Below are 66,649 nucleotides of genomic sequence, written 5' to 3' on the forward strand. Positions count from 1 at the left end.
TGCTGACATAATATGGCGTTATTTTTGTGCCACTATTCTGAGCGCACGTAAAAAAGATTTGCAGGTGTAAGTGTTGCATTTTGAGGAGAAATTTATTTTGAGTGAAGAAAAGCTGAATTTGAGTGAACAAAATTCATTGCTGCGTGCAGAAAATATATTTCAGTGTTTGCTATTATCCACACACACACACAATAGCAGCCCCTCTCGCTCAGTTTTTGCATTTGCGCTCGCTCGCAATGTGTTGCTCGCGCTCTCAACATTTCTGCCCGCGCTCAACTCTTTCTGTACACCGTTATATTTGTGCCGCAAAACCAGCCAATCACAGACTTGGATGCAAAAAAATCTGATTGGCTGTTTTGGTCTCCAATCAGCTCGAAATGACAAAATGCAATATCCCAGAATCCATTTCGTCCAAAACTCAAATGAGGCAGTGGCGGAGGAACACAGAGTGGCGGAGTTTGAAATATTATTCTTTCTGGGTCACAAAATAAACTTTTAAGATATTTTCATGCGAGAATGGTGCTGTGTAAACTTCAAATATCTGCTTGATTTATCAAGACATCGCATAAGTGCTCTAACGTTTTCAGAGATGCCTGTTACCCACCAGCTGACCAGGTGGTCACTCGGGTTAAACATAATATAAAAGGCTGAACTGACAAAAAATTGACCGACTACACCACCAGGTATTATAGGAAAAACCATAAAGCCTTTGAACTAAAACAAACGCTGTTGTCACAGTGATGTACACTGTCTTGTTGGTATATATGTATGATTTGTATCACCTTCATGTTTCCAAACCGATATCATGAGCAGCAGCTTTCACAACTGTGGCTCCAGCAAACATCAGCTGATACTAAAAAGTAATATTAAATTAATTCTAACAACAACTGATCAAGCTTGAACGTGCTGCTGTTGTTGTTTAGCGCAACATCCGCTGGTTTCCTGTTTCTGGCGCAAAGTGGGAGATAATCAAACAAGAGAGACGATCAGCTGATCATTGACCAGTTTCATTATTGAAGTAGCAACAGGAGAGGGAGGGGGAGAGAATGAGAGAAGAAGAGGCAGTTGTGCGGCAAAAACACAGAATAACTCCAGCTTTGTGTCTTTTTTTCATTCTAGCTGAAGTACGGGACGAATCGCGTTGCTTTTCCTCTCAATACGGATGTATTGTAATTGGTCCAGCCCAGAGTTGATCATGACCAATTGGCTAATCCACCACCTTTCATTGTTTATACTGTTACAAAAACAAACAAACAAACATAAAAATGAAAAATCACCATCAGCCCACCGGGCAAATGTCCGGTATGCCCCATGGCCAGTCCAGCTATGCGGTCAGCTGGTGGGTAACAGGCATCTCTGAAAACGTTAGAGCACTTATGTGATGTCTTGATGAATCAAGCAGATATTTGAAGTTTACACAGCACCATTCTCGCATGAAAATATCTTAAAAGTTTATTTTGTGACCCAGAAAGAGTAATATTTCAAACTCCGCCACTCTGTGTTCCTCCGCCACTGCCTCGTTGAGTTTTGGACGAAATGGATTCTGGGATACTGCATTTCGTCATTTCGAGCTGATTGGAGACCAGAACAGCCAATCAGATATTTTTGCATCCAAGTCTGTGATTGACTGGTTTTGTGGCACAAATATAACGGTGTACAGAAAGAGTTGAATGCACACGGGCAAAAATGTTGAGAGCGCGAGCAACACATTGCGAGCAAGTGCAAATGCAAAAACTGAGTGACAGGGGCTGCTATTGTGTGTGTGTGTGTGTGGATAATAGCAAACACTGAAATACATTTTCTGCACGCAGCAATGAATTTTGTTCACTCAAATTCAGCTTTTCTTCACTCAAAATAAATTTCTCCTCAAAATGCAACACTTACACCTGCAAACCTTTTTTACGTGCGCTCAATTTTTTTTTACGTGCACTCAGAATAGTGGCACAAAAATAACGCCTCTAAGCTGCATGAATGCCTGTTCCAGATTTTCTATGAATCCATCCAATATTTTAAAGACCCCACACTCAAAAACCTTGAATGGGAATTCTATGATGCTACCAATGAAATTCAGACATCAACGAAGTCTTTAGTTTTTGAATATCCCATATTTATGTCCACTAAGCCAAGCTTTCCAAGGAATGCTAAAATATGCAATATATATATATATATATATATATATATATAAAAATTCCCCTCTCACCCCTGCGGGCGTTCTTCAAGCTCGGGTCCTTTACCAGAGGCCTGGGAGCTTGAGGATCCTGTCCAGTATCTTAGTTGTTCCTAGGACTGCGCTCTTCTGGACAGAGATCTCCGATGTTGTTCGTGGGATCTGCTGGAGCCACTCGCCTAGCTTGGGAGTCACCGCACCTTGTGCTCTGAATACCACTCGGACCACTGTTACCTTCACCCTCCAACATCCTCTCCAGCTCTTCTCTGAGCCCTTGGTACTTCTCTAGCTTCTCGTGTTCCTTCTTCCTGATGTTGGTGTCATTCAGTATCGCTACATCTGTCACTACGGCCGTCTTCTTCTATTTGTCTACCACCACTATGTCTGGTTGGTTAGCTATCACCATTTTGCCCGTCAGTATAGTGAAGTCCCACAGGATCTTAGCTCGGTCATTCTCCACCACCCTTGGGAACATCTCCCATCTCCTCGGGACTTCCATTTGAGGTGGCAAAGCATTACCAAGAAGTCAATGTCTGACTTTTTGCTAACTTTATATAATATACTTCTCAACCCTTAAAGAAGTGCTTCTTTTGTTAATTTAGATTTACTGCACTGAATAAGTTTCAATGGCTACACCGTAATTCTTATATGTGTAAACTGACACATATACTGTGCCGCATACTACTTAATAACAACACTTCTAACAAAATTTGTAAAAATATTTTTACATCATCACAGCTTATTTATTCCTATTCTCTGCATATTTACACAATGCTTTTGATTGTTTCACACATTTGCTCTTACTAGTATCACCCTCTGACACTAAGTCTCTTAGGAAGAACACAAACAACTCGCGCATTAATTAAAATGGTGGTGAGAAGGGCTTGCAAGTGGTTTGATGGAGAGTGTTGCCTTCTATCTAATTTCAGATTAAATTCTCATCAGAAGCAGTGGCACCATGGAATGGAACAAAATTGCCTCTTTGATTATAGAAGCTATTCTAGATTACTTTCTCTCATAACTTTCATTTCCAAAACTTTTAGCCTCACTGAAAATGAAATGTCTTTTTCTCCTGGTTAAATATAAAAATCTATCCTACTTATGAAACAAACAAAGAAGGGTAAACCTGCATGTACAAACAGTACGTAGTAGTAAGTAGTAAGTCGTTTATACATTCTATGCCTTTTTAGCATTTTTACACTCACTGTAGAAGTGGTTGAATCAATAGTTTAAACAAATTTGATGGTAATAAAACTTCAAACAACTAATTTAAGCTGCGTATTACCATGTACAGCTAAACAGGTTAAATTGTGCAACAATATTCATTTTCACCAGCCGATATAAGAGAGATTGTTTTTCTTTTATTTGTTACAATGCTAGCACAGACCACATAAAGTTAGCCCCACACAGGGACAGAAATGACCTGTGTGTACCAAAACATGAAATGACAAAATAGGTTAAAGACCTCTCGCACGGTTTATGTTAGTACATAGCTTACCACAACCGTTCAAATCTTATTTTTTTAATATTATCATGGCTGCATACCACACAATTTGCCAAAGGTGCCATATTATTTACATGACATTAATCATTTGTTTACATGAGATGCAGTGATAAAAGTAGACTTTACTTTGGAAAAACTGTTGATTTAATCAGCAGTATTGATTAACCCCTGAGCATCACCAAAAAAACTGTTGGTATGGCAACTGAAAAAGGTGATAAACTTCAGATAGAGTATTTTAACAATCTTTAATACAAATCCATGAACTTTCTTATCATAAAACGTGTTTATTGATGCAGTGCCTTGATTAAAAACCCTAGCATATATTGTGTTGTCTTCTTTGAGATTATAAAAACTTCCTACTAATTACTTTTTTCATTAACATTTTTTTTCTTTGCCACCTACTACTTGAAAGCACACATATATAGTGTTTTATTTTACTTTGCAAAGCACAAACAGGACTTTTATCAATAGTACTCACCCCCAACAGGTTGTGGCAGATGGCTGCCCCTCGCTGAGCCTGGTTCTGCTGGAGGTTTCTTCCTGTTAAAAGGGAGTTTTTCCTTCCCACTGTTGCCAAAGTGCTTGCTCATAGGGGGTCATATGATTGTTGGGTTTTTCTCTTTATGGTAAATGGCCAGCATTTGTATAGCGCTTTACTCAGTCCCTAAGGACCCCAAAGTGCTTTACACTACATTCAGTCATTCACCCATTCACACACACATTCACGCACTGGCAATGGCAAGCTACATTGTAGCCACAGCTGCCCTGGGGCGCACTGACAGAGGCGAGGCTGCCGGACACTGGCGCCACCGGGCCCTCTGACCACCACCAGTAGGCAAACATGGGGTTAGTATCTTGCCCAAGGATATTTGGCATGCAGCCAGGAGACAGCCTGGGATCGAACCACCAACCTTCTGATTAGTGGCTGACCTGCTCTGCCACCTGAGCTACCCACAATGGGCAAGACACTTCACCCGTTGCCTACTGGTGGTGGTCAGAGGGCCCGGTGGCGCCAGTGTCCGGCAGCCTCGCCTCTGTCAGTGCGCCCCAGGGCAGCTGTGGCTACACTGTAGCTTGCCATCACCAGTGTGTGAATGTGTGTGTGAATGGGTGGATGACTGGTTGTGTAAAGGGCTTTGGGGTCCTTAGGGACTAGTAAAAGCGCTATACAAATACAGGCCATTTGTAGGGTCTACCTTACAATATAAATCACCTTGAGGCAACTGTTGTTGTGATTTGGTAATGTATAAATAAAATTGAATTGAATTGAATTATTAGGGAAAGCACTTATGGCCTTGTTAAAAAAAGAAACTTCAAACCTAGTGAAAAATGTCAGATCATTCAGACCAAAATAAATGAAATGGGTCTATCCATCGCTTCAGCTCCAATAACCTTGTTTTTTTTCCTGTTTCAGTACAGAATGGCGGGGGTATGGAACTCTTTTCCTCTTAGATTTTCCTCTAAGCACTTGATGCAAATAGTACTTTGAATCCAGGACAAAAAAAAATAAAATCAAAATAAAGTCTCCATTCTACGGAGCTCCGCAGGGGACATGGGAGAAAAAAAAATTAAGACGGACTTTTGAGAGATCTCGCAAAATAAACTCGGGATCTCGCAAAACTTTTGCGGGATCTCGCAAAACTTTTGCGAGATTTCGCAAAACAAACTCGGGATCTCGCAAAACTTTTGCGAGATCTCGCAAAACAAACTCGGGATCTCGCAAAGTTTTAGCCGCATTCTTCGAGGCCGCCAGCTCGAAGCCGACCGGGAGGTCGAGGCATGATGTGCCGGGAAAGCGGTGTTCCTCCCGGCTGTAGTAGGTCTCGACCTCCCGTTAGCTCGAAGCTAGCTCGAAGCTAACGGGAGGTCGAAGGCCGAAGAATGCGGCTAAAACTTTTGCGAGATCTCGCAAAACTTTTGCAAGATCCCGAGTTTGTTTTGCGAGATCTCGCAAAAGTTTTGCGAGATCCCGAGTTAGTTTTGCGAGATCTCGCAAAAGTCCGTCTTAATTTGTTTTTCTCCCATGTTCCCTGCGGGGCTCCGTACCATTCCCTTAAAATTACAGCATATAATAAACAATAAACAGCCCTTTATATTAAAATTTGGTGAAAAGCTAACTGCTTTTAGCTAACCAACAAACAGTAATTAGGTAATTATCTAAAGGTGAATACACCTAATAAAAGAGTATGTGAGAAACAAGGTATGCAACTTTACTAACTGCTAACTGCAGTTCATGAAGATCTATATTTGACTGGATATATGAACAAAGACTGAGCTGACTATATTTTTATTCAAAAATCAATCATGACACTGAAGAACAAATCTTACACAACTAGCCAATAGTCAGTGTTGTTCAGTATTATCAGAACAACAATAATTTGCGCAGCAGAAAATAACCTCTATTTTGTTTATCAGGTCTCCCAATATGCAAATTTCAGGAACAATTTGTAGCTTATTGAGTTTAAAGCCACAACTTGTATCAGATGATAACTAAAAATGAAGCGTATAGCATGCAGACATGTAATGGCATTGCTTAGTGAGGTAAGAAAATATATTTACCATTAAAAAAAATAAAATAAAATGATGGTGCTGGTGTTATCAGCGACACGGTTCAGGCAAAACAAAAATAAACAAACAAAAAAAGCAAAAAACAAACAAAAGAAACAATTTAAATTTTACTCTACTGTAATTTGTTTGAAAATTAACTTTGCATGACTTAGGACTTGCATGAATTTGGATAAGTGACCTGTTTAAAAAAATCCTGTGTATAAAAGCATGTGTTTTTAAGAGATATCAGACTCTCTAGTTTACCACCAGATAAAATCATTTTTGCACTGCTGGGCAGTCCATCCATCTAGTGAAGAAAATGAGCATTGATTAGCTGGAAGAACATCAATTTGCATTCAGAGTAGTCCATGATTTCCAGTTCTTAGTCATTTATCACACTGCTCACTGTATCCTTGAAACATGTTTTTTTTAACCAACTTTGTTGCCCAGCAGAAATTATCTGCCAGCTGAAATGTGATAAAATAAATGAATTTACTTATTCCTTCTATCATTTCATACAGTTGCATATTGATTTTTGTCTATTTCACATTATCTATAATATAATAATATATATAACCCCCTCTCCCCTCGTTCGCTTCGCTTCCATTTTGTCTAATACTGCTGATCTGCCATTAGACTGAAACAATATTATACACTCACATGTATTTAAGCTTTAAATCAGATTTTTCTGTGGGCTGTAAATCAAGTTTAAAAAGATGATGTTTTGGTCTTAAAGGCATCACAAAGGCACTCTCTCTCACACACAGTTTAAAGAAAGTTTTGCTTTGCAGTATTAGTTTTCTGTTTTCATATTCTGCTTCCTGTATAAGCATGTCCTGCTTCTTTATCATCACTGCACTGCCAGCTTGATAACAGAGACAAAAATAATTTAATCTGCAGCGGAGCAACACTGGACTTCTCAAAACTGTCACTGACAGTAACTTTTGATGGCAGAGTATCATAAATTGTTTGAGACATAAATATCATTTGGCTTTTTAATTGTGGCTTTTATAATATGTTATTTCAGAGCTTAATCTAAACAAAGATTTTCTTGCTTTTCCGTGAAAGTAAATAGCAGTACGTGACCCGTTGTTTGTTGTAGTACTTCTACAACAAAGTCTGCTGCTCACTGCTGCAAGTGTATTAACTCAAGGTCACTCTCTTCAGTCCCTTTGTGTCAACTCATTTATCCATTTCAAGGCAGCCGTTTCACCTCTATTGGTGTACAGAATCCCATCTAGCAAACTTGCACCACCACTCTTTCTAATTTTGTTCAATTTGAACTGGTATTTGCTGGTATGCACTGCAAAATGTGTTCAATTTCAGGATATTATACTTTTATTTGAGATGGTGGGAGCATATAAAATAGAGTGATGTTGGGATACTAGTGGCCTGGATTTTATTATTGAGAACACTTTCATTTATCTTGATCTTGATCTGTTTAATGAAACATGGCTATTCTTCTAGGTATTAATAGTATTCCCAAATTAGACAAGTAAAAAAGAAAATTTGTACTTTTATGTTGATTGAAGCTAACCAGGATAATCTGTTGGGTATAGCTTCACAGAGAATAAAAATGTATTAATACTGCAAGAAAATGAGTGCATTCCCATATGCTTTCACCTTATTAGCATGCTAACAAGGTAAAAGCATATCAAAAAAGTTTGTAATCTGCAAAGGTAAACATAAGTAAAATTACAATGTTTTAGGCCTTTTTAAATTTTTGGTTATTACTGCTTATAGCTCATGAAAATCAGAAATTCAGCATGTCAGATGACAATCGCTGACATCCTCCACGAGGAGGGCGAGCCACAAGAGGTCATTGCTCAAAAGGTTGACCGTTCACAGAATGCTGTATGAAAGGAGCTACAACCACCACATTCCTGATAAGAACTCACTCTTGTGTCAGACAATCTTAGAAGTGTCTTAGCTACACTAAAGATGATAAGAACTGGATTGTTGTTCAGTGTTCCCAAGTCCTCAGATGAAAGAATATTTTGGATTTAATTTGGATAACAAGATCTGAGATCTTTGAAGAACAGTGGAGAGACACAAAATCCAATGCATCTGAAGTCCAGTGTTAAGTTTCCACAGTCTGTGATGATTTGGGGTACAGTCTTATCTGTTGGTGTAGGAAGCGGTTGGTACTTGTGTTTTACAAGTCCAAAGCCAACACTTTAGTCTGCTGACGAGCTTTATGCAGATGCTGATTTGTTTTTTGTTTTTTTTAGCATCATTTAGCACAATACCGGAAATACAACCAAATGATTTGTTGACCATTTCTTTTTTACAGTTCTTGATTGGTTTAGTCAGCTGAAACGAATCTATCTGGGACTCTCACAAAGAAGATGAGAAACACCTCACCCCAAAATATCAATGTGTGGAAGGGCACAACCAAAGCAACCTGGGCTTGAATAACAACATAGCAGAGCAACATGCTGTTAGGTTTTGTATTGTTGATTGTCATTTATGCTTAGAAATATTTAACCATATATGCTTAGAGGTGTATAATCAATTGTGTAGTGATAGGCTGTGTGATCTTTAGCAGGCTACAAAGGCTTGGTGTGTATTCCACACTAGAATGCACACCTACATCCTGGGAGCATGGGAAGAGGTCGTACCTTGTCTTATTGTTTTATGGTAGGATAAACGTGGCTATATTTGTTTTAGGCTAAGTGCCTTTTGTTTAGATGAACTGTTGGACTTCCAGACCAGCAGGTTTAGGGAAGTTATTTATGGGGTCACACTCTGACCCCACACACACACACACACACACACACACACACACACACAAACACGCACACACGGTACTCTTTGTGTGTATGTAGACGTCATGTGTTAATGAACCTATGCATATTCATGTAACCTCAATAAAAGAGCAGTGTTACGGGGGAACGGACGAGAGCAACTGGGGTCAAGCGAAGGAACGGCGTTTGTCCGGTTCTCTCCCGTGCACGAGAAACATGAAGAACTTTGCCTACTTCGTGTCTTGCTTGCGGTGTAATTATATTGTCTTCAACGTTCCAGCGAATAGGTTCAAGCTACAAACCTATCACATGCCAATCACCTTCATACCACATCCAAGTCATTTCAATTAAATTTAATTTTATTAATATAGCACTAAATTACAACTGCAATCAGTTACAACAGCTTTATAATATAGACCCTGCAATATTACAGAGGAAACCCCAACGATGTTGCATGTTGATGTTAGGCTACAGTGGGAAGGAAAACTTCCCACTGTAGCCTAACATCTTAAAACTTCCTTTTCACACGAAAAACCTCTGGCACAACCAGACTCAGGGAGGGGCAGCTATTTTCCATAACCATTTGGGGGTGAAGAGGAAAAGAAAAGAGCAGAGGGATACAGGACAACAAATAATAACTAATGATTAAATGCAGAGTGAAAAGAAACGAGTGAAGAAGAAACATAGTGCATCGTGGGAACCCTTCAGCACCCTACACCTGTATTGCAGCGTAACTAAGGGAGGATTCAAGATCATCTGATCCAGCCCAAACTATAAGCTTTATCAAAAAGGAAAGTTTCAAACCTCACCTTAAAAGGAGAGAGCGCATTTGTGTCCAAAATCCAAACAGCTTCCACAGACATTGATGGCTCTGCCTTCCATTTTACTTTTAAATATCCTACAAACCACAAGTAAACCAGCAGTCTGAGAGAAAGCGCTCTATTGGGGTGATAGGGCTTTATCATAAGGTGGGACCTAGTTATTCAAGACCTTCTATGTAAGGAAGAGGTTTTTACAACTTCAAAGCTGCAAATATGTGAACTACCAGGAAAGGTTTTTGTGTTTCTGTGCGTGGAGAGAAACTGTGGAATAGTTTGATTGTGGAGTTGCAATAATGTCCAAACATAAAGTAGTTCATGTCTCTGATGGAGGTATTGACTTTGTTGTGTGGAGGTTAAGCTAGATAAATATTAGCTGATAACTTATGGAGAATGGTTTAGATTAAACAGGTGTGCACTTCTTCTCACTCCTTTTCGATATGTATCGATATCCATCTTTTCGAAGGGTAGGTGAAGCGGTACTGAAATGTGTTTTGCTTTATTGTGTGGATGCTTTAAGCATCCACACTATTGAGTTCCTGTTTCTCTTTATTCTTTATACTTTATTATTATTATTATTGTGTGGATGCCCCAAAGGGCATCCACACTATTGAGATCCTGTTTCTCTTTATTCTTTATTCCACTATTTACTAGTTGCTTCCGTACACTTTTTGGCACTTAACTACTCCCTCAGTTTTCAGCCGATTTTCTCCGTTCAAACTCTAAACTGTTCTGCTCTTTCTGCTAATGTGTGCTATGACTTTTGGTGTTTATTACTATTATACTTTTTAAAATATTACACTTTTTTCCTTTAATTTGTCCCATTGAAATGAATGGGAAACTTCCACAATTCTGCTAAAACTTTCTTGTCTTTGAAACTTAACTACTTCCTCATACTTTCACCTAGAAACTCCATTCAAACTTTAAAACGTTCTCAAATGATTGGGCTATTCCTGTGTGATTCAGCTTTTTCAGATCTTCTACCGTTTTCATCTTATCTCTCTTTAAGTCTTCAGTTGCAAAATTGTGATTTTTCAGAAAATACATGCGTTGCTATGGTTGCTATGCAATTAACTCAGAGGGGACAGTGAAAGTGGCTGAATTTTCTCTTCATGTCCAAACAACTTCTTGCTACTCGCTCAATTTCCACTCAAGCCCCACAAATTATACATCAAAACGTAGGTATTTTTGCTGGCTTTCAGAAAATGTCACTATCATTGTTGTGGGACTCATAGATTTTTGCAAATCTCCTCAGAGTAACACAAAGTGTGAAAACTCTCCATATAAAGTCAATGGAGAGTTTGTTCAAAATCACCGCTGGATTTCTCTAATGAGAGGCATTTTCAAATTGTCATATCTCCTTAACGAAGCGAAGTCAAGACATATGGCTTGTCCCGATATATCTTCAGACACTCCTGATGCTCACAATTCAAGAATTATTTTCTCACCTATTACCGTTCTGAGATGAGTTGGACTTGTTTGAGGGTAGGAAATTTGTCCCTCGCTCAGATTTCATCAGATTTCAAATTCTGGAAATGAGGCACTTTTTTCTCTCATCATATCTTTTTGGTGGATTTCCACAGAGCCCTGAAAATTTCCATGACTGTTCACCAAAGCCTGCTGTTTCTTATGGTGAAAGAATGATTTTGATGCTCCATATAGATTTAGAGTTACCAAAGGTTGTTTGAGAGCAAGTCAAGGCAGTTTTTGCTTCGCCTCTACTCAGTTACAGTGTATTACAAGTCATATATCTTTAATAATTTATATTTTATCTCTGAATTATGAAGACCTGAAGATTCCCCCATCTCTTCTGAACAAAACAATGTCTGAATGACCGTTCTAGCCTCTACGGTTAGGAAATTATGGCCATTTGTTCGAGGGGAATCCTGAATGTCAGAAATACACTGAAGAAAACTCACACCTCTCTCTGTGTCTGTGTGTGTAAGGGCTGACTACAGCAGGTGCAGCTAATTTAACTGACCTACATATACCAAGCCCAGACTCTCAACAGCTCCTGTTCCCTTTACTCTCTGTGTATGTGTGTCTGTGTATCAGTATTTCTCCTATGTTTAAGTATTACTCCTCAATCATAGTATTTCTGCTAAAGCAAAGTACTTCTACTACATCTTAGTACTTCTGCTAAATCATAGTATTTCTGCTAAATCATAGTATTTTTACAAAATCATGGTATTTGTGCAAAATCATGGTTTTGGGGCCAAATCATAATATTTCTGTTATTTTATACTATATGTGCTGAATATATTATATGTGCCAAATCATAGTATTTATTCCAAATTATAGTATTTATGCCAAATTACAGTATTTCTGCTAAAACGCAGAAATAGTGCCTCTTAGCAGGAATTTCTACCAAAAGATAGTATTTCTGCTAAATCAGAGTATTCTGCCAAATCAGAGTATTTGTACTGAAACATTGTACTTCTGCCCAAACATAGTATTTGTACTAAATCATAGTACTTGTGCCAAATCATAGTATATGTGCAAAAACATAGTATGTCTGCAAAATCACAGTATATCTGTTATTTTATAGTATTACTACTAAGTCACAGTATTTCTGCCAATTCATAGTATTTGTACTAAATCATAGTACTTGTGCCAAATCATAGTATTTGTTGCACATCATAGTATTGGAACCAAAACATAATATTTGTCCCAAAGCATCGTATTTGTATGGAGTAATAGTATTTCTTCTAAATCATAGTATTTCAGTCAAATCTCAGTAGTTGTGTTAAAATGCAGTATTATTGCCAAATCATAGTATTTGTACCCAATCATAGTATTTTTGCCTTGTCATCGTATTTGTGCCGAATCATGGTATTTTTGTCAAATCGTGGTATTTGTGCCCAATTAATAATTATGTTATGTTATAGTATTACTACTAAGTCGTAGAATATCTGTTATGTTATAGTGTATCTGCGGAATATAGTATGTGTGCCAAATCATAGTATTTATACCAAATCACAGTTTTTGTGCTAAAACATAGTATTTCTGCCATATTGTGGTATTTGTGCAAGAACATTGAACTGTTATGTTATAGTATTACTACTAAGTCATAGTATTTCTGCCAAATCATAGTATTTGTACTGAAACATAGTACTTCTGCCCAATCATAGTATTTGTACTAAATGATAGTACTTGTGCCAAATCATAGTATTTGTACCCAATCATAGTATTTTTGCCAAATCGTGGTATTTGTGCCCAATTAATAATTATGTTATGTTATAGTATTACTACTAAGTCGTAGAATATCTGTTATGTTATAGTATATCTGCGGAATATAGTATGTGTGCCAAATCGTAGTATTTATACCAAATCACAGTATTTGTGCTAAAACATAGTATTTCTGCCATATTGTGGTATTTGTGCAAGAACATTGAACTGTTATGTTATAGTATTACTACTAAGTCATAGTATTTCTGCGTTGTTATAGTATTTGTGCTAAAACGTAGTATCTCTGCCAAGTCATAGAATTACTGCAATTTCATAGTTTTTTTAGGAAATCTGTTATGTTATAGTATTACTACTAAGTCATAGTATTTCTGCCAAATCATAGTATTTGTGCCAAAGCATCGTATTTGTATGGAGTCATAGTATTTCTTCTAAATCATAGTATTTCAATCAAATCTCAGTAGTTGTTGTTAAAACGCAGTATTATTGCCAAATCATAGTATTTGTACCCAATCATAGTATTTCTGCTAAATCATAGCATTTGTGCCAAATCATGGTATTTCTGGAAAAACATAGTATTTCTTCCAAATCATAGTATAACTGCACAATAAAGGTTCTTGAGCCACATCAGTGTTTGTGCCAAATCTTAGTATTTCTTCTAAATCCTAGTAATTCTGCTCAATGATAGAATTTCTGCTATGCTGTAGTACTTTTTTCCTAGATTGTAGTACTTCTGCTAAGTCAAAGTATTTCATGTAAATCATAGTATTTCTACCAAGTCCCAGTGTTTCTGCTAAATCATAAATAATGTTTTAGCACAAATTGTAGGATTTGGCAGAATTTTCTGTGTTCCAGCACAAATGCTATGATTTGGCAGGAAAAAAATATTATTTAGTATAAATACTAAGTTTTAGCAGAAATACTATGTTTAAACTTTAAAAAATTCTGCTATTTCTGCTGATGTGTGTTATGACTTTTGACCACTGAAATGAATGGAACACAGTATCAATGGCCTCACTGATTTTGCATGCTGGACTGAGCTGTGTTTTAGCTCAGTGAGATAAGCGTCCGTTCTCAGACTGGGAGGCCCGGGTTCAAATCCCGCTTATGGCAACATTTCTTTCAGTCAACAGTTAAACTTTGTTAACTCTTTTCAACACAAATTTAAGCCTTTTCACCCCTTTTCAACACAATTTTCAGTTTTTTCACCACTTTTCAGCACAAATACCAGCTTTTTCAGCTGTTTTCAGCAAAAACCTCTTTTCAGCAGAATTCTGCTCATTGAACTCTTTTCAGCACAAATTCTGCTGATTGAACTCTTTTCAGAAGAGATTCTGCTGATTAAACTCTTTTCAGCAAAATATTCAGAGTTTTCACCTCTTTTCTGCCCAAATTCTGCTTATTCACCACTTCAGAAACATTTTCAGCCTTTCCACCTCTTATCAGCACAATTCTCAGCAGCTTCTATGTCATCTCTTGTGTTGGAGTGCCCTCTTGTGGTGCCTTTTGGGTAGTGAATTAGTAAACGTGAACCAAGCAAAGACCTCTTTTCAGCACAATTCTGCTCATTCAACTCTTTTCAGCAAAATTCTGCTGATTGAACTCTTTTCAGAAGAAATTCTGCTGATTGAACTCTTTTCAGCAAAATATTCAGAGTTTTCACCTCTTTTCTGCCCAAATTCTGCTTATTCACCTCTTCTGAAACATTTTCAGCCTTTCCACCTCTTATCAGCACAATTCTCAGCAGCTTCTGCTCATTTCAGCACAATTGTCAATCTCTCCACCTCTTCTTTGTGAGAATGACTTTGGCTCAGTGAGCTAAATAGCCGCCTTTAGACCAGAAGGGCCAGGTTCGAATCCTGCTCTGAGCAGTTTTTTTTTCTTTTTTTTTCAACTTTCAACTTTTTCAGCTCTTTTCAGCCGACATCTTCAGCATTAAGGCATCCACACAGCATTTTCGCAGGAAATGCAAATTTTTCTAGTTATTATTATTATTCAGGCAAAACAAGGGCCTTTTTGAGGGCCTAAACATGCTCAAAAACTCATGAAATTTTGCACACATGCCAGGTCTGGTGAAAAATTTTGTATTTTAATGGTTTTACATATGAGCACTGGGAAATGGCTCTAGAGCGCCACCTATGCCTTGTAAAATGTAGCCCTACGACCACATCGTTTGGGCTACATGTATGAAATTTGGCACACATGTGTATCATGCCAAGACGAACAAAAAAGTCTGTTGGCGCATTGACGCAAACCCAACAGGAAGTCCGCCATTTGGACGTGAAGGTGACATTTTGGCTCTAATTTTGCCATTTCCATGCCTCGAACTTTTTCGAACTCCTCCTTCGGATTTGGTCGTATAAGCTTCATCTTTGGTCAGTGTCAACTACACCCTTGTGCCATGTTAAATTGCGGAGCTTTTGAGTTTTCACAATACTATGAGGCATGAACAGATTGATGTGCCCATTGTCGGGAATACGCACAGCGCCACCTAGTGGCAACAGTAAATGTCATGGCTTTAATTTTGTTGTACTGATTTTCACAGGTTCATCGTGGCCACCTCAAAAGCAGTGAATATCAACATCAGTCCCTTGTGATGCTTCAGTGCAAAAATTGTGACTTTAAACTGAACGGCGCACCCTGGTGGCAACGCGGTCCACCATGAAAGATGAAGTGGCTTTTGAGGGGCTTGGAAAGTTTATAGAGGCTTTAAATTTGGCACACACCTCCAAATGTATGAAGGCTTTGTTGTCATGTGATCATTTTCATTGAATAGCGCGAAATTGCTCCACAGCGCCCCCTACAAAATTTCAAAACCACAGCCCCTGCTCTGTGTTTTATGTATGAGTCTGAAACCTGGTAAGCTTATAGGAGATATCAAGATGTACAAAAAAGTCTCTTGGAGCAATATCCCAAATCCAACAGGAAGTCAGCCATTTTAAAATTAATGTGTAATTTTGGCAAGATTTTCCCCTCTTTTCAGGCACCGTTCTTTGACGAACTCCTCCAAGGGATTTCATCAGATTGATGCAATCTCCTGTGTGTGGAATCTAAAGACCTTTGTGATGTTAAATTGCGAAGCTTTTTACATTCAGGGAAACGGGGTGGTCATGGCGGCACGTAGAGTTTCAATCACTCGCCAAAAAGCAGTAATCTGCTGTCACTCAAAGAGACAATGTCCAATCTCTCCCAATGCTCATAGGCGTGATGAGACTCGAGCTCGGAAATGTTTGTTATGCCATTTGTACATAATGGTTAGAGCGCCACCTAGTGGAACGACTAACTAATCATGAATGAATGAGTTGAAATGTTAGCTGGTGGTTAAATGCATGAATTCCATCAATGTGACATCAGATCGGAGGTTCTGGTTTTAGGTGTTGGGCATGGCTCGACGCGCCGGGGGTGCGAGGGCCCTCATAACGCTGCTTGCAGCTTTAATTATTATTATTATTATTATTATTATTATTATTAGGGCCCGAGCACTGACAGTGCGAAGGCCCTATTGTATCTGCTCCGTTTCTTCTTCTTCTTATTAGGGCCCGAGCACCGAGAGTGCGAAGGCCCTATTGTATCTGCTCCGTTTCTTCTTATTATTATTATTCACCCCAAACAAGGGCCTTTTTGAGGGCCTAAACATGCTCAAAAACTCATGGAATTTTGCACACATGCCAGGTTTGGTGAAAAATTTTATATTTTAATGGTTTTACATATGAGCACTGGGAAATGGCTCTAGAGCGCCACCTATGCCTTGTTAAATGCAGCCCTACGACCACATCGTTTGAGCTACATGTATGAAATTTGGCACACATCTGTACCATGCCAAGACGAACAAAAAAGTCTGTTGGCCCATTGACGCAAACCCAACAGGAAGTCCGCCATTTGGAAGAGAAGGTGACATTTTGGCTCTAATTTTGCCATTTCCATGCCTTGTACTTTAACGAACTCCTCCTTGGGATTTGGTCGTATAAGCTTCATCTTTGGTCAGTGTCAACTACACCCTTGTGCCATGTTAAATTGCGGAGCTTTTGAGTTTTCACAATACTATGAGGCCGTGGCGCCATGGCGAATTTCGATGACTCGCCATGAAAATCTTATTGCCTCTCATTTTGTCATACATTTTCTGACCTTGACCAAAGTGAACACATATGATAAGGCTCCACCCCTGAACATATTTCAACTGCCATATTTGACATCAAGGACAGCGCCACCTAGTGGGAACAGGAAATGTCATGTTTTACACTTTGGGGTACAGTATAGTGATGGGTGACATCTGCAGCCTCAAATTTCTCCAGGAAAGCCTTAAGGAGTTGGTCTTGGGTTACAGTGAAAACTGTGAGTTTTCGCGAAAGGGTGTGACCCCAGCAGCATGGCGAACTTTGATGTCACGCCATGAAGAAACAAATTAGTATAACTCAATGAAATCCAGTCTGATCAGTACCAGACTTTACAGGCATGATGTCAGACCCGCCCTGAACAGATTGATGTGCCCGTTGTCGGAAATACGGACAGCGCCACCTAGTGGCAACAGGAAATGTCATGGCTTTAATTTTGTTGTACTGATTTTCACAGGTTCATCGTGGCCACCTCAAAAGCGGTGAATATCACCATCAGTCCCTTGTGATGCTTCAGTGCAAAAATTGTGACTTTAAACTGAACGGCGCACCCTGGTGGCAACGCTGTTCACCATGAAAGATGAAGTGGCTTTTGAGGGTCTTGGCAAGTTTATAGAGTCTTGAAATTTGGCACACACCTCCAATGTGACGAAGGCTTTGTTGTCATGTGATCATTTTCATTGAATATCCCAAAATGGCTCCACAGCGCCCCCTACAAAATTTCAAAACCACAGCCCCAGCTCTGTGTTTTATGTATGAGTCTGAAACCTGGTAAGCTTATAGGAGATATCAAGATGTACAAAAAAGTCTCTTGGAGCAATATCCCAAATCCAACAGGAAGTCAGCCATTTTAAAATGAATGTGTAATTTTGGCGACATTTTCCCCTCTTTTCAGGCACCGTTCTTTGACGAACTCCTCCAAGGGATTTCATCAGATTGGACCGATCTGCAGTTTGTGGAATCTAAAGACCTTTTTGATGTTAAATTGCGAAGCTTTTTACGTTCAGGGAAACGGGGTGGTTATGGCGGCACTTAGAGTTTGAATCACTCGCCAAAAAGCAGTAATCTGCTGTCACTCAAAAACACAATGTCCAATCTCTCCCAAAGGTCGCAGGCGTGATGAGACTCGAGCTCGGAAATGTTTGTTATGCCATTTGTACATAATGGTTAGAGCGCCACCTAGTGGAACGACTAACTAATCATGAATGAATGAGTTGAAATGTTAGCTGGTGGTTAAATGCATGAATTCCATCAATGTGACATCAGATCGGACGTGCTGGTTTTAGGTGTTGGGCGTGGCTCGACGCGCCGGGGGTGCGAGGGCCCTCATAACGCTGCTTGCAGCTTTAATTTGTTTTTGTTTTTTTGTGTGTGTGTCTTTTGTGTCTTTTGTTTTTTTTCCCCCTTATATCAAAAAATCTCAATAAACATACTCAAAAAAAAAAAACTCTTCAAATTCCAATTGCTTACACTAGGAACATTAAAGCCGAACATTGATCTCATATCAGTCTTTACTGATAGATGACACATTTTCATCTTAAAGGCAAACATATTAGAAATCTTTTAACTTTTACGTATTTTGGATATTTCAGGGTAGTTTTCAGCAATATGGCTCATAAATGCAAAATAGGATGAATCCAGGTGGGATGAGCTGGGAAATGACCGGAGCCAGTCTGGGACTGAATCTAAAATGTGATCCGGTTGATGTGTGCCTGGGTTGACCCGCTCAGCCTGATTTAGAAGACAACACACCCTCACTAATGCTGTCTGATATTAAATGACTGAACCGCAATCAGTGAACACATTTCAACGTAAAGCGTAATCAGATTACAATCAGACTCTCTGCAGTCTACATTTAAGATGTTACTTAAAACACATTTGGTTCAGTTTCAGTCTTAAAATCATTTCAGCCTCAACATGAATATTTGAGTGAAGTTATCTGCAAGATCCAAATGTGACACATTTTTTCCATCAGTATGATTGATTATAATAAGACAAACAATTGGTCATTGATCAGTGTGTAACATACCATAAATATTTACATTGCAAAGGAACTGGCATTCTGACAGCATCACTATCCACAAAGTCAAGTTGGAGGCTATAGATCAGCGGTCCCCAACCTTTTTTGTGCCACGGACCGGTTTATGCCCGACAATATTTTCATGGACCGGCCTCTAAGGTGTCGCGGATAAATACAACAAAATAAAACTAGTACAGGTACCGAAAAAAAGGAGGTTTATTCATAACACACGTGAAAAGACCCAGGAAAACCGAGTAAACGATAAAAATGATAACAAAATAACGCTGAAAACCGATAAAAACCCTGAAAACTATACATTTCACACCTGAGCCTCAACTCTCGCGGCCCGGTACCAAACGACTCACGGACCGGTACCGGTCCGAGGCCCGGGGGTTGGGGACCGCTGCTATAGATTTTATTCTGAGCATGATAATAAATCTGTTAATGTTCATCTTTAGTACACAAATGTGGTTACCGATTTTGCAAGAACATGAACGAAAAACGTGAAGTTAACGTAAGTTAACTTCTTTTTGCACTTTGACAGCTTTTACTATATGTAAGGAAATGACTCATAGTGTCAGTCAGCTGGTTTAGGTGCAGCAAGAAGGGAGGAGTTGGAACTCAGAGTTTGTTGAAGAAAACCTGCTAGTGAGTGGGTTTAGTTCACTGTTATCACGGTAACTGACTCAGAGTTAACGTCGATGCTTTGTCTGGAACAAAAAATCAGAGTTTCTCTTATCTTGGGATTAACAAACTCAGATATGTTAGCTAAACCTGCTTCTCGGAATAGTTCCCTGCGCTGGCAGGTATTCTTGTAAACAACTAAACTACTCCTGTTAATGTCTCACCTGATGGTTTTAGCTCCTCCTCCTGTGCTGGTTTCGCTTTACTTAAGCTGTTTGTGTCTGCAGGTGGAGGATGAGATGATTCAGTGTGTGGTGTGTGAGGACTGGCTGCACGGCCGGGTGAGTCATCAGTTTACCTGTTCCTGCACTTGTCTGGTGTGCCTCTCCTGACTCTTCTCCAAAAGTTGATTCTGTTCATCTGGTTTCAGTCATTATGCAAATGTATTTGTAGCACTTACGTGGAGTTACATAAAGTACCAATGGATAATTACCAAAGTAATGAGTAATTTGGGCTAGTGTCAGAAGACTGAGAACGACTCTTAGAGCTCTGGTACACGAATGGCAGAGAAACCAGACAAACACAGTTGTGTGGCTTTTAAAAATACTTTAGTGATGTTAAGCCTTGTAAAATAAATTTGTAAACAACACAGTATCACAGCAGGTTTTAACAGAATGTCAAGTATAAAAAATTTCCCCCAAAGTAGCAAAAAAATAGAATTAAATAAAATTGTGCACAAGTAAAAGAATTAGTCTTTTTTTTTTTTTTTTTTAACTCCAAATGGTACCAGTGGGGCCCATGACAAACAGGTGTATTCCAATAGAATTCGTCCGACAAGGAGTGTGTGTGTGATTGTCTGTCCTACCGTACTACTTGTACAGTAGAGGATTGTAGTCCATCAATGTGAAAATGAGTGTGCGTGTATATGTATATCGTCTCCTAGGATCTTGGGTTGGCTCGCCATCCAGTGAACACTGGAACACTCTGGGTTCTGGAATCGCTGACCTGGTCTTTGGATTCGTCCCATATAAAAACCTGACCTATAAACAATGGCCAAATATATGTCATGTGCCCTTTAAGGATAACTCTCACAAATTAAACTAAAGTAGTGTCACAGTGCAGTAACAACTATTCAGATCAGCTATCATCAATTCAATCATCATCAGTTCAATCACGTTGTACAACATTAAAATATCAAAGTTCAAAGTATCAATATCCAAAATTTCACAGTATCAAGGTTCAATTATTTGTAACCTGCAGTAACATTAAAGATTATCTACAAGGTTTTAAACATTCAGGAATTATAGTCACCATATAATTCACTTTCATTGTAAACATTAATTACATCCATCAAAATAACTCACTGTACATATATATCTAATCACAAATAAATAAGTATATTACCCCTTTTAAGAAATGGAATAATATGCAAATGCTTATCAGAAATTGAACAAAGTGCAAATAATCAATTTCAATAACACGTAAACACAAGGATTCAGTCCACAAATAGGAGTACTAAAATAGACGTGCTTAATCCCGCTTGTACCATAGGCCTACTAGTACAAGTGGAAATACACTAAAAATTACCTCCAAGTGTTCAATACTGAGTATTGTAAAACAACCGATTGACATCAAAATTTAAACAGCAAGTAGGATAAAGTCTGCTTACAGTTATCTCTCATAAAGTTATTTTTAGCTGCTTTAGCCATTTACAGCTTTTCACATGTTAATGACTTAGTTAATGATCTAACTAGCATAACAACAGTGCGTTTCAGAGACATGCAACAACTGTACCCATACTCCGCACATCACGTGTCTGATTAGCCACATTTAGCTTACCACCGTCGAGTGGATGCTCAGCGTTTGCGTGAAGCCACAGCTCAGTAAACCTTCCGGTTTCGCTCTGCCCTTGACGACAGCAAGTGCAAATACATAATTTGTGAAAAATATCAGTTTAGATGGTATTTTTTTTTAACTCGTTAGAGGTTAATTTCTCCAGCTTACCGATAACAAAAGTTTTAGTCCGTCTGCTCTGTTCGGCTGTAGAAGCAAGAGACTGAAAACTTGGGAGCTGGTAATAAGGAGGGACAAGAGCTGCCTAGAGCTTCACCGATTGGCTGACATGCGAGGAGTGGAGTAAAACAATAGGCTCTCATCAGAGCTCATCAATCCTCTGAGAAAACTTAACCCTTGTTTGACCAGAGCATATCATATATAATCTGCGTCCCTTCTACGTTTAAATAAATATTTTGATCTCATTTCACTTTCATTAACCCCTGGAGGGTCTTAGGTCGATTTGTGGCTCTAAGACCAATAGTGTATGCATTTTTCTAGGACCCTCCAGGGGTTAACAGGGACAGTAAGAACAGAACAATGAACATTAAATGTTTTAATTTTTCTTCTCTTTTTGTTTGAGATGATTTTAGGAACTGGGTTACATATTGTTTATAAGATTGGGGAAAACTGCAGTCAGCTGAGACTGAAGAAGTCACTTGGATGAGTGACAAAACGTTTCTCCCACAAAACGCTACGTCCAGATGAACAGAATCAACTTTTGGAGATTTACTTTCCTGGATGATTGAGAATGCATCAAGATCTCCTGACTCTTGTACCTGTATATTGTTGCAGCACCTGGGCTGTGTGGTTCCAGACTGCGTGGAGCTTCAGGAGATGATCTGCGAGTCCTGTATGAAAACACACTCGTTTCTCTGGACCTACGCTTCGCACCTAGCAGGTAAAGCGTCCTGTTATCTTATAGTACTAACCTGGCACAAACATACTGTCATACACATGTTGTGCACTTCCTGTGTGTCTATGTTTGTGTGTGTGATGCACTTCCTGTTTTAGTACCGGGTGGAGCAGCGGAGGTGAAGGAGGAAACAGCAAAAGAGCCCACCATTCCCATCAAAGAAGAAGAGGTGAGGGGGTCACAGCAGTTTGCATCACACTCACTGATCAGGGTTGATTAATCAATAATCCAAAATCTGGCAGATTGATGATGCCATTGAGCCTAGCTGCAAGCGGAGCCGTGAGGAAGTGGAGCCGAGATGCAGACTGAAGGAGCTGCAGGTAATTGGTCAGAAAAGAGTCCAATCAGGAGCTGTGTTCTGGCCTTCACCGTGGCGTTCCAAACTCTGCTCCTGCAGAATGTGCCAGGTACTGTGTCTGTGTTTAGTGTGTCTGAGCATGCTCTGATTGATATATAATGAGATTTTACTGAAGAGATTTTTTTTTTTTTTTTTTTTTTTTAACTCGCCTGGCGGACCGACCTGTGTGCTTAGCTGCGCCTGCTTGAAGCTGGTCTGTCCTTCCTGTTGGACGAGTCAGACACAGTCCTCGCCTACGAAAACAAAGGAAAGAACAGTGAGCAGAGACGACAGGAAGACGACCCTCTGATGTCAGCGCTCGACAACCTGAACCACGTGCAGCAGCTCGAGATCATCCATGGTACTGATACTTCTACTACTACTACTACTACTTATGATTGTAATATTACACACGCGAAGTTGTAATAATTTGGTAAAAAAAAAGAAGTGTGAGAAACTGAGTCCAGTCATTCAGGACCAATAAGTTTGAGTGATGATTTGCTGTGTGACTTTCTTATTCTCTCACATCACTGAGGAGAAAGTTTGGTCCACGCTTGTTTACAGTATTACTTCAGTTCATTTAGTTTTGCAGCATTCATTTATGTACAGCTCTCTAAATGTCCCACCACAGTCTCAGTCAGGCAGCACCTTGATACATTTCTTTTTCGGTCGTTCTGTTTGAGCTTTGCTGCTGTGCTTGGCGGGACAATTGTGCCAGTGTGTGTGGCTCACCATCTGCCCCTGTCAGCTCTACTTGTGGGTTTTCTTTTCTTTCTTCTTCTTTTTTTTTTTTTTTTTGCCTGTCCTGTTCGGCACTGTAGCAATCGCAATTAATGCCTGAAGGCCAAGAAAAATGCCCAATGGATATACTGTATTTTTTCCAAGTAGATCATTATTGGTCCACTTGATTCATCTTTGTTATTGTTTTTTATTTATTTATTTTTGATTAACTTTTAAGTTATTGTTGGGTCTGTGTTTCCACAAGCCCCGCTAATTCTAGAGACTTATTCATCATGAAGAAAACAAGACAGTCGATCGATCGATTATTTGCGCAAGGGAGGCCTCATCTGTGTCCACCACGAAAATGACCCTGACTCTGACCTCCTCCTGCTGCCTTTTTATTGAGAGACAGTTTACACAAAACACGTCATAGCAAAGCAACGCCCACTTGGTTGTAAGACAAGGCATTGTTTGTATATGTGTGAACTGTGTGAACCTCCAGAACTGAGACTCGCGCTGAGAAACTGCCCCGGTCTTTATTTATACTTCAGTGGGTGCTTGTGTGTGTGTGTGTGTGTGTGTGTGTGTGTGTGTGTCTGTGTGTCAGAGTGTGACCCCATAAACGACTTCCCTAAACCAGTCCAGCAGTTCATCTAAACAAAAAGCACTTAGACTAGAACAGATATAGCTACGTTAATCCTACCGTAAAACAATAAGACAAGGTACAACCTTTCCCATACTCCTAGGATGTGGGGGTGAACGCCAGAACACCCTGGAATGTTACAGACCTCCTAGGATGAGACATTCTTTCAATATGCCACCAACTATATACTTCTAAACACAAATGATTACATGCAGTATTCTACCATATGCAAACTTGTATCATTAAAAGATTATACTGACTACTAAGTACAATTTTCCATTGACATTCCCTCCTGTTGTCAGTATAACTTTAAAGTGAGATATCAGTATGTAACACCTTGTTGTACATTTTCTGTCACATTGTCATTAATCACACAAAGTCTTCATGTTACAACAGGTCAGAGTCATCATCATCATTTGTCACGGCTGTATATAGAATAGAATAGAATAGAATTCAACTTTATTGTCATTGCACATGCACAGGTACAGGGCAACGAAATGCAGTTTGCATCCATCCAGAAGTGCTTTAGTGATATAGATATATTACAATAAATATTAGCAATAATATAGATATGTAAATATATTACAGAAATGGGTCTATTATGGAATGTTATAATGTACACGGTATGAAGTATGTTGTGAATATTCTATAACTATAGGTATGTACAGGCTGTAGTCAGTACAAGCTATGTACAGGCTATGAACAGGATATAAATATGAAAAACTATACAGAATATGAAATAAATAACTTTACAGAATCTGAGATATACAGCTATACAGAAATGGGAACTGTGCAAGTTGTAAACAGTTGTAGGGTTAAAAATTATCGTATGTACAGAATGATTATTACAGAGCTATACAGTAGTGCAGTTAAGATAAGTGAGATATGTGGATAATTCTACAGAGGCTATATAAAGTGCTGGTGGTTGTGAGTGGTGGTTCAGTCCATGTTATTATTGTGTGTTTGAGGGTATAGTTGTCCATTGTGGGTGTGTGTATGTTCAGTCCATGTTTTAACGTGGGTCAGATGTCAGGAGGCAGAGTTCAGGAGTCTGACAGCTGTGGGGAAGAAGCTGTTCCAGTACCTGGTGGTCTTAGTCCGGAGGCTCCTGTAGCGCCTCCCAGAGGGCAGGAGGGTGAAGAGTCCATGTGATGGGTGACTGGGGTCTTTGATGATTTTCCCAGCCCTTTTCAGACACCGCTTCCTGTAGATGTCTTTTATGGCAGGAAGTGGTGCTCCGGCGATGCGCTGGGCAGTTTTCACGACCCTCTGCAACGCCTTCCGGTCCGAGGCAGAGCAGTTCCCGTACCAGACTGTTATACAGTTGGTCAGGATGCTCTCGATGGTGCAACGATAGAAGTTCACCAGGATGTCTGAGGACAGGTGGTTCTTCCTCAGAGTCCTCAAGAAGAAGAGGCGCTGGTGAGCCTTCTTGACCAGCTTGGAGCAGTTGGTCGTCCAGATGAGATCCTCGGAGATGTGGACTCCCAGGAACTTGAAGCTGCTCACACGCTCCACAGCCGCCCCCTTAATGTGGATGGGTGGATGTGGGTCAGCATTCCTCCTGTAGTCCACGATGAGCTCCTTGGTCTTCTCGGTGTTAAGCAGCAGGTTGTTTGTGTCGCACCACTCAGCCAGACGATCCACCTCCTCCCTGTAGGCGGCCTCATCGTTGTCACTGATGAGGCCAATCACCGTGGTGTCATCTGCAAACTTAATGATGGTGTTGGAACCATCAGCAGGTCTGCAGTCGTGGGTGAAGAGGGAGTAGAGGAAAGGGCTCATCACACAGCCTTGTGGTACACCGGTGTTCATTGTGATGGTAGATGAGCAGTGGTTATCCAGCCGGACATGTTGGGGGCGGTTGGTCAGGAAATCCAGTAACCATTTGCAGATGAGGGAACTGATGCCCAGGTCTGTCAGTTTCCTGATGAGTTGTGAGGGGTGGATTGTATTGAATGCTGAACTGAAGTCTATAAACAGCATTCTGGCGTATGTGTTGTTGTTGTCCAGGTGTGAGAGGACAGAGTGCAGTGCGATGGAGACTGCATCCTCTGTGCTCCTATATGCAGCAACAGTAGAAAATATTATGCGGTTAATCATGAGTTTTAGACATGGCAATATACACGTTACAAAGACACAAATTAAAAGTAAAAATATTTCAACTCCCATGAGTAGTCCTTTTAGCACCTGTAACCAGGAGCCAGTGTAAAGCCAGGAAAACCAGTCACTTGTATCACTTACATAGTCCTGATTTTGGGCCTGCTGGATCTGTCTCAAAGCATTCAGGGCGTCAGTCATGTTTAATGAGTGTACATCGTCCGGTATGTAAGTGCAGCAGGTGTTATTGAAGAGGACACAAAGTCCCCCTTTCTCTGCTAGTAGCATGGAGTAGTTCTTCCCTGGGAGTTGGTCCAGGAACACATATAGTGTGGGGTGTGTTGACGTACTGGCATATGAGAACAGACATAATAGTCTGTATTTGCCGATTCTGTCTTTGTCCTGTCGTGGATATACTTATGGCTCTTCTACTGTCCATCCTCTGCAGAAAAACCCCTCTGTGGAAAGGGTGCTGGGTCCAGTTATCTTACTGCTGTTATGATCCCAGCAGTCTTCAGTGTGCCATCGTATACACAGTATAGTGACATAGTGACAGTATAGTGACAGCATTAGGTGATGTTCATAGGAAACTGCTGTCATCACCACCATAGCTTCTGGTTCCTGTGCTTTCACAGAATCATGATGCCATCCTTAGACTCCCCCTGCGTTGTCGATGGAGCTTGGCACGCTCCCCTCATCCTTCAGGTGCCTGTCCGTTGTCCACAATCTCCTCTGTTGGCCTCTTGAAATCCCCCTTGGCACAGCTCTCATTCCAACGCAGTTTCGTGGTCCTTGCTGTGGCTCCAAAGTCTGATCTCATGATGGGCCCCAACCAGCTCGACCTTTGACCTCAACCACTGCCTGGGCTGTCAGCTATGCCTGGAATGGTTCTCGCTTCTCACTGGGCCTCTGAAGATTTCTCAGGAGATTACTGCTGCACCTGTATTTCCTTGCTAGGAGGAAAAACTTCTATTTGGAGAGCATGTCAACAATCATCAAACCACATTCTTTTGTTCAGTGAACTTCACTTACAGGCCATCAAAGCCTCATCTGAACATGGATGCACCACTTGCATAGGTTTAATACCCTTTGAATGAACTGTTAATCACACAAATCGCTGCAAAAATCATATAAAACAAAATTTAATGTTAATTCATTGTTTCATGTTAATCCTGGACCCCTCCTCTTGACGCATGGACACTCCCATGAGTCAACTCATCAAAACCAAATTCCTGTCTTAAAGAAAAAGGTTAGCTAGATCATGTCCCAGGCAACATCAGGGCATCTCCTCCTCTGGAGCAGCACCACCCTGGACCTATAATGCTGCAATAAAAGATGTTAGTGTGTTTTGCATATTAAGTTTGCTTAACACCTGGCTCTGCCAGGAGCCTGCATACACACCATCATGGCCTGGAAAGCAAGATCTGGAAGTGAAATCAAACTTCACACTAGAGCAGGGCGATATGGCCAAAAATATTTATCACGATATATATTTGAAAATTTGCGATGACGATATAACTGACGATATAATTGATGCGAGACAAAATACAACTCCACAACATTACTAGCGCAAAAAGACAACCTTCCATTTATTTTCACTTAAATAAGAAGCTGGTTTTTATGTACATTAAAGCTTTATAAAAATTTAACAGTGCAAATGCAAATTCCTTGCTGAAAGTTTAACCAAAAGGCATTTCCAGTAGAAATGGGCTGACATATCCTGAGCATAACCATGTATAATATCCACTGAAGTTAAAAAGAGGTGCTTTGCAACATTAAACTGCAGTGTGCAGTACGTATTTTTCGGACCATAAGGTGCACGGGATTATAAGGCACATTAAGCGAAACAAAGCAGTCAGATAAATCAAACTTTATTAAACTCATTCTTCTTGCTTCCTCCACTTCTGTACCATTGATTCATTAATGTTGAATTCTCTGGCAGCTGCTCTATTCCCATGTTGTTGCAGTATATTAATGACTAACCTCGTATTGTGGATGGATTATCTCAGTTGTTATCCTGATTGAAGTTTGGTCCGTTTACAGCATCCTGCCATGCGATTGCATTTGTCTCTAACCATGAGGAACCTTCACGTTAACTTTTATAAGTGGAAAAGTGTTAGTGTTCGTCCTCCAGCTTCACTGTTTATGTTATGCTAACATAGCTGTGTCGTTAGCGATCACGTAGCACATCATTATATACCAGCTAGCCCAACTTCAGTAACCCTACAAACGTCACTGCTGTTTAGTTTCCTGTCTTCATTTATGTTGGAAGTGATAGCAGAGCTGTACGTTTGATTTTTTTCAGAAATCTCTCAGTCAGAACATGCAATATCATGCTTAGGTAACTAGCGAAACTAGCGAGCTAACTTCCGCTAGCTTCCTGCTAACTTCTAACTCCGTTAAATGTAATACATTTTGTTTTCATGGATGCCTGGAAGTTAAACTTCATAGTTACACCTGGTAAAGCAGCAATGCTGATCGTTTTATTAAAGATGAAAGAATTTAGACAGTTTTTAACTCTCAGTGATGCTGCAGTGTTGTTTGACCTGAAGCATACAGAGTTTAGGACCCAGATTACTCCCAGATTTAAGAGCATTTTAGTCCGACAAATACGACAATAACGACGGCCGCTTGCATGTTCTGCAAAAAAATGTGCTTTGTCATGTATCTGACGGACAAACACCAAACCAGTTCCACATCACTGAAGTTTTACAAACCAATTCTGGTTCATCTGTTTCACGCAACAATCGGCCATGTGCGTATGAAAACGAAGGCACTGCGCATGCGTGTTTTACTCATATTCTATCGCGATATTTCATTTTCCTATCGTTGCCTAACATTATACTGGTATTACCGTGAACGGTATAATATGGCCCAGCCCTACTTCACACCTATAAACAATTGTATCATAAGAGTAAAAAGCATTCAGCATCAGCAAGACAAGTGTCATGTGCAGGTTTTCTCAAATCAGTAAACTACAATTATTTCCATAATTTGCCTCAGACATGGATCATCCCATGTACTCAGTCAACATTAATGTAATCGGTGACTTCTCTTAAGCAAAGTCACTCAACTCATCAGTCACTATGAGCTCAAAAGTGGCCAGCTAATGAGCCCCATATTAAACTATTCCATAAACACTGCACATTTGTTCAATTGTCACTTGTCTGTCTGTGCTGAATCCTTTACAAGCACTCTTAAAGAAAAACAACATTAGCCAAACACACGGTTCATCCTGGTTGTCAGGTGTCGGCCATCCAGTTTCCAGAGGAGCTGTGAAAGGTCATAATGTTAACACTCGCTGTGGAAAAAGTAACAATGGTCTCATCACAGTATGTCTCAAACTGTATTAATTTCTCCCCTGTAACATTCACATTATCTCCAACATTCTCTCAACAACACAGTTTAATTTCATCATCAACATATAGCCTGTAACTACAATTTTCTTCACACAAAATCTCAGTAATCCTGTGGTAGAAAAACATCATTAAGTTGTGTCCTGCTGTAAATCACATGATCAAATCACATGATTGACCATCTGCTGTAAAAAGAAATGTAAATGTTAGCGCTGCGCAGGTGTATACACTCTTTCTCACAGTAATCTCTGTGAGCAACACAAGGTAGTGAATAACACACCCATGGTAAATTCACAGACACAAAAAATTTTAAACTAAAAAGGTTAAATTTGCAGAGTTCACATAGTGAACACATGACCCAAGTTTCCTCCTGTGGTCTCCTGCTCCTGCAACAGAGAGACACACAGAGATACATCCACACCTCTGTCAGGTGGGCGTTAACTTCACACAATGGTGTTACAGGGCTCTAGAGTGTGACCAATTTGGTCGCAAATATGACCAAATTTTTCAGTGGTGCGACTAAAAAAAAAAAATTTGGTTGCACCTGTGCGACCAAATGTTCGGGTAGCAAAAAAAAAAAAATCTGCAACCTTCCCTGTGGTCAACAACAGACACACATTATGCCCCTATCGTGGACTAAACCAATCAGAGATAGTAAGGGGCGGGACCTCTCTGATTGGCCGTGGTCCAGTTGAAAGTGTAGGTGGAAGTGGGAGGTGAGTAGCTTGAATAAAGCGATATCAATTAATTAAATCCTGAATCGACTTTTAAATATAACTGTGTTTTGCCAGAAACGCCAGATTCTCAGATTAAAGCTCACAAAACCATTTCAACAACAATCAAACAGCAAATGAGAGCAGGTAGACGGATTCCACACAAAGACGTAAACACAGAACGGACCCGACGCATCAGAATAAACTTTGTCTTTCTCGGCTTTCTCACCCAACGGCCCGTAGAGCGATTCTGATGCGTCCGGTACGCGCTGTGATTACGTCTTTTTGCGCTGATTCTGAGCTGAAGGTTTTGTCTCTCTCCAACCAAAATTTTTTAAAGTTAGGCGTACCGGTACGCTTATGGCAAAAAGTTAGTCTAGAGCCCTGTGTTAAGTCAGTCAGTCTTGTCAGCTTCCCCATTTATTTTAAAATTCTTACTCATTCACTCAGTGATTCCTTCTTTTGCTGATTGTGGAAATTATCGTCGCATTCGTTTCCACGCTCAGCAAAATGACGACACTTCAAAAAGAAAAAAAATTTAGACTGGATTTCCTCGTTGAATCCTTTTGGACAGGAACTTGTTTCCTAATTGTCCCAAATAAGTGACTTTCTCCTGAGCCCATTTTAATTTTGGAGAAGCTCACTTTGCAACCGTTTTCTCAACGACGAGTCGTATAGCGCTTCTGTTCTAATCGTGCAGATCTGCTCAAACAGAGATCATCAAACAAAACTTTCAGTGCACCATGAAAGTAACAAAATAAAAGGAAAGAAAGAAAATAAAGGAAAGCAAAGGAAAGAAAGGCCTTGTTTAAATTACAACACGTGTTCTTCATGCCAGGGGGATGAATCGTACCAACCCAATTGGCAGGCTCAACTTAGTAACAAAAGACAAATCAACAGCCAGTTTAATCTCAAACATTCATCCAATCACACACAACACAACATACAGCATAACCCTGTTGTCTCAGCACATAATAAGTTTCTTCTCATGTAACTAAATGTGTGCCATGTTAAAATTTCTTCACTCCTATAATATTTAGTCCACTAGTCTATGTATCACTTTCATCTTACTAGTGACTTGGACAAGATGACAAACAGAATCTCGTGCTTAAGATGCTGTCTGGTCTTCATGAGTATCATTGTATGTGTATATGCATGTAGGGTTAGTATGGTTAATGCATTTTCTGTATGTTTTTCTGTTCCTCTCTCATCACATTTTCATTATTCTCATCACTGCTTTAAACAACACACATCTCTCTGTTTTTTGTTTTTTTTTTTAAACTGTACTTTTCTCCAAAACAGAAAAAAGCATTACAGCTGTTTCAGGCTGAGAAACACCAAGCACTCTGATAGGTTTGTAGCTTGAACCTATCCGCTGGAACGTTGAAGACAATATAATTACACTGCAAAGCAAGACACAAGCAGGCTGGTTTACTCATGCATGAGGGAAATCTGGCTGGGGCCAAGTGTCGTCCCACCACCTAGCCTCCGTCAGACTCTCAGCCAGGCTCCCCATAGCACTCCTTTTATTGTGGTTACATGAATATGCATAGGGTCATTAACATATGACATCTTACATAGGTATACATGTGAACAAAGAATACTGTGTGTGTGTGTGTGTGTGTGTGTGTGTGTGTATGTGTGTGTGTGTGTGTGTGTGAGGTCAAGGTGTGACCCTATGAAGACTCCCCAAACGCTGGTGCCAGGAGCGGGTCCATCTGAACAAAAGGCTCTTATACTTAAACAGATATACGTGTGTTTGCTATGCCATATATCAACAAGAGAAGATACGACCTCTCCTAGGAGGTGTGTGATCTATGCCAGAACACTCTGTAGAGGGAGTGAACGCACTCCCCCTTCATGCTACTCAGAGCCGTTACAGACCTCCTAGGATGAGACATTCTTTCAATCTACAAATGATTATACACTTCTAAGCATATGTGAGTAAATATTTCTAAGCATAAATGACAATCAACAATACAAAACCTAACACACTCTTAATGCTATCATTCACCAACACAACTATTTTCCACATGTAACACCTGCTTAGTATAGTAGGGTTAAGCCTATAGACTAGATTCGAGAGGAGTAAAATTAATTTGAGACAATTGAGTGTTGAACAGCCGGCAGATTTATTACAATGTTACAGTGGTGCAATAACCCAATGTAAACAGCATAGAAAATTAACAGAAGATCAACAGAGAAGAGCGCTCTTTTGAAAATAACAACAAAATAAAATAAAATAAAATGAGTAGTCTCTTTAGACCTGACTCCTGATGAGCAGGATATTGGGAGTTCAACTGTTTCCCAGAGAAACAATCCGTATCATGTAAGCAGTTTTTGCTCTTGCTTATCTGAAATCCTGCGATTCGAAGTAATTCAGACTGTAGCTCTACTCCTGCATCCAGAACAGCTGGCCACACTACTTTTGGATTCGCCAAGAGTTTTCACAGGGTCTGGCTCGCCATCCATATCCAGAACCAATCCAGGATCACAAAAAACCAGTCTGCACATACAGTACAGAGCAATAAACAAAATAGTTCTTAACAGTTTTTCTAAATAAAATGAGATCTCATAAAGTTTTCAAAATCAAGTACACTGTTGTTTTAACATTGTTCTGTCTCTATGAATTCCATTTGTATTGCTTTACAGCATTACAATCAATTGTATTTATATACCCCTTTTTAAGGCATATGTAATCACATCATGAAATGTTTGTAACGTAACTAGTTTTAAATAACTTATTTACATGAATTAACCTATAACTGAAATGACAAAGTGCGGAAAAAGCACTGGACAACATTTATGGCTAAAAGAAAAGTGCATCCTGCATTAGTTTTGCGCATTTGTGAAGATGCCCAATCAAATAGACAATAAAATAAAATACGACATTCCATTTCACACACAATTCAAGTACTCCGACTGGTTTTAACTTTTTTTAGACAATACAGAATTCGCACTGTTGCAGTGTTTACCACATGTAAAATTAGCATAAGTTTTCCTGCTAACTTATCATCTCTAGTAACTCACCGGAATTCCCAAGAAACAAATACACGCTCTGCCTGGTTTTGGTCGAGAGTAAAACACATAAAGGCCTCTGAAAAGTACATAACTTTAAGTTAGAGACTGTTGAAAATACTTTATAACACTTATCTTATACCGAAAGACTCACTGTGTAGCTTGTTAATTGCTCTCAGGTGTCTTGCTCCGTTTTGCCTAGCTTAATGCAGCAACGTGCTTTTGTTGCATTCACTGAACTACGGAAAATCAAAGTGTGTTCAAGGGGTGTCGGAAATAATAATACAAGGTAAAAAAACAAGAAAATACTAGTAACCATGTTTATAGGGGTTACACACACACAGACACGCTACACTCACTTCTGCTTAGAGCACAATTTCACTTCATTCGTCAACGATCCATACACCACGTGCTGCCCAATAAAAACTTTGCAGTGTATTTCATCCTCTTTCAAGGCAGACTTCTTTTAAGTTTGCGGCAGGCAACGCGACTTACACCAAAACCCAGGCTACGTGTACACAACAGGTCACAGAATTCCGTTAACACCGCTTTAGGTTTCCTTCTGCGTTGTTGTGTTCACTTACTGGCACTCACACACATATATGCTCATTCACACTCTTTTTAGGCCTATAATCCCCCTTACCGCGTCGAGCTCTTTCCTCCTTAACATTGGTGGAGAAACCATAGAAACACTCAACGCCCTTAACTGCGGAAATCCTTTTTATTATTTTTTTTTAGAGCTCTATCCTCCTTTCAGTGGAGAAACCGTCCTTACCCTCGTTCTATTCGGTGGAGAAAACCGACTTAACCCTCCTTAAATAAATCAAAAAGATTAAAACAAAAACACTGGCGGAGAAACCAGGCAGCTTGCGTCTACACGCACAGCTTGCGCACTTACGTACCTGCTTTAACGCACGGGCACGTAGCCGCTCTCTAAGGCCTTCTGTACTCACTGTTTGTTTACGTTCATGGGAAGAGTCTCTGGATCCCGTCAATCGCCATCCATCCCGAGGGGAGTTCAGGTGCAAACTTCCCGGCCTGGTAACAAAGCAAAGTACCAGGGCTTTGGTCAATCATCCCAGACGATGGCTGCTAGCAGACTACGGTGGCGTTCTCTCCCTCTCCTCGGTGGATGCGATGTATTAGGCTCCGGCTCCGAAGGACCAAATAAATGTTGGGTCTGTGTTTCCACAAGCCCCGCTAATTCTAGAGACTTATTCATCATGAAGAAAACAAGACAGTCGATCGATCGATTATTTGCGCAAGGGAGGCCTCGTTTGTGTCCACCACAAAAATGACCCCGACTCTGACCTCCTCCTGCTGCCTTTTTATTGAGAGACAGTTCACACAAAACACGTCATAGCAAAGCAACGCCCACTTGGTTGTAAGACAAGGCATTGTTTGTATATGTGTGAACTTCTGTATCTAAGTAAGAATGTGTGTGTGTGTGTGTGTGTGTGTGTGTGTGTCAGACCTCCTGCTGACCAAAGGGTCGTAAACGCAGGAAGCTTACATCAAAAAGAAGCAGATCTTCCAGATAGGATGTATCTGCAATAAAACATTCCAGCCCCCCACCCAGAACCTCGAGAATCTGGGGGGAAGGACAGTGGAATCCTTTTCATCAGAGTTGGCAAGCACAGAAATGACAACATTTAACAATTCACTCTAACAGTTATTACAAATGGAACAGACTTGACTGGAGGATAGGAAAGGGAAAGACGTAGACCAGAGAAGTTAATGAAAAACAGAGGGAAAGAGGGAGTGAGAAAAGATTTTAAAAAGTCCACTGAATCACCTACTGGAAGAAAAAAAAAAAAACAAGCAGAAGGAGAACAACACAGTAGGGAGACCACAGCAACAACCTAGATAAGTAAAAGTAAATAATAAATATTGAATGTTCTTGAGCAGGACACAAGCCTGACAACGCATGGTATGCTTTGAGGCAGCAGCCAAGGAAGTTATAGTGTGTGTCTGTGCACGCCTGTGAGCACGAGCATGCTTGTATTCAAAAGGTTTCCCCATGTAACTATCTGATGAAGCAAGCACGGAGGAGATCCGGGCCCCAGACATTTAGAGGCCCCCCAGAGCACGAGAGCCCAAGGAGGTCCACAAGCAGCCGCGCCATATCTCTACAAAGAACTGAGGAAAGCCCCAGATGGGGGTTCACCCAGCACCCACGGTGCAGAAGCTACAGAGGACTGCGGTGATGTGCCTGCAGGCTCTGCCAGCAGCCAGTTGCGCCAGAGCAGTCTGAGCCCCGGACCCAGAGGCCCGAGGGCACCCAAATTTCCGGAAGGGGCCCGACCGAGCCATGGGTGCCAGGCCTCTGCCAAGCAACCACCAGAAGTGAGTCAGTGCATACCTGAGTGCCCAGCCCCGAACATCGAGAAACACCAATGCACCGATGGTTGAGGGTATCAGCCACCGGCAGGGAGTGTGGCGGGAGGAGATAGGCCCTCCCAGGTGTGGAGGGCCTGAGATGTTCCCAGAGAGATGAAGTCTAACGGTGTGTTCACACCGAACGCGATAGACGCGAACGAAAACGCCCCAAACACCCCTAATTTGACGCGTGCACATTCGTGTGTCCAAGAAAAATCCATCGCGCCTCAGAAATGCATATTTTGACGTCCGTGAACCGGAAATGTAGGAGGAATGTGGGAGGAAGTTGTGCCAGACCGGTATCTTTGCTAGATGGCAGCTGTCGAGCTAGTGTTTGAAGAGAGAGTCTCCCTTCTCTATTTACTGTGGAGAGCAGAGCAGCGGCGTTAAGGACGTCCTCGCCGTACCTGGGTTCATCAGTGCTTGCTGTACATCTGATGCTACAATTACATACCTGTGGGTGCAGCAGCAGGAGCTCAGGGACTGGGGAGCCCAGAGAAGCAACAGGGGATGCTCTGCTGCAGAATCAGTTGGTTCTATCAAGACAGTATTAAATGTTAACAGGTTGAAAACAATAGTCATATTGTCAGAGAAAGTATATACAGTGGTCCCTCATTTATTGCAGCAGGGGTTCTCAGAATAACTAGCCCCTCGCCACGCACTTTATACACTGTTTTCCCCACACACATGAACATTAGTCACAGTTCTCACAAGTTGATTCTCAAAGTGCAAACCTTTGTAGATTGCAAAACGTAAAAGTATTATTATGCCGTGTTTTGTCTTCATCTGCCTGCCACTTTCGTGCGCCTTTTTCCCTCGCGGTGCAGGTGTCTATTTCTGAATGAGGGTCATAGTTATGGGTGTTTTTGTGCTGTTTTTTCTATTGGACGTGATGGTTATCAAAACCAAACGTGATAAATTTGGCAAGCGCAGGAGACACAGCACAGAAGAGATTTGTCAATCAGGCTACATAATGCAATGCTGCACTACAATTAAAAAAAATCAGCGAAAATGTGAAGCAGTGACGGATGAACAGCGGGACCACTGTGTGCTGTTTATTAATAAACAATAAAATATATTCCTATATGACAACATGCATAAAAGCAGAACAGTATTTTTACGTCAGTGGGAAAATAGCGGTGGCTTGCTAGCTTTTGTGCGGCTTCCCCAGGTCAGTGAAAACTTTCAAAAGAGAAATGAATGAACTTACCAGGTTGCCCGATCTCTTCACATATCTTCCTCCAAGCTCGGTCCTTTATATTCCTGTCTCGGTACAGAAAGCAGCTGGTGTCGTACAGCTCCGGGTTGTTTGCTACGGCGTTGATTAGCCTTCCCTCCATTGAAGAATGAAGGGCTCTGACTGGATCTGCCCCTTTGACCTAGGTCACAGCCACGTCACCAGGCTCCTGATTGGTTGTTGCGACGTGATTTGACGCTGGAGTTCAGATTTTTCCAACTCGAGCGGTAGACGCAAAACGCGCGTATGCACAAAATGCAACACAAAAACTCATGCGCGTGGTTTTTTCGTGAGTCAAACGCGCCAGACGCGCTACACTGACGCGCGTTTCAGGCGTATTGGAGACGCAAATCTGCTTCTGAATTTTCACGGGACCTGCAATCGCGTGTCATTGACTTTATATGTAAACTTGACGCTCTGTTCGCATCTATCGCGTTCGGTGTGAACACACCGTAAGACCCGACCTTGACCAAGAGGTGAAGTCTAAGACATAGACAAACAGGCACACACAGACACAAACATGATTCCTGCCCTCATGCACACATATACCAATACTCAACACTTGCCCACCATTGAGACAAACAGAAATTAACTTTGTACACACACTCCCCAAACATACTCTATACCCTCAGTTCCAGGTGCCATCACACCCAGAGGGGCAATCTACCCCTAGACCCAGGAGATGTTGCCCTTTGCCCTGGGAAGGAGGCAAACAGACTGCTTAAAGTGTATATATTAGGGCTGTCAGTCGATGAAAATATTTAGTCGCGATTAATTGCGTACTTATCAATGGTTAACTCAAGATTCATCCCAAATTAATCCTGGATTTTTAAAAAATTTGTTCTAAAGGAACTTAGAATACTTAGATGCTTTTCATGCTTCTAATACCCTTAACAGTATGGGAGTGAACAAATATACTTGCTTTATGCAAATATGTTTATTTTTATTGCAACAATTCAAAACAATCAAAAGTCCAAAATATTCTTTAGAAAAACCTCAAAGGTACTGAATGCTCAAAAATATGCTGAAAGGAAACTTAAGCATACACTCCCACACAATGTAACTGTTTAATTTACCATTAGACAGTTAAGGCTCGCAAAACATATTTCCATCTAGGTGTGGGAGACACAGTACACATTAAAAATAAAAATACAATAAATAAAATGCATATGTAATAATACTTAATACTTACAGTGTCTTTGACTAAAACAGTTTGGCTGTACTTGTTGCTCTCCAGTAGCATTTAGCAGAAGCTGAACAATGCAAGCTTCTTCCTTTTTCAGTTTTCCTAACAAAACATGAACATGGAAACACCACAAAGGAGAAAGGGAAGAAAGAACTAAAAACATACAGTGCATGGGTTGTCCCTATTACTTTTGTTTCTTTGCACTGAACCAGTTGCTCAAACAGACAAGCATTTTGACATTTTCAGATGACATGCCCAGAAAGTGTGACCCACCTGACCCCAACGCAGGAAACTACACCCACCCATAACCCCTCACATGGTATGGATGTGGCAGGTATTGCCAAGTACTTGCATGCAAGGTATGCCATCTCACTGTGTGCCCCTTCATGCTTGGGTCACCATTTCTGGGGACAGTCCTCTATGTCAACAGTTGGCTCTGCCCAGTATCACTCCACACATTTCTCAATGCAATCCTCTTCTTCATCAGATGAAGACTGAGGCAAGCATGAGAGCTGATCTTTTCTTAGATGGCTCATACGTTACTGGTTGTTCAAGCTGCGCAGGCCTCTGCCTCTCCCTCAGCAACGCACTGATCAAGTGCCACACCTCAGCCCTGTCAGGTCTGCTCAGACACTTAAGATCCTTAAACCTAGGATTCAGTGCTGTTGCAACCCTGAGCCACATGATGTTAGCTTTTTCCTTGCGCTTCTCCATTTCTGCTTTGAAGGATCGTCCTCAGAGACCTCCATCACTCGCAACTGGTGACACAAAGCTGGCAACACCACTGAGCAGGAAACAAACTTCATATATAAACATAAACACACACACACATTGGGTGAATGTGCAGTAGTAGCAGCAAGCAGGTGAATTCTGTACATTAATAAGAATAGACATCTGACTATTTTACAGGATAAACAATATAAACATGTTTAAAATTAAAGGAATTTGAAATGTACATTGTTCCTTGGTTTAGTGTCTGGAAGAGAGTCCTGTCTCAGTCAATTATAGATGATGTGAGATGATGTGAGCGGGCGGGTGTGTGTGTGTTTAGGGCACAGATGGCTTGGGGATAGAAGCTCCTCTTGAGTCTCTCTGTCCTTGCTCCTCAGTTGTCGTAGGTGATACAGGCGCTGCCTAGCCTTTTTGGTCTGGACCTGAATGTGGGCAGCCCATGTCAGGTCTGAGGATATGTGAACACCAAGATACTTGAAGGACTGCACCCTCTCCACTGGAGCTCCATTGATGATAATGGGCTTGTAGTCTCTGTGCTGACCCCTTCTGAAGTCCACCACCAGCTCCTTGGTCTTGCCGACGTTCAGCTGGAGGTGGTTGTCCTGGCACCATGATGCCAGATTCTTTACTTCATCCATGTAGGCCGCCTCATCGTTGTTGAGGCGGCCTACATCGTTGGTGACATTGTGTCGTCAGCAAACTTCACAATGGTATTGGAGCCATGGGTGGCCACACAGTCTGAAGTGTAGAGGGAGTAGAGCAGTGGCGAGAGGACACATCCCTGAGGTGCTCCTGTGTTGATGGTGATGCTGTTGGAGAAGCACCTGCCCACCCTCACCACCTGAGTTCTGCCAGTGAGGAAGTCCAACACCCATGCACACAGATGGCTGTTAAGTCCCAGATCCCTGAGCTTTGTGAACAGTCTGCAGGGCACCATTGTGTTAAACGCTGAACTGTAATCAACAAACAGCATTCGCACATAGTTACCCTGTTTCTTGTCCACGTGGCTGAGAGTGGTGTGTAGGACGTGGGCGATGGCATCCTCTGTGGATCTGTTGGATCTGTAGGCGAACTGCAGCGGATCTGTAGTGTCTGGGATGGAGGAGGAGATGATGTTCTTCAGCAGCCTCTCAAACACCTTCATTACTACCGAGGTCAGTGCAACTGGCCGGTAATCGTTCAGGGATGAGGGTTTGCTGTTCTTGGGCACAGGGATGATGGTGGATCTTTTGAAGCATGTGGGGACCACAGACTTCGCCAGGGACTCGTTGAAGATGTAAGTGAACACACCTGCTAGCTGGTCAGCACAGCAGCGCAGCAGACGGCCGGTGATGCCGTCTGGCCCCGCCGCTTTCCTTGTGTTCACTCTCCTCAATGCCGCTCGGACGTCATGCTCCGTGATGCTGGTCACCGGTCTCTCACTGATGACGTCACTGTCCTCGGTAGTCAGGCGGTAGATAGCATTAGCCGCCTGGCTAACCTCGAAACGGGCATAGAACTGATTCAGCTCGTTGGTGAATGCAGAGTCGGCGTTGATCGGCGCAGTGTCCCTGGCTTTGTAGTCCGTAATGGTGCATAGTCCGTGCCACATACTCCGTGTGTCGCCCTGGTGGAAGCGGGACTCCACACGTTCCCGGTACCGGCGTTTGGCATCTCTCACCGCACGCCGTATGAGGCCGCTTTGTAGGCGCTCATATCGCCAGTAGCGAGACCCGCGTTGTAGGAGGCGGTCCTGGCGTTTACTGCAGTGCGGATCGATCTGTCCATCCACGGTTTCTGGTTTGGGAATGTGGTGACTCTCGCAGTGGGGATAATCTCCTCCGCTAGCATATTGACGAAGCATACTGCTACTTCCGTAAACTCGTTGATGTCGACTGCGCATGCTCTGAACATGTCCCAGTCGACGTCGTTGAGTGCGTCTCTTCTGCCAGCACAGACCCTCCCCCAGCTCTGCTGCACGTAGCCACCAGGAAAATACTACCCAAGAGCCACCAGAGCCCCAACAAGGTCATGACCACAGCCCCTGGGTTGAGCCCTCCAGGAAAAACGTCCCTAGGGAGTCCCCAGATGCCCCAAGCAGGCACCTACTCCTACATCAACCACAATTGCAAAGGCGGGACAAAACCATGACTGGGACTTCTAATCACTTGAAAGGTTTCTAAGCATACCTGAGAGCAGAAGTTTTGGTCTAAGCCGACTGATAAATCTGCTTTCCACTTTGCAGAAGGGATGTTGATTGATCTATGTTGTGTATTCTAAGGAGCTTGGGAGCTTGGAAAGAAAAGTGTCAACTTTTGGATTACTTAGAACCTTCACAGATATATTTTGTGTATTTTAGACAGTAATTTGGGTTTAAGATTAAGACATTGTACCACACTTGATTGTGTTTGTAATAACTAGTAGTAACTGGGGCAGTTTGCTCATGAGGAGTGGGCCAAAATACCTGCTGAGAGGTGCAGAAGTCTCATTGACAGTTACAGGAATTGTTTGATTGCAGTGATTGCCTCAAAAGGTTGTGCAACAAAATATTAAGTGCTGGGTACCATCATTTTTGTCTAGGCCTGTTATAAATAATTCCGCTGAAGCATGGTTGAAAATCATTGTCTGACTTTCATTGGTTAAGATTTGTAGAATTTTTATTTATTATTACTTTTGTCAGATTAAAGTTATTTCTGTGACCATTATGAGTTTTTCTTTGATTGACCGAAGGGTACCAACAATTTTGTCCACGTCTGTATATGCAGATGATACGCAGATTTATATGCTTCTAAAAGGGAAAAATGATACTCCTGTAGATGAGGAAGTTTTGAGGAAGTGAAAGCTGGTTGGCTGTTAGTGTTTTAAATTTTCATGAATATAAGACAGAGGTTCTGTCTTTTGGGCTGGGTGTCACTAGTGGGTCCTTTCCTGTGGACATGGGTCCTCTAGCACAGTGCGGAAAGCCCACTGTCACCAATTTGGGTTTTAAAATGGACAGTGATTTTAGGCTTAACAGTCAAGTGAGAGCAGTAGTGAAATCCAGCTTTTTACAGCTGAGGCACCTGGCCAAACTTAAACCCATCTTGTCAAAAGATTATTTTGGAACAGTAATCCATGTTTTATTACAACTTGTCTGGATTACTGTAACTCGTTGTACTTTGGTATTAGCCAGTTGCCCTTGTCACGTCTTCAGCTGGTGCAAAATGCTGCCGCACAGCTTTTAACTGTTGCACGGAAAAGGGAGCATATTTATCTTCATTACACTAGCTGCAATTTTAGAGTTCATTTTTAAATTATTTTATTTGTTTTTAAAGGCTTAAATTGTCTCCCCCACACTACCTCTCTGAGCTACTGCACCTCCACACTTCTTCTTGGTCTCTTAGATCAACTGACCAGATGTTGCTGAACGTGACAAAGATGCATCCCATGCTCCAGGGCAGGGTAGGCAACCTTTCTGATGACGAGTGCCATCTAAAAGTTCCTCAGAAGTCAATGTGCCATATGATTGCATTAGCAATAAATTTATTAACGCTCTATATTAACAGTTACACACTATATAGAACAACATTATAGGATTATATTTGTTCGCAGATGTTGGCAGCTATCAGTGAATAGTTATCAGATATTTTGAAACAAACAAAAAAAAGACACTTTTTATCCATGACAAGAACTCCATAACAGCACATGAACTGTACAACAGAAAATGCATATGCTATTTATGGTCTCCTCACAACAATGATAAGAAAAATAAACTGGGCCAATATGGCATGTTAATACAGGGATACACAGGTTAATGTGATCTCTGGTCTCCCACTCAGAGACGCAGGTCTCAGAGTGTCCAGCATTCAGACAGCTACCCGAGGACACTCTTCGTGTGAGAGAAAATCTGCTCACACAGATATGTAGAGCCAAATACTGTCAATAAGACCTCTGCAATGTTCTGAAGGAGGAGCGTGTCAGGCTACATTTCACTGTGTGTTATACTTGTATAACTATGCATGTGACAAATAAAGAACCTTGAACCTTGAACCTTGAAGACACTTAAACTTGTCAGGAAGTGATAGCTCCTGAAGCATTTGAAGTGTTGGAATGTGGAAATTTCAACATCGCTTGAAAAAACTGCCAGCTAGCAACCTCCCTCTCACCGTTTTTTTTTTTTTTTTTTAACAATTGGTAGATAAGATACCGTCATTAAGATGCGGCACAATTGTTTCTATGCAAGCTAATTTGTGATGTGCACTGCTGGCCCAGCCATTAATTTTTTTAATGTACCCTCTCAGATTAACTCACTGCGTGTCATGCCCAGGGCTGGACTGGAACAAAAATCGACCTGGGCATTTTGACTAGAGACCGGCCCACCAGGTATTAAAGCTATAAAGCCTTTGAATGAAAGCGAATACTGTTGTGACAGTGATGTACACTGTCTTGTTGGTATATCTATGATTTCTGTACATTTTACATCAGATAAAAACATTGGTTGTAAGATTCAGATAATTATTTAATAAAAGCTTGACATTTTAACCCTTTAAAGCCGGAGTGGGCACGCTCCGTTTTGCGTAACTATTTTAAATCCCGGTAGAACTGCAACCACATAAGCTAGCACAATAATGTTTTTTTGCATATGAAACCAGAGGAGTTGTACTTACATCTTATGCCATCAGCTTGTCCTAGGTCACGGTTTCCTTCCACCTATAGCTTTGCAAAAACAGCATAAAAAGCACTTGCAGCAACAAAAACATAATATTCCAGAAACACGCTTTTCCGATCCGATCAGCTGTTCGTAACACTTCCTACGTTGGAATAGACGTCAGCGCGAACTATCGCATGTCCGCCATTACCTGCCCGAAACCGTAAGTGACGTCATTTTCGCGGAAATTTAGTTTTTTTTTATCTTCAGGGCCTTATAAGCTTGCACTGGTGTTTTTAAAAGTTATGTTTGATTTTATGACTACTTTCTGTATTGTTTCTGGGATGTAATCAAAATTAGTAGTAGAAATCAAATTGCACTGCTGGAATAGTTTATTTTGTTTTTTGTTTTTTTTACAAATTTGCATTATAATATTTATTTTCGTTTTTCCTGCAGTATATAAAAATTGGTGTATTTAAAAAATAAAACTATGAAGACACTCAAAATAAATTTCCTGTGGTGGGAAACTATTTTGTGCAACTTTTTTGTCTTTACAGTTTTGAGGGATAAGCCTCTTAAATTTCTCTAACTAGAAATATATGTTAAAAAAACCAAAAACGCTTTTCAATGTTGTTTTTTTTTTTTTTTTTTTTTTTTTTTTAAATTTATTGCACTGTTTTGCAATTTATGTAATTACTATGCACTTAATGCATACATATTATTAAAATCTGGGCTATAATGGTTGTATTGATGTATAGCAACTTGAAATGCTCCCAAAAATGGCACTACAGCATGTAAAAATATAATATAAGCTCTGGCGGACTTGATTCTATGGTAGGTCTTAAAGGGTTAAATGAGAATAAGAAAGAAAAGTATTTCTTTGTGCCCCCCTTTCCCTGTTAATGCCCTACCCCTACTTAGAAAAGGATCCTGGTGTTATTTGTCTCTCAGAAACCATTCATAACTTCCATTCAACTCATTCATGTCACCTAAAAGGTAAACCTGTTTCTCCATCACCTGTTCAATAGTGGTGGTATCGCGCATCGCAGTTTTTTCCCCCCTCAGTACTCTTTTAACGCACACGTGAAATCTTTGCTTTTATGCAGGTGCTCACACTGTAACTTAACAATTCTGTAAGTGGACTCTGTAAGAAGAATGTTTGAACCTGCAGAAAGTCTATGAACAGATTAAATAGTCCTGATTATTTTTCTTGCAGGATACAATGACATGAAAACTGAGCTGAAGGACTTCCTGCAGAGATTTGCAGCTGAAGGAAAAGTGAGTCTTCCACCTGATAGGTCAAGTGTCTTGTGACTGTTCTGATATGTTAACTGATATAATTTAACTATTCTCTGATAGGTTGTGACATCTGATGACATTCGTCAGTTCTTCGAGCAGCAGAGTCGTAAAAGACGCAGAGTTGATGCCGGAGAGTTCTACTGCACCTGATCCCCTCTGACCTCGCCTCCATCTGCTGATCTTTCATCTCTGATTAAATGGAACCTGTTGTGTGTTTCCTGTTTTAACTTTTCTATAAAATCTGTCTGACATGTTGAACAACCTCTTTGTTTCTCAGTATTGTTTCCTTTTTAAACAATCTAATAAAACAATCTGAACATGGCAACATTCGGAGTTACTTCATGATCAGTCAACTGATTAGTCAATCAATTCTGCCAACTAATCCTCTTATGAATCAGCTGATAGAATGATTGAAAACTGAAAAACAGCTCAGAGACAATAAATATTTAAGAAACAAAGTTTCAGTTAAAGAAAAAAAAAAGCTAAATGTGTGAATGTGAAAGAGTAAAGAGCCAGAAAATATGAAAAACCAAACTACAGAGGCCAGATCAATAACAAAACTATTCAGGCGGGTTTTTAAGCGATCAATAATATTCAGATGTTATTTTTAAAACTTAGTTTATTTGAATGATCTGATTGATGTTATCTAAGATGAGGCTAACCCAGCTGGCGCTGTCATCTCATTGGATGGCCACTTAAACATCCACAAATATTTTGAAAAATGTAGTGTTTTTCTTTATTTTAAAAAGACAAAACTGTGAAAGTAAGCACAATTTTTTCCCTCACTCTTACTTAACTGAAGCCTTTCATTGAACTACTAAGGGGGCCGATGGCGCGATATGGCAGCCTCGCTTCTGTCAGTCTGCCCCAGGGCAGCTGTGGCTACAACTGTAGCTTGCCTCCACCAGTGTATGAATGTGAGAGTGAATGAATAGTGGCATTGTAAAGCGCTTTGGGTGCCTTGAAAAGCGCTATATAAATCCAATCCATTATTATTATTATTATTAAATAAACAAATTGGTACTCTCTGGCCAGGCATGTGGCAGCACTTCTTCTATCATTCTGTTCATATTTAACAAAAATGCTGCCATAACGGTACACATTAGTTTTTGACTGCTAGTGAAAATGGTTTTCATTACAAATATCTCTAACTGAAAACCACATGCAGGATAATTGGGTTTATCAGCACTATTAACAGTGTAAGAATCACACACCAGTAGAGCTTTGGACACATCCCATTTGAGCCAACAGATTACATTTTCTCTGATATATTTGTTGTCAGGTGCAGTTGCAGCTACATTTACTGTTGCTACGATGAGAGGAGCTCCGTAGCCTAGAGAGAATCCAATGGCCAGCATAGATGCTTTAGACAACCCCCCAAAGACATTAGTTGTACGGTAGAGCAGCAACAAAGCTGAGGCAAACATCCAGAAAAACAGAGCTAGGTAGAAAAATGGATTTTAAAAAAAGGTAGCTGCAGTGCACGCTGGGGTTTTTTTAAACTTTTGCATCTGAAATGGCCGCTCCAATTATAAATCAAATGTTTGCAATCAGGAGGGACAGTAATGTTGGCTATGGCAACATGACGCACATAAGAGGTTTCAGTCGTTGTTATTTTTCTCCATATGAGTCCTTCAGTGATGAGACATATGACCAAGGAAATCATGGACAGGCCAACTCCAATGTAGGTTATAATGTCCAAACAGAGTTTCTTTGGAATGTTTGGTGACATGAGGATGGAGAATGAGGTCAGGTGGTTGCAGTTGCAGGTAACAGTTCTGTTAGAGAATTGTGGATCATTATGGTTGTCATTGTGCAAGATGATTAGATCTTTAGCATGAATGTTCACCTCTGCTTTCTACACAGACGCACACTCACGTTTCACTGATCACATCACATGCTCATAGACACATTCACACACACACACACACACATCACATGTTCACTGTTGCAGACACACACGACACATGTTCATATGTATTTTATCTATCGCATGATTAATGAGATGTTTGTGTAAACACTGAGTTAATAAAAGAACTGCAAGAGGGGGCCAGAGTTGGAGTCGTCTGAGGTTTGGGTGCAGAGCTCACAGCTCTGAGATTCTGACTGGGCTCCCCTTGCGCAACTTAAAACCAATCGATCTCTGTTCGTCTGCCTTTGTTCACGGGACTAAGTCTCTGAGTCAGCGAGGCCTGCAAGCACAGACCTAACATTTATTTGGTCCTTCGGAGCCGGACTCCAACAAATGGCTTTCATTGAGGAGGGGGCAGGACATACCGAAGTCTGTGGACAGCCAGGACACTAGGATGCCCGAAGAAAGCACTGGAACGTGAATTTGTGGCCAGGCCAGTGAGATAGCGTCTGAACTCCCCTTGGTTGGATGGTGATTGACGGGATCCTGAGACCCTCCCCGTGAACGAGAAGCAGCACAACAGTAAGTAAACAGAGCGCCTCTATAACCGTGTGAATGATCGTAGGGTCCGAGTATGCTGTTGGCAGTAAGAAATCACCAAAGCAGGGCTGCACTCTGGGCTGAGTACTTTGTCAACTGCTCTTTACTGTGGTGACAGATGACTGCACTGCCAAATTCAGCACAGATCAGATCAACACGCTTGCTGATGATACAACAATATTAGCACTCATCATCATGGACATGCTTTTCTATAGTGTCTGCAGATGTTGTGCTATCAGTGCTCAGGTGTTAACAAACAATGAAAAAGGTCAACTGTACACTATCTCCTTAAAAACAAATTGTTTTTATTAGAAGTGGCCACAAATAGTTATTGCCAGTTCATCTAATTTGTGATGATGATACAAATCATGCATAAACACACATGCAAACTCATCACTACTTGTGATGTCAGCAACGGGCATACGTTTCTCACTTTTAATGGACAAGTGTATAATGTATTCGTTATTCTAATTAGCTGAGAAATGTTACAGTCATGTTAAAACTCATGACTGTCATGTTAAAAGTCTCTTAACAGTGTTAGACAAACTCAACACACTCCTCATACAGGTATGTAGACAACCTAAAGAATGCATATTGTTTGTTTGTTTGTTCATGAGAACAGAGAAAGAAATGTTTTTTTGAATGCTGAAAATTGAAACTTGTTTCAGGGCTGTGACATGGAGTCATGGAGTTATTCAATGTGACTGTTAATACTATGAGCTTCCTTCTCTGCGATTCACAAGAGAACAAATTATGTGTGTTATTATATGTTGTCCTCAGCTCATTTATGCTTATTACAATATGTGGAAATCTTCTTGTGATAATTTCTATAATTTACTTTAGATATCTCCACACTCCTACTAACTACCTTATCCTCTCTCTGGCTGTGGCTGATCTACTAATTGGTGCTTTAATATTTCCTTTGAGCATGACAGTGTCTCTAAAGCCATGTATCAATACACACAGTTTACTGTGCAACTTAAGAAGCACATTGGATATAACAATAGGTGTATCTTCTTTATTAAATTTGTGCTGTATTTCTGTTGATCGGTATTATGCTGTTTGCCACCCTCTGATATATAAAACTAAAATGACTGATTGTGTTGCCATGAAGATGGGCCTTGGAAGTTGGGCTGTTGCTATCTTGTGTGGAATTTTTGTCTTCCCGATGTTTTTTATTCCAGACGAATGTGACACAAGTTGCGCTTTCGCTCTCATTGCCGCATCAGTGGTAGCATATTATATCCCAACAATAGTTTTACTTTCCATGTACACCAAAATTCTTGTTGTTGCACTGAGGCAGGCACGCAGCATCCATAATACAACTTCTCAGAACACAAAGTCTAAAGCAGTTTCCAATAAGGAGAGAAAGGCCACAAAGACATTAACCATGGTTATTGGAATATTTTTAATTTTTTGGGTTCCTCTTTTTCTTAGTTATTCATTTTTTCCTCTGGATAGTTTTATACTTTATGTGCTTCTTGAACCATTTAACTGGTTTTCAATTTCTAACTCAATGCTCAATCCCTTTATTTATGCTTTCTTTTACACTTGGTTTAGAAGAGCTTTTAAAATGATAATTTCTGGAAAAATATTTCAAAGTGATGTTACTAACATAAAACTACACTGACAGCTATATATATATTATGAATTATATCAATAAGAGTAAATATCACCACAGTTGATCTTCTCTATGTTGTTCATTACAGTTTCAACTATGTAAGTCAACTGTCACTATGCACAGACTGAACTGCCTATGTACAGATTTTATCAGTACACTGTTGTACTTGTTCATGTAATTATCAAGTTTCTATAAAATATGAGGATATATTGAATGGCTGTTAAAAGTGAGCATGACACAAATGATCATTCTTCTACTACTACTTCTGTATTGCCCATAAGGGCAATACAGAAGTAGTAGTCAACTGTCAACAATGTCTTCTTTATAGAAGACATTGTTGACAAACAGCATATAATGTTACAATAAACATGTACATAATTGTTATAACAATTCTGTCTCTTTTTAAAAAAAAAAAAATTAAGTGTGTACTGTGTAAATGAAACACAACAACACAGAGTCCCTAATTAAAGGTGTGAATGACTGTTGAATCCTTATTCCCTAAGCTTGTCTGCGTGTCTGCTTGTCTGTAATTACAGGTGTTTAGTCCACTTCCCTTGTGTGTACTGTGTAAATGAAACACGACAACACAGAATCCCTAATTAAACGTGTGAATGACTGTTGAATCTGTATTCCTTGTCTGCTTGTACACAGAGCTAACTTTCTCCCAAACAGCTCTAAGAAAGGTCTAACTTTAGCACTTGGCAATTACATAAGGTAAAGATGTTTGGAGCAGAAAACAATAAAAGAGCAACAACAGTAGTGACATGATATTTTAATTACTGCCTTAGGATGGTGACATTTTTCATTGCTCACACTAAATTAACCCAAAAAGTCTGTTTGTATTAATTTTTCATTTACAAACATACGTGCATACATACACACAGTATATCTCAACAGGAAAACTAAATATATATTGAACATGGGAACAACTTTTTTTCAGGCGACACATAACACACATGTGTTCCCATCAAAGAAACTGAATCATGAATCTGAACAGCAACACTGAGATAAAATATGTTTATGCCACCCACAAAAAAGCTTTTTCATTTCACTGTCTTAAAAGTGGGAGTTTAAATGCAGTCAACCTTTTCCCCTCTTTCACTCTCTTTTTCCCTCTTCTTGTGTGTGAGAGAATGTGTGTGTGTGCGTCAGGTTTGGTTTGTGTTCCAAAGTTGAGTATTTCTGCTATTCTCTCTGCACCTGAGTGTGACACATTATCACACACCTGCATGTTGTTGGGCCAGTTAAGATCTGACTACAAGAGAGGGAGTTTCTCCTCAGCCAATAACATATCATTGGCCTCTTAAAGCAAGCTAGGTTCCCGCACATCGGAGACTTAAAGAATCGGTGTAAGTGTGTTTCTTTGGCCCTTTTTTCTCCTCTGTTCAGAACGCCGATAACACAAGGTGGGAGAGCTGAAACTGGACCTTCGGTGAAGGTCCAGTTTCAGGTCACTGAAGGAAATTGCTCGTTGAGATGGCTTGCCAACCGCTAGTGAAGAAATACTATACATTATACTCTTACTAGATCATACTGGTAACATGATGTTTACAGAGACCCATCAAACTTACTCTATGTTAACATTAGGCCTCACATAACATTCACTATAACACAAATAAAAGGAGGGACAGATCAGGGGCGGAGCGTGGGGGTGGCTCACTGGGCTTAAGCCCGGGTTGTTTTGTCAGAAGCCCGGGGTATTTTGGAGTGTAATTTTTTCATAGTTAGATGCCTGGCTGACAACTGTATAAAACAAAAAGTACACACAATATTCGAAGCACATAGTGCACACTGTGGGAATTTACGACTGTGCGTGAATCCCCCCCTGATATTGGTATGATCCAAGCTCAGGCACTAAGCGACTGAGCGAGGGGGCGGGGCAACTGCTGCCCGTGAGTGCGCTGTTGGAGAGACGGAGCCAGCCATACTAAGGAGAGCTTAAGTTCGACCAGGTACCAAAGCAAACCATTCGTACCGTACAAATAATGTAAATATGACGGTGCATCACGAAAGATTGATATCAAACTGATCACTTGACCAATATTACGTTACTTGCTCTTCAAGTGAATCAACAAATGGCGAAATGAAAAGCCGAACAAATGCTATTTTTTTTTTTTAGAGAGAGTCTTAGCTTACGTGTGTTTATTTCATATTTTCAGTTCTTACCCTCCCCGACTAAATCGGTTTCAGTTATGTACTGAAATATAAGAATGGACATTAGAGGGTTCTTTCAAAGAAAAAACTCAGGTAAATGTTATTTTATATATTATGCTTTGTATGTTGTTCAGTATATTTCTATGCAAAACAAGAGGGATTTCAGTACACAGCAGGATAGTCACATTTGTAACCAGATATTTACATACACTTTAGGGAGAAAACATAAAACATTTTTACTGTACAACATCAATTTAGAGTAAACTTTTGTTTTAGATAAATATTGAAATATATTTTGAATTAGTTAAATGTCAGAATAAAGAGAGACAGAGCTTTCTGTTTTTTATCACTTTCATCAAATTTAGGAGTACATGTACACTAAGTTTATTGTTAATTAATAAGAAACTCCAGACGATTCCATTCTGAGCTGAAGAAGCTTCTGATTGGTTGGTAGAGTCCATGTGAGTAAATTGGTGGCACAGCTGTGGATGCATATAAGGCAAAACACAGAGCCTGTTTCTGTGACATGGGAACATCAAGAGATATCAACCAAAACACCAGGAAAAGAACTGTGGAGCTCCATAAGTGTGGCTCAATTTTGAATACAATTTGGTGCCATTTGCAATTAAGAAATACAGATAGTTTCTCTCTTTACTCTTAAAGTTAACAAATATGTTTTTTATATTTATCAATCTAAAAAAAATAAACATTTAGTCTGATTTGATGTTACAATTAAAAAAGTGTTTGTGTTTTTATCTGAAGAGTTTGTAAATATCTGTATATTTGATGATTGTCAGCACAAAGAGAGAGAGAGGAACAGAGAGGGAGATGGAGAATGAGGACAGAACAGAGATGAACAAGAGCAGGTGAGACACACATGTTAGTCAAAAGTATCACCGTATCATAGGTCCTCATGTATCTCGTACCTAGTGTTTCTTTTTAGGTTTGTTATTTTTCAAATTCTATATTTATTAAGTTATGCAGGCTTGTTTGCACAACAAGGCTAAATAATTATATAAACTTTTCTCAATCTAAATATTGTACTTTGGTAAAATTAAAAAATAAATGTAGTGCAAGTCTATGATGATTTTTAGTGCCACTATCATCTAGTTCTGATTCTGGTTCTGTCTTGGTTAAGTCCCAAGTAGTCCTGATTTTGAACTGTTGTAGTCCTGTTTTAATTCCGGATCAGTTCTGGGTCTGGTTGAATTGGGGTTTAGGCCTCGTGTCTTGATACAGCCCTGACCTTGTTCTGCCCCGCTGCTTAATTAAAAAACTAGTTTGTGTCCTGCACATGTGATATATATTTTTCCCTATATGAAGTCATTCTCTTTTGAACAAAACTCAAAACAGAGCCTATTATTTCTACAGTCATTTCTACACCCCCCCCCCCCCCCCCAAGGGAAAAAAAAAATCCCACATGCATACTGAAAGAAATCTCCGTCCCGGGTTTCTCCGTGGATCGGGTTTCCTCCAAGGCGTGAGCACCGATAAGCAGAGTTTTGTCCTTTCCTTATAAGATTCCTAATTATTCAAAGTAACGCTCAGGTATGCCGTTCAGCTGGGTTAGTTACGACGTCGGGAGAACAAAGTGATACAGAGACTGTTCAGGTTGCTTTCCCAAAATCAACTCAAAGGTTTATTCAGTATACAACAGTTTATATAGAAGAAAAAAAGGTTCGTGTGTCAGCAGGTTCTCAGTTCAAACCGGTACAGACCAAATAAGGAAACGTCTTCCTGCCTTCTGAGCAAAGAAGTATCCTTTGTGTAGTTTATCAGTTCAGCTACAATTTATGATCATACCAGCAAAATACACTCCTAGACATAGAATACAGAGTTCTTTCATTAGTGAATTCTGAAACAAACCACCTGGCCTTTAACAAGCTCTTTTCTAAAGGATAAGGAAGGGAGGATGGGAGTAAGGAAGTGGTCTCGTCTCTGTGGTATTTTCGACCTTGGGGTACCAGCCTGTGAGTCTTACACATCAATTCTTGGGTCAGAGAGAAAGAGAAAAACAACTAGTAAATGGGCCTTATTGAGTAACAGTTTTCCTGTATAATATCACTATAAAACAATATCCTGTAAATGCTACCATGGTATCAAAATATCACAACACATACTACCCTTTAGGGCTAAGCCCCGGGTGTTTCAAATGTCTGGCTCCGCCTCTGGGACAGATACTGTTTTATGCTATATTTTGTTTGTGTCTCTTCTGTCATTGTGGCTCAGTAGTGAGTAGTGGTGCAACAGATCACTGTTGACCCGTGATCCGAATCAATCCCTCTCCATGGTTCGGTACGCACGTGATCCGAAGATTCAAAAAAGAAAAAAAAAAAGTTTCACTGCACAAGTTTCATGCGCAATCTGCGCATGGTCAGTCTTTCAAGCAATAGTCATGGCCAGCGCTAGCAGTCCAACTGAAGGAGCAGAGGAGCTCGAGAAACCTCCAGCATCACTTAAATCTCATGTGTGGGAGCATTTTGGCTTCCCCGTTAAATATGTAGATGGGTAAAGGGTGGTGGATAAAACACAACAACAACAACAAACTTTATTTATATAGCACATTTAAAACCAGTGGTGTACCAAAGTGCTTAACATGCAAGAGAGTAGGATGAAGTAACAGGGAAGGATGAGGGCTATGGGGCAAGGTACCAAAACATGCTAGCAGGTTGAATGGCATTAAAACACAAAAGCAAAAGAATTGCATATAAAAGCATAAAAGGAAACTAAGTGTAAAGGATAAAACAGTCAAAAAAATTTAAAATGATTAAAAGTAATTAAGAATAAGCTGTTACGGCCGAGAGGGCCAGGCTTTGGGTGTGGACTCAAATGCAGACACAGAGGGAGGCAAAACGGGCGTGAACACAGTGCTTTATTTACAGTGCCTAGTGAACTTACAAAGCAGGAAACTATGAATGCTATGAACGGAGAATGCTATGAACTGTGGAAGCTATGAACTGAGAACTGTGAGGCCAAACTGTGAACATGAAACTCCGAGTGCTATGACTAGGTGCTAGATTTCACGGATGGATCCGGGGAATGGAAAAAAGGGGCAGCGGCTTGGATGGAGGTACGCAGTCACTATAATGAGAGGAGACAAGTAGTCAGTGGCAGTCTAGTGAATCACAGCTGAAGGATTAGACTATGGAGGTTAGGGCTTACGTGTTGCAGGTTTAAAGTGTCATGCGAGGAGGGGGTGTCCAGGGGGTTCCGGGTGAGGAGTGTCCAGAGAGGATCCAGAATATGCTTGGAGTGAGGGACTTGGTAGGGAGGCAGGCAGGTGTAGTCCGATGATGGAAAGGAAGCAACCAGATGACAGAACCAGCGTCCAGGCGGAGATGTGAGTAGTTTAGGTTGGGAAGTGCGACTGCCAGGTGGGTCCTATGACAAAGAAAACACGGTGAGGAGAAAAGCAGTAGTTAAGGGTTCTCACAAGGGCTTGGTGGCCTAGCACTAACATGAGTTAGCAGAAGATCTGGCAGAGGTCTGTTGTGAATGCTGGTCTTATATGCTGGTGACTTGATTGGAACCAGGTGTGGAAGCTGATTGGAGTCTCTGCCTGAAGGTGGAGCCCAGCGGAGTGGAAAACCCCCGTACTCACGCGGACCATGACATAAGCCAAAGAAAAGAATAAGCATTAAGCTAACTGACAAGCAGGCGTTAACTGGTAGAAAAGGCGAGGCTAAATAAGTGGGTTTTAACCGCAATTTGAAGAAATGGATGGAATCAGACTCGCGTATAGCGATGAGGGGGTTATTCCATAAATCAGGTGCAGCCAAGGCAAACGCGCGGTCACCTCTAGTCTTCAGCCGGGATCTCGGGAGTACCAAGAGTGACTGGGAAGATGATCTTAGTGCTCTAGTAGGGGTGTATAATCTAAGTAGCTCAATGAGGTAGCTTGGCGCTATATTGTTAATAATTCGGAAGGTAAGCAGCAGGATTTTGAATTGAATGCGATACTTAACGGGAAGCCAATGCAGGTCAGCAAGGACAGGGGTAATAGAGACATGGCGCCCACTACCAGTAAGGAGACGAGCAGCCGCATTCTGAACAATTTGGAGTCTATGGAGGAGAGGAGAGTTAAGACCGAAGTGAGTTGCAATAATCCAACCTAGATGTCACAAAGGCGTGGATAAGCTTTCCAAGTTCCCTATGTGGAACATAATGTCTGGCCTTGCTAATAAGACGCAATTGATGGAAGCAAGATTTAACAACAGAAGACACTTGTTTGTCGAACTTAAAAGAGCTGTCCAAGAATACACCCAGGTCACTAACAGTGTCGGTTGGGAAACTGTTAAAGGAACCGAGGGCGTCACGGAGTTGGCCACGGGGGACTCTGCTGTCAAACACGATAATTTCAGTTTTCCTGTCATTTAGAATAAGAGAATTACCTGCGAGCCAATTTTTGACCTCACGCATGCACTCGCGAAAGCCGTACAAAGACATAGCGGGATCATCAGTTAGTTCGAAATACATCTGTATGTCATCGGCATAACAATGATGTGTAATGTTATACTTCTCAAAGATTGCGCCTAAGGGGAGCATATACAGTGAGAAGAGCAGGGGGCCAAGGACAGATCCTTGAGGCACGCCGCAGGAGACAGGTGCAGCAGAGGAGAAATAAGGGCCAAAATTGATCGAGAAGGACCTATTAAAAAGGTATGACTGCAAGTAGGGATATATTCATTAGAGATAGGATGCTGGGTCCAATTACGCTGAAGCAATCCTTAACTCTACGAGATGGAATAGTTCGTAGGAGCAGGAGAGGTGTTCTTTGATTGGTCAATAAGTCGCTTGAGAGTATGGAGTGACACCGGCTCAAACTGTTGAAATGATAATGAACAACCAGGGGTGGGAGTAAAACTCAGCACCGAAGGGAGCAAGAACTTAAGATGTAGAACTTTATGAATAAAATGAGTTAAAAGATTTTCACAGAGAGCAGGAGAGCACACCAGTGGCATTTCAGGACAGGGGTTAACCAATGAATTGAAAACATTAAAGAGGGATCGGGGATTGTGGCCATGAGTAAGAATAATTTTAGATAGGAAGGCAGCTTTAGCCATTTTAGCAGCAAGTTGAAATTGCAACCGGCGGGCACGCAGGATATTATAAGAAACCTGGAGTCTATCTTTCTCCCATCTTCTCTCATCCCGGCGGCACACACGTCGCAAGACACGTGTAGAATCGTTTAGCCAGCATCGGGAAAAGGATCTAGGGTGCTTCATTTTAACAGGGGCAACAGTATTGAGGATGGAGGAGCATGTGGAAACTAGCAAAGTCATCAATCGTGGAAGATAGGGAACAGTCAGGAATGGAGGAGGCAAGTTTCGGAAAAGACGTTGAAAAATTCTCCACAGTTCCAGAATTAATTATACGTGTAGGGCGTAGGAAAGACTCAGGGTGAAGTTCAGAAGTACATAAGTTAACATCAAAGATAACAGGAAAGTGATCAGAAATCCCAACATTGCTTTTATCCTTAATGCTAATGTCCAAGCCATATGAAAAAAACAGATCGAGAGTATGGCCCATAGCGTGGGTTGGTTGATTAACCCACTGGACAAGATTAAAAGAGTCTGTTGATGCAAGGAAATCTTTGGCTAACGGATCGTCATTACAGCAGATATGAATGTTAAGATCACCAACAATAAGCACACAGTCATATTTAAAAATAACTGAACCAAGAAGGTCAGCAAATTCGTGAATAAAAGTCTTATTATATTTAGGTGGCCGGTAGGCCACAACAAACAGAGAAGTTCGCGAGGCAGTCATCTCCAGAAGTTGAGCCTCGTAGCTGAGGTAGGAAGGACAGGGTAGCTGTCGGACTTTGTATTTACATTTAGAGACTGAGGCTAAGCCACCGCTACTACCGGTAAGCCACACAGTCCGGGGGGAGAAGCTCAGAAAAGGGAAGTGACTCACCAGGGCGAATCCAGGTCTCCGTCAAAAAGAGAGCATCAAGGCTCGTGGCGGAGAAAAAGTCTACAGATGGTTGGACTTCCAGGGCAACGGAAAACTACGTGACCGTAACCGCTCATTACATCACAACAGAGTGGGAGATACGAAGTCCTGTACTGCAGACACGCCCACTCTATAAGAGTCACACGGGTACAAATCTGGCGCACTTACTGACGGAAGCGGTGGCAGAGTGGAGGATAGAGAGGCCCAATACCAATATCCCAGTCACAACAGATAATGCTAAAAACCAAATAAATGCAGTGAACGAGGCAGGACTGGGCCCACAGATAGGGTGCTTTGCACATGCAATTAATTTAGCATCCCAAAAGGGAAAGTGAGTAAGATGGACCGCCTCCTTGGGAGGATAAGGAAGGTGGATTCCTACTTGCACCGAAGTTCAACAGCTGCTCATGTGCTTATACTATAGCTATATACTCCGCACTAACAGACAAAACCCTGAAGAAAAATGTCAGAGACATCGTCACCTTGCCTGATGATGATGTTAGAGTGGCAGAGGAGGTCCTCCAGCTGCTCAAACCACTCAAAGCGGTTACTTGAGCACTGAAACTGCACCATGTGTCCATGATCCTGCCTCTGAAAACAAGGATCCTACAATCCATGGTCCCAAGTGAGGAAGACAGCACCAACACAAGAGATGTCAAGACTACCATTATAGAGGACCTGAAGCACAGATACACTTCACCACCAGCCCTACAGGAGTACCTTCACAGAACTACTGCACTTGATCCAAGGTTCAAGTCCCTGTCTCACCTAGACATTGCCCTACGCCTGAGGACATACAGTGATCTCACTACTGAGACTGTAAGCAGTCTTGGCACTGCAGACTGTGAAGAGGTAAAGAAAATAAATATTTAGAAATTATACATTTTTTATTTTTAATGATAATGTTTTTCTTCAAAGCTATTGCCACATTTTAATGTCAATGAAATATTCTTTTAAAAAATAATTGTTTTAATCAATAAAGTAACTTTCCCTGTAGGGAAAGCAGCACCAACAGGAGCAGACACAAGTCCTCCTCAAAAGAAGTCGGCAATGGCAGACCTTTTTGGCGACACCTTTGTACAGAAGGACATGGGCAGCAAGGCTTTTGCTGACACCATCAAAGAGGAGGTGGCATCCTATGAGGCAGCAAGTGGCATTCCAGTGGATGGTGATCCACTGACATGGTGGAAAAGTAATGAATGTAAATACCCTCACCTTGCCATAATGACAAGACGCTATCTGGCTGTGCCTGCCACTTCAGTGCCTAGTGAGAGGGTGTTCTCAACAGCAGGGGACATAGTTACAGCAAAGAGGTCTACACTCTCCCCAGAAAATGTAGACATCCTCATCTTTTTGAAAAAAAAAATTGAAGTTATAAGCTCACATCTGCTTTGCTTTCTTTCTTCTTTTTTGATGATGTGGACATAAGCTAGTTTTTATTTCATTCTCCAAATGTTCAAAGTAAGAAGCAATGATACCTTAAATTGAATTTTAAGTTGTTTTTGATTGTGCCCACATTAAAGGAAATATTTAAATGCCCTATAATGCACCTTAATTTGTTTTCATATAATTGTGTGGAATGATTCTAGAGTTGAATGTTTTTTAAAGGGCAAAAAATACTTAACTAAATAAACGGACAGTTACATTTGTCTTGTCTTTTTTTGCTGATCCGAAAATGTATCGGATCCGTGACTTAAAACCATGATCCGATCCGAACCTTGAGTTTTTTGATCCGTTGCACCACTAGTAGTGAGTATGGGCCCAGTGTGCCTATTCACTTCTATGATGTCTGGATATGCTTCTTATGACACAGTGCATATTGTCCTCTTTTAAGATGTGGATCAGGGCATGAGTGAGCTCCTGTACAGACTGTGGCCTATCTGGGTTTAGGTCAGTGATAAATTAGGACCAGTCAGAAGCATGCCTTCTTCATCTATAAACAGCCTGCTCATTGCAGCTACATAATATCAGGCATTGTGTTTCACCATAGAACCCAGAGCACACTGCAGGAGCTTAAGATCTGACAGTGGGTCCTGCTACTTAACAAGGCATTTCTGGCAAGTCAGTGGAGGTCTTTGGATGTCTGGGTGACCTACAAGACATGTTGTATAAAGCTCCGTCTCTGCTGACTGTAGTACAACGTTCAGCAGAGATTTCCGGTATTTCCGGGTCACTGCTCGTGTGGTCGACTGGCCAGTCAGCTGAGCAGTTTTGTCACTGTCTGCCGAGGCAAACTGGAGTGTGAAGAGTGGATCCAGGTGCAGACATTCTAAAACTCAAACTTAACTGATGATGAGCTGTTTATTAAGGCAGACAGAACAGTACAAAATAAAAGGGCGAAAACAATGCAAACTAAGCAATAACCTAAACTGGGTAAACTAGAAAGGAAACACGAACTATGAAAAACCCCGGAAAATAGAAAAACAAACAAACTCTAAACATGGCAATGTGATGAGGCTATATGAAAACCTGAACGCAGTACATGGCATGGGAACAATGCAGACGATCCGACAAAGACTGAATGAGAAGGCACAGACTAAATACACACAGGAGGCTAATGAGAGAAGTGGGAACACATGGGGAAACAGCTGACACACATGAACATAATGACATCACAGTGGAAGAGTAAAACTAAACATGATGAACACAGGGACAAGATCTCTTCAACATAAAACAGGAAACATAAGACGCAAACATGACAAGCTGAACTTGACAACGTAAGACACAGACATGAAACACATGAAGGGAAAGGGAGACTTAACAGGGGTTGGAAGACACAGGGGGAATATAATAACAAAGAACTATAACAACCTAGGCATGGTAAAAAATGAACTTAGAAAACCTAAAGGGCTTAAACATAAGCCATAAACATGAACATAAACTCAAACTCAAAACGCTGGGTCAAAAGACCCAGGATCGTGACAAGTTTTGCATTCTTTTTCATTCTTTTTCTAACTTTACTGCTCTTTTCATTGTTGTTTTGAGCTGTGTACTTGGTATAGTTGTATTCTTTTCCTTTTCCTTTTCCCTTTTAATCATTTTTGTGATTTTCGGACTTGTTTTCGACACTCGACATGACCCCAAGGCTCAACTAAACCAGGGACTTCCTCATCCAGCTGTGGCTGCAGCTGCAGCCCAGCCTTAGGCTTTTTTGCTCCACTCCCATGGACTACTTTCCCGAGGAAATACTCAGTGGACACGGAAATCAAAAAACTCACAATAACAAGGTAACCAGGACTCAAGAGGGAGACACACAAACAACGAGCGTTCCCATGCATTATCCTTGCTAATGTGCGGTCTCTCTGCTCCAATCTGGACGAGCTGCAAGCATGAGTCAACCACCTGCATGAGTACAGAACCTCCTCCGTTCTGGCATTTACGGAATCATAGTTAAACAACAGCGACTATGACAGCACACTGCACACTGATGGCTTTTCACCACCCCTTCGTCTGGACAGAGACCGCGAACGCACCGGGAAGCAACATGGCGGCGGCGTGTGTCTGTATGTAAACAACAGCCGGTGCTCTACAGTCACTGTGAGGCAGAAGCTGTGCACTACAGACATCGAGCTTCTGGCAGTTTCCCTGCACCCCTACTACCTCCCCAGAGAATTCCCACAGCTTTTCATCATCTTGGTTTACATCCACCCCAGAGTTGATGCAGCTAAAGCCACAGAGTACTTCACCAACACTCTGTACAAACTGAAACAATTATCACCGGACTCTCCCAAGGTCATCCTGGGTGATTTCAACCAATGTTCTCTTGACAAGTCGCTTAAGGGATATCAACAGTATGAATACTGTGGTCACCACCCCCAGAACCATCCAGGTGGAAGGCAGCAACCCTTCCTCCCTCCCTGACAACCTCAACAATTTCTACGCCAGGTTTGAGACGGACAACATCGCCAAGCTTGAAGAGTCCACATCCTCACTCACCAGGACTTAAAAGTGAGAGTTTAAAATAAGAAAGTTCGGGTCAACAGCTCTCTTTCCGTTCTCCGTTCCACCTCCACTGGCTCCCCCCAGGACTCTGTGCTCTCCCACCTGCTCTTCATCCTCTACACCGATGGAGATCCACACAGCCCAATTGTCACCTGGTGAAATATGCTGACGACACAGTTCTCCTGTCACTGCTGTCAGACCCCTCACAACACCACGGGCCCACTCTTCAGGAGTTTATAGAGTGGTGTAACAGCTCCAAACTTGAACTGAACATGAGCAAAACCAAACAGATGGTGGTGACCTTCTCCAGTAGGCAGAGGGATCTGGCTGCTTCAGTCACCACCACTATCCATGGGAAGCCAGTGGAGGTAGTTGAGGAGTACAAATACCTGGGAACCATCTTTGACAACCTCCTGAAATTCTCTGCGGAGAGGAGATTCTCAGGAGGTGCCACCAACGCCTATACCTGCTTAGGAAACTCCACTCCTTTGGAGTCAGCACACCCATCGTGATGACTTTTTACTATGCCTTGCTGGAAAGCATCATGACCTTCTCCATTACCTGCTGGCTCCACTCCCTCAGCCTTCAGAACAGGAACAGACTGCATCACACTAAATCAGGGTGCTCTAAAATCATTGGCCTCCCTGTCAGAACTCTGGCACAGGTTTTCAGCCAACAGGCCCTTAGACAGGCAGCCAAAATCATCAATGACCCATCTCACATTCTCCACCCCAGATTTTAATGGCTCCCCTCTGGGCGACGCCTCCGCTGTATTTCCTGCAGGACTGAGAGGAGGAGAGCCACCTTTGTCCCCAAAGCCACTCTGCTTTATAACTTTAGCAGATAAGACCATTTCCCACACCCATAAACATAAACTGCTCTACACTCTTTTTATACTGCCGACACTTTACTCACTTTTAGTCACTTACAGTTATTTATTCACCTATTCAGCACTTTACTTTTAAAACTGTGTAATTTTAAAACTGTGTATATACTGTATATTCTGTGTATGTATTATCTCACTCTTATGCACTGCATTTCGTTGCCCTGTACCTGTGCATGTGCAATGACAATAAAGTTGAATTCTATTCTATTCTATTCTATTCTATTCTATTCTATTATTGCCTGTTTATGGCCTGTCCTTATCTTCAACGTCATGCTGCTCTGTTGTATCTTTATTGCCCCTTGGGGATAAATACAGGGAGTGCAGAATTATTGAACAACAACCATGTTCTCAATGAACCCAAAAAACTCATTAATATCAAATCTGAATGTTTTTGGAAGTAGCTTGTAGTTTGTTTTTAGTTTTAGCTATTTTAGGGGGATATCTGTGTGTGCAGGTGACTATTACTGTGCATAATTATTAGGCAACTTAACAAAAAACAAATATATACCCATTTCAATTATTTATTTTTACCAGTGAAACCAATATAACATCTCCACATTCACAAATATACATTTCTGACATTCAAAAACAAAACAAAAACAAATCAGCGACCAATATAGCCACCTTTCTTTGCAAGGACACTCAAAAGCCTGCCATCCATGGATTCTGTCAGTGTTTTGATCTGTTCACCATCAACATTGCGTGCAGCAGCAACCACAGCCTCCCAGACACTGTTCAGAGAGGTGTACTGTTTTCCCTCCTTGTAAATCTCACATTTGATGATGGACCACAGGTTCTCAATGGGGTTCAGATCAGGTGAACAAGGTGGCCATGTCATTAGTTTCTTTTATACCCTTTCTTGCCAGCCACGCTGTGGAGTACTTGGACGCGTGTGATGGAGCATTGTCCTGCATGAAAATCATGTTTTTCTTGAAGGATGCAGACTTCTTCCTGTACCACTGCTTGAAGAAGGTGTCTTCCAGAAACTGGCAGTAGGACTGGGAGTTGAGCTTGACTCCATCCTCAACCCGAAAAGGCCCCACAAGCTCATCTTTGATGATACCAGCCCAAACCAGTACTCCACCTCCACCTTGCTGGCGTCTGAGTCGGACTGGAGCTCTCTGCCCTTTACCAATCCAGCCACGGGACCATCCATCTGGCCCATTAAGACTCACTCTCATTTCATCAGTCCATAAAACCTTAGAAAAATCAGTCTTGAGATATTTCTTGGCCCAGTCTTGACGTTTCAGCTTGTGTATCTTGTTCAGTGGTGGTCGTCTTTCAGCTTTTCTTACCTTAGCCATGTCTCTGAGTATTGCACACCTTGTGCTTTTGGGCACTCCAGTGATGTTGCAGCTCTGAAATATGGCCAAACTGGTGGCAAGTGGCATCTTGGCAGCTGCACGCTTGACTTTTCTCAGTTCATGGGCAGTTATTTTGTGCCTTGGTTTTTCCACACGCTTCGTGCGACCCTGTTGACTATTTTGAATGAAACGCCTGATTTGTTCGATGATCACGCTTCAAAAGCTTTGCAATTTTGAGACTGCTGCATCCCTCTGCAAGATATCTCACTATTTTTGACTTTTCTGTGCCTGTCAAGTCCTTCTTTTGACCCATTTTGCCAAAGGAAAGGAAGTTGCCTAATAATTATGCACACCTGATATAGGGTGTTGATGTCATTAGACCACACCTCTTCTCATTACAGAGATGCACATCACCTAATTGGTAGTAGGCTTTCGAGCCTATACAGCTTGGAGTAAGACAACATGCATGAAGAGGATGATGTGGACAAAATACTCATTTGCCTAATAATTCTGCACTCCCTGTAAAGTCGTTCTGATTCTGATTCTGATTCTACACCTGAAGGGTCACTAAATTAATGTTAATACAATACTGGTTCTGGTGCTGGGTTGATGCCCTGTCCAACTTCCCTCGTGTGATAGCCCATCTGCTGCTATGCCCTCCATACTTTCGAGGCTGTGATAGCAAGCCTCTTCTGACTGGATGATCATCCTGGTGGAACTCATCTACCAGTAAAACGTCAATGGCGTGTGGCATTACTCATGCTGCAAGTAGTTAAAATTACACTAACAAAATGAAAAACTAGAAAAAAAATGGATAAGGAGAGAGCAATGGTCATTGAGGATGGACAACTATTTCATTCTATTTCAGTGTGAATCTGAGCTGCACCGTCTGTCACTTATCATCTTGATGGATGCTGGTGCGGAGCTAACAAAAGATTTGTGTGTGTCTCAATTTGCGTATGTGCATTTTGCTTTGTGTGGACATCCATGAGTGTGTGTATTTCGATGCATGTGTGTGCAATCAGGAATATTTATAGGAGGAGGAGTATGCTAGCATGCTCATTCTACCTCAGTATGTACCACCAAGGGCCGGATTGCTCAGGTTGTGTCCCAAGTCAGGGGCTGAATTCAAAGACCACATTTGAAGGCCAGTTGTGTCATAGTGAGAAGAAAAAGGCTGTCCAAATTAGAGGACTCCTCCAAATGTTGCCCACAAATTTGGCTTTTTTTGTCTGAGTTCAAAGGACAGGTTAGGTTTATCCTTTAAGTTCTGCCCTATCCCAAGAGTCATAGTGCGGAACTGGTGGTTAAAAATTTCTTCACAAAATGTCAGACGGCTCAAGCAAGATGGCCAAAGAATAAATTTTCAAAAGCAAGTGCTGTGATAGAAATTTTCCAAATCACAAACATTAAATTTAGCTAGACGTTGTTCCTCTCCGTGAATCGTGGTGGAGGGGTTTGTGTGTCCCAGGGATCCCAGGGGCATTGTTAACTCGCAACTCAGGAGTCCTGCGTGTGAATCCTCAAGCGCAACCCATTACAATATGGACATTTACTACAGTAGCTGAAAAATCTGCTGGAAAAGGCACAAATGAGATGATATGTTTCACGTCACGCTTGCTCTTTCCCTCCGTGCTCTGCACTCGGCAGTGAACCTCCACTCACCCTCCCCCCAGCTAAACATCTAATCACTGTTAGTATGCAAATAACCTGGTGTCAGGTTTCTCAGTAGGCAGGGCAGAGCAAAATTAAGCAGCTAATCTCTGTCGTCAAAATCATAGCAGTTATACCTGACAGTGAATTATTTTAATGTTCTTCATTGTATTTGTTAGAAATAATTTTCCTTTAATTGCGGGATTTTCTTTTGAAACTTAGTGGAGCGGAAGTAATGTTCAGCACGGGTTTTGCCGTATCACTGCCTTCAAGCTGGACTCAAGTTTATAAAAAATGTTTAAGTATTGTTGTTAAGTTAAATCCAATTTATTAACCTACCTTTTTGAGATGAAGTGCAGCTGCGAAGAGCACTATGGCAACAATGAGGTGCCTTTATGGTATCTCTGAGTTTCCATGAAACCATGATAAAATGTATTTGTGTTTCTACACTTTTATTTGCTGGGTTTATTTTGATAACAGTGTTATTGCATGACCACATGATGGTTTAAGTTATTTAATTTCACTAAATATGTGAGAAAAGCTAGAGTAGCATTGTATTTTTATGTTTAAGATATGGTGATGTTTCTAAATATAATTGACTTCATTTTAATTAGTTCTCACGATGACAAAAATGAGCTATCCTTTTAGGTAACTTAGAATAAATCATCTGTAAACAAAAAACTTATCTGCATGGTGGCTGATGGTAGCAACAGTGACTCGTGAGATAATTAACAATTAGAAAATACATCTTTATTTGTACAGTCAGTGGGGAATGAGGCCATTGTTCTTTTCAGTTTCATGTCTGGAAGAGAAGTGTTTCTTTCTCTATCCCACAAGCACCACTGTAAGCCTGTCTGCTGCATAGAGCTGATTGGAGGACCTGTGTCTGTCTGAATTTAGATCAATTGTGTTAATACAGTATGCCAAAATGAAAAAATAACTTCAAATTCAGATATTTGAGGTTGTGCTGAAAATAATGATACCAAACAAGGCAAGATGAACAGTTCTTATTTATATACATGTTATAAATGTTGGTTTTAACACTTCCTTTCAGATTAAATTACCTTCAGCACAAGAGGTCTATATTCTTTAAAATAATTCATTGGCTCGATTTTAAGTGTTAATCAGTCACTTTAAAAATCTTACCCCCTCCTCGATCTCACTGGACCCCTCTGGAAGAGCATGTAGACCAAAGGTGTCAAACTCCAGGCTTTGAGGGCCAGAATCCTGCAGGTTTTAGATGTGTCCTTGATCCAACACAGCTCACACAGCTTTAAAACCTGTTTGCCCAACACGGGGACATTGAAGTCTATAAGATAAAGCCATAAACATGTGTGTCTGAGTCTTCTATCAAAAGTTACAGCTATTTATATGAAGTTGTACAAAAACGCTTTCTTTCACCAAGACAGTGCGTTTCTCACTGTTACATGCATTTGAATGGGGAACTCGCCCGAAACAAAGTATAGGTTTTCATTATGTGAATAACTTGAAAATCTTAGCTCAAACAACTGCAAAACCTGTTTGCCCAGAACGGGGATATTGAATTCTATAAGATGAAGCCATAAATATGTGTGTCTGAGCCTTCTATCAAAAACTACAGCTGTCTTCATGAAGTTGTACAAAAAGGCTTTATTTCGCCAAGACAGTGCGTTTCTGACTATTACATGCATTTGAATGGGGAACTCGCCTGAAACAAAAGTATAAGTTTTCATTATGTGAAGAACTTGAAAATCTTAACTCAAACAGCTGCAAAACCTGTTTGCCCAGCATGGGGATATTGAATTCTATAAGATAAAGCCATAAATATGTATTTCTGAGTCTTCTATCAAAATTTACAGCTGTCTTCATGAAGTTGTACAAAACGCTTTAATTTTGTCGC

The 66,649-nt window shown here is 41.0% G+C and overlaps 2 protein-coding genes across 3 annotated transcripts; both read left to right on the top strand.

Moving 5' to 3' along the window:
- Positions 1 to 19,432: 19,432 nt before the first annotated feature.
- On the top strand, positions 19,433 to 45,125 carry LOC120736571 (putative E3 ubiquitin-protein ligase UBR7). 2 transcript variants are annotated; one of them, XM_040036812.1, is made up of 7 exons: positions 19,433 to 20,066; positions 22,354 to 22,459; positions 22,573 to 22,643; positions 22,717 to 22,794; positions 23,007 to 23,172; positions 44,718 to 44,779; positions 44,861 to 45,125. In XM_040036812.1, exons 1-7 carry the CDS (start codon positions 19,941 to 19,943, stop codon positions 44,948 to 44,950), a joined length of 699 nt encoding a protein of 232 aa, XP_039892746.1. In that variant the 5' UTR covers positions 19,433 to 19,940; the 3' UTR covers positions 44,951 to 45,125. The 2 variants fall into 2 exon arrangements, with proteins under 2 accessions (XP_039892746.1, XP_039892737.1); XM_040036803.1 differs by having other exon boundaries at positions 19,436 to 20,066; positions 22,717 to 22,881.
- Positions 45,126 to 45,808: 683 nt separating this feature from the next.
- On the top strand, positions 45,809 to 50,515 carry LOC120736563 (trace amine-associated receptor 1-like). Its single transcript, XM_040036791.1, has one exon. The coding sequence runs from the start codon at positions 47,938 to 47,940 to the stop codon at positions 48,880 to 48,882; it is 945 nt and encodes a 314-aa protein (XP_039892725.1). The 5' UTR covers positions 45,809 to 47,937; the 3' UTR covers positions 48,883 to 50,515.
- Positions 50,516 to 66,649: the final 16,134 nt, after the last annotated feature.

Source organism: Simochromis diagramma, unplaced genomic scaffold (genome assembly GCF_900408965.1).
Source record: "Simochromis diagramma unplaced genomic scaffold, fSimDia1.1 OVJJ01000025.1, whole genome shotgun sequence".
NCBI lineage: Eukaryota > Metazoa > Chordata > Actinopteri > Cichliformes > Cichlidae > Simochromis > Simochromis diagramma.

Bases quoted from the DNA above. Each gene is read 5' to 3' on its own strand.
- LOC120736563 (XM_040036791.1), top strand. From the start codon at position 47,938: ATGGAGTTATTCAATGTGACTGTTAATACTATGAGCTTCCTTCTCTGC.
- LOC120736571 (XM_040036803.1), top strand. From the start codon at position 19,941: ATGTCTCACCTGATGGTTTTAGCTCCTCCTCCTGTGCTGGTTTCGCTT. The intron at 20,067-22,353 runs GTGAGTCATCAG...ATATTGTTGCAG, and splicing joins AGGACTGGCTGCACGGCCGG to CACCTGGGCTGTGTGGTTCC. The intron at 22,882-23,006 runs GTACTGTGTCTG...CTGTGTGCTTAG, and splicing joins GCTCCTGCAGAATGTGCCAG to CTGCGCCTGCTTGAAGCTGG.